This window comes from Pan paniscus, chromosome 11, assembly GCF_029289425.2.
Source record: "Pan paniscus chromosome 11, NHGRI_mPanPan1-v2.0_pri, whole genome shotgun sequence".
In the NCBI taxonomy this organism is placed as follows: Eukaryota; Metazoa; Chordata; class Mammalia; order Primates; family Hominidae; genus Pan; species Pan paniscus.
Window position 1 is genome coordinate 92,993,330 of NC_073260.2, and position 72,089 is coordinate 93,065,418.

The 72,089-nt window shown below is 34.7% G+C and overlaps 1 long non-coding RNA gene across 1 annotated transcript; it reads right to left on the reverse strand.

Annotated features, from left to right (window-relative positions):
- Positions 1–25,746: 25,746 nt before the first annotated feature.
- LOC134728595 (uncharacterized) lies at positions 25,747–55,144 on the reverse strand. The gene is made up of 4 exons (XR_010109185.1): positions 55,059–55,144; positions 53,637–53,718; positions 43,260–43,325; positions 25,747–29,409 (listed from the first exon to the last, which is right to left on the reverse strand). It is a non-coding gene; the product is annotated as an uncharacterized LOC134728595 (long non-coding RNA).
- Positions 55,145–72,089: the final 16,945 nt, after the last annotated feature.

Below are 72,089 nucleotides of genomic sequence, written 5' to 3' on the forward strand. Positions count from 1 at the left end.
TTAAACTTTTTTGATTGGTTATGATATCTTCGGCACTATAATTATCAAGTTACATTCACTAGGTTATTTAATTATCATAATTACTCTATCAGGTAAGCATTTTTAACCTTCATTTAGAAAAACAAAGAAACCGCAAGCCAGATAATTTTTAGGCAGTATTTTGTATTTAATAAGAAGTTTTATTTAATAAGAGTAACAGTGCAAACACAGGCTGATTGGCTACTATATCCACCTGTGAGGTCAGCGGGGCAAAAAACATCATGCTTTACTGTCAGAAATATGATTATAATGGACCCTGAAATGTTCTGAGCATGCATGTGCATGTTCATATTCAACTATAAAACTATTAGGATAATAATCTCCATCTGGAATCACCAAAACAACATCATGTAGGGTCACTCAGCCTTTTGTGGCCACAGGCATTTCTACTGCTATCCTGTGTTCTTCACTGTCATTTGCCCAAGAGCTAAGTGGTCAGTTGGGCAACTATTATCTTGTCCAAACTGAGCTATAATTTGTACAAATGCTTTGTCTTATACAGAAAATCATTAATATTTCTTTATAATATACACAAATTATGTGATATTTACTAATAAGTAACACACATTTCTGGAAACAAAATGTTGACAAGTGCTGGTGATGTAAAAAATTATGTAAATTTTAGAATATAAAGAAGGAAATCATAAAGCCCTTTTTTTCGGTCTATTACGTCTTCAAGACCTCAGCGGCAACAGAAATAAAAAAGTCCAGGTTGGTGGAGTGATGCATTGAAAGAGAAAATTTTCACATGGAATTAGGCAAGTGGTATGGGTGGAAAGAGAGACTAAACTGAGAGTATTGTGTAATACAGGAAAATTGAGTTTGTAAAATATAAGCACCAGGGTAGGAAACTCTTAAAAAATATATAAACACCATGCACAGAAAATAATCAATAGTAAAATGTTTGATTTAATTATTGATTATCTGAAAACAAAACCATAGCTTATATAGTAAAATTCATGTCTAATCCTGGGAGAGCCTTGTTAGCAGAGTGAGTAAGTTACTGAATATTTCTAAATACAGTATAGTACTTTTATCTATAAAATTAAAAAATGTGTAAAATGCAAAAAATTACAATTTCTACCTTATAGATTTCCTGTAGACGTGACATGCAAGAAAGCCCGTGAAGGTCGTGGTGCATCACCTAACACAGCAGTTCACAAGGTATGGCCCACAAATCTTTGTGCATCCCTAAGACTCTTGCAAGGAGTCCTTTCAGTGGAAACTATTTTCCTAATAGTACTAAGACATTATTTAGCCTTTTCACTCTGTTGACATTTGTACTGATGGTGCACAGTCCATGGTGTGACAAAATGAGGAATATGCATAAAGCAAGAACTTTTACTTTCTCAAATATTATAGTTGTCGTAAGGAAAAGAATTTGCACACTGATAATTTAAATTAAGATGAGAACTCACCCCTTTTTTCCTGGAACATTATTTTTACATAAAAGAATGACTGACTAACAGAAAAATATGGTTATTCAAACTTGGGTATTTGATTGACTTTTTTTTTTTAAATGAACAAAAGGAGCTTGTCATTTCCAGAAAAACAAGTATTTGTGGCAAAGATAAAATTCAAAATTTCAAGAAAAAATTAGGATTTTGAAAAATTTGAATCTGTCAAAATGAATTCTGTCTTTGGGATATTCTAATTAGTCAAAAGATCTTTTTAAAATTAAGGCAACATTTTAAAATTCAACATAAAAATACTTAGAATATTTTCTTATGAGATCAAATGGTGATATTAACAAATGTGGTTATTTTAATATTGTACAATGAAATGCATCAACATTTGGATTGTCTGTGTAATTAAGTATACCAACGTTTTTCAAATGATCAAAACCATTCTCAGGTAAAATATTTATTCAGACTACAAAAGAACCAATAGATTTTTATATAGAAAAGTATAAGTTCATTAACATGATTTCAGATTCAAGATTGTGACTTTTAAGGACTACCACTTGCCAAGTTTGGGTATAGCATCAAAAATGATATTCACAATTATCTGAGACATTTAAAAATACTTCTCTATTTTCAACTATTTATCTCAGTGAGGCTGGATTTTCTTTATATACTAAAACAACATGTTGCAATGTATTAAATACAAAAGCCGATATGATTATCCGGCTGTCTTCTCATAAGTCAGATATTAACAACATTTGAAAAGACACATTTAAAAAGTCACTCTTCTAACTAAACTTTTACTTTTCAAAATAGTTACTTTTTATTAAAATGTATTTATTTTTCATACATTATATTTCAACAAATATAATTTTATAATTTATGTTTTAGTGTCTTAATACAGATATTTCAAGATAAATGCATTCATAAGTATAATAAAAATTTCAGTTTTAATTTCAAATGAGGTAATATCAGTAGATACAACTTACATAAACAGAAGCTTTTGGCAGATCCTCAATACTTTCTCAAGTAAATGATTCCCAAGAAAATATGTGTGAAATAAAGTTCTATTGCAAAGACATTTCCTAACATATTTTAACAGTTCCTCTTTTTTGTATATCAGGACACATGTGGCTTATACTAGTTCAGATAGTGTTGGACAGCCATATGAGGTTCAGTTGTACAAGTGCTAAAAAAAATGATTAACTTTAGAGATGAAAATGTGTCATCTTCCATAAATTCAGAGTTTAATTAGCACTGGCCCTATTGTTTATACCAGTATGCTTTTGCTTATGTCTTAGCTTATGTTATGCTAATATGGAATATAATTAGGGTTACTTACAAAGCTATCCTTCTTTGTTCATACTACAAATGGGTACTTCTAGAAAACATTCAAACAGCAATTATAGTGATACCAGCATAATCTTAGAAAATTATATGTTTTGTTAATGAATACATATTAACTGAGGGTTAGCTAGCACACCCGTAAGTACTTAGAAGTTAATAAAAATATACACAATCCTGGATCTTAAAGGGATTAGCACTTAGTGAGCTAATAGAGACATTTACACTCAATGCTGTAAACAAATTTTTATTTTCTTCCACATCCCTTAAATTCACTTTTTAAAAAAGCAAATACAAAATTGATTTCTAAATCCTTTCAGTGAAGCATAATTGATATGAAAGGCATTATTTTGGGGCTGAAATGGAAGTTCTACACATCACCTATACCAACTACTAGTTTTGATCTTGGGCAATAGTTACTATAGAATTAATATAAATCATTAATTAAACCATGTACATAAAATTGTTGGCACATAGTAGATACTCCATAAATATAAGTTCATTTTCCTCTAATGATAATTAGAGGAATACTAAATAAGATCCAACACCCTATGCAAGTTATTTCCCATAATAAACTTCCATTCTCGAGGTGGAAGAGAAGAAATTAATTTCCAAAATTCTCTCTATAGAACATGTAGATAGTAAGTCAATTCAACACTCCCTTTATAATATTTCTTCACACATAAATTTTTTTCCCTTAGACTGAAGGTAAATGTCATGTACTAATCTCTTTGAATTGAAGTTAACTCTTTAAAATAAATTATATTCTGACTGGCTCTGGATGAATGCCTTTGGCTTTTGATGTACCCTTAAAGACTACATGAAAACCTAGCCTTCATTGAGAATAAGATAATAAGTAAAATTCAATAAAATGGACAAAGTTTACTGATGTGACATTTTGTTTTTATAATTTGTAATATAGATAAAAGAATGTAGGCATCTTAGAGGAAGGACTCCACCAAAAATTGAAATAAAACAAAATTAAATAAAAGGCCTTGACTTATTTCCTTCCTGTTTTCATGACCTACTTTAATATCTCCTCTTATGGAGCTAATTGTGCTTTTAAAATATACTAGACTGTGAAGATTTCTGCTACTAGCTATGATGTTACTTTTACCAGAGTAGCTCTTCTGCTTAAATGATTATAAAACTAAAGTACCCGTAAGAGACAATTGTTTTCAAACCTTGTCCAGTATACAGCACATATTTGTAATTCTGGAGAGAGAGAAATTGTATGAGCTGAGGCCAATGATAGTCCCCATTTTTCCACTGGGGCCACTTTATAGATCACAGCATAAGGTGGTGAAGCTCGAGAAGAAAACAGCAGTCTCAGTGAGCTGGGGAAGCCGACTTTGATGTTCGGGTCTACTGGTGTGACTGAAGTTTGTAGCAGGGAATATTGTGCAGAGAAGGAGCACTAGAAATCAGCATAGAGGTCCCCTGAAACACAGTGCTTTCTTGGTTTTCCTTCTACTACTGGCTTATTATTCCTTGGTCTTCTCTGCAGTTTCCTCCACTATTCCCTCAACTCTTAATGTTAAGATGACAGGCACTGTTACTCAGCTTTTATACACTTTGTACGTCTTCTCTTTATACATTCACCACATGGATGATCTTATCCAGTTCCATGGCTTTAAATAAGTGCATATAGCTACATGTTGATAACGTTCTAGTTTATATCTCTAGCTCAGATGTTTCTTCCAAACTCCAGATTTATATAAATGCATTTCTTCTCAACACTTCCACTTAAATGTCTAATAATATCTTAATTTGTACATGTCCATAGAACATAGAAATATAGTGTCATACAGTTCCTGAGTTATAGTAATTAGGCCCATGGTGAGGTAGTAGGAAACACTTGATCCTGTCAATTCTAACAAAGCCAGATAAACACCCATTTAGATCAGTAACACCAGATTGTTACAAAAGGAAGAACCAATTACCTGTTTCCTAATTTTTTATTCCTAGTCCCAAAATACAATTGTAGAATGAATTTGGTGCTTGATCAATGCTATGTACAAACTCCTTTGAAATAAGAATTTAATTGCACCAAAATTGTTTATTCCTCCAGAGTCATGAGGATGGTTATGTCTCAATGCCTCCCAGCAAGCAGAATGTGCAACTCAGCAGTTTCACATAGTAGCCAGGATTTACTCACCTTATCTTGTGTGGTACACATGCTTTGTACCCCATTCCAACCAATCCCTTCATCATACTACTCATTTCTGAAAGCTTATGCCATCAAAGCTAGGTCCTGATTTTCACAGAACTATCTCCCTCAGCGCCATTTTATACAATTGACTTATTTATTACTTGCAAGTTAAATGCATTAATAGTGCTGGACCAATTATCACTGCCTAAAAAGCTTTATCTTGATTATGGTTCAAAACTTAATTATATCAGTTATTGAAATAAAATACATTTTGTGGTTGGATTTGCTGACCTATATAATATCTAATTTCTAAGAATGGAGAGAGAGAAAGAGATTTAATTCTCTTCTAATAAATGTAATTTCCTGGGTTACCAGTTTACCAGCATGTAAAGATAATCTTGAGAGAAAAGCCACTGGGGCCTGATATTTTACTGAACTTTCTAAGAGCCAGTGCGTAGCTGATGAGAATGTAATTTATCTAAACAAAGCGGTGGCAAAGAAAGAAAAAATTCCTTTAGCACCTGCTGTTGATGCTTAAATGCATACATTCTTTAAGGTCTCTATATTTGGATTTAGTTTTTTTAATGTCATGCTTTGGCTTGGTTTTTGCATTTTTTTGTACATTTGTTTTCAATCTATCAATTAGTAGTGGTAGGACTATATTTGAAATAAAGAAAACGTAGCTATAAACATAAATATACATTTAGATAGATATTCAGTAAAATCCTAATACAGTTTATCTGCAGATACAGAAATGATGAATTATTTTTCTTTGTGCTCTTCAGTAACATCCAGATTTCTACAGAGTGTTTGATTTGTGCAATTACAAAAAAACTGGTAACTAAGGTTAAAAAACAACAGATAACTAGGAGGCTCAATTCTCCTCTTAGATAAATGCTCCTGATACAGTAGGATTCCGTACCTTTGACTACAATAACAAGGGCAATCACTAGTTTAATTTCATCCTCTTAGATTGATGGGGTTATTGGTCTGATTAAGCTAGGGAATGCAGTATATATAGAATAGCTGTATTTCTGGGGATGACTTCTCACTCTATCCTTGAAGACATCATTGAGAAATGTTGGCAGAATTTCAGTGTGGTTGGATGGTGTCATAGTTCAACTTACCATCACAAGGTGGGTAGATTAATATTTTTATATCAATCCATGTGAAGATCTTGTGGTAGATTTCTTTTTTTTTTTTTTTTTTTGAGACAGAGTCTTGCTCTATCACCCAGGCTGGCATGCAGTGGCGCGATCTCGGCTCACTGCAAGCTCTGCCTTCCGGGTTCACGCCATTCTCCTGCCTCAGCCTCCCAAGTAGCTGGCGCCCGCCACCATGCCCAGCTAATTGTTTTGTATTTTTTTTTAGTAGAGACGGGGTTTCACCATGTTAGCCAGGATGGTCTCGATCTCCTGACCTCGTGATCCGCCCGCCTCGGCCTCCCGAAGTGCTGGGATTACAGGCGTGAGCCACCACACCAGGCCTCTCGTGGCAGATTTCTGAATATGATATTTTATCTAACAATTTCATCAATAAAAACAGATGTCATGCTTATTATATTTGTAAGTAATAAGGTACCCAACCTAACTGACGTCTAAGCAGCTTGTTCAGAGAATGCATAATTGGAAAAAGCCACTATGTGAAGTTTGGATAGAGCAAGAAGTCTAAAAATTTTTGCACTTCTCTGAATTTATGGAGGGGGGTGTTAAAAGTTGTTAACCAGGAAAGGGGCCTCAAGTATAGGATTGCTAATTGATAATAAAAATATTGGAGAAGTGACATCAGAAAGTTTGGCTTATAATAAAGCCAAAAAATTATATGCACAAATGATAATAAAACATATAACCTCATAGGCACGTTTTGAATATGAGTTTTTCTAAGAACAATTAGAATCCATTTTAATTCTATAAGCTTTTTGTGTGTTTCTGTGTTTGTGAGTGCATACGCATGCACAGTTTACATCTCTAAGTCTCAATGTGACTTAATAGTAAAATGTGTGGATTATTTTTGTAAGCGTCCTTCTTGCCAACTGCTCATAAATTGCAAGTGGGTTCACTGAGAAGCTTCTGTATAAATTTATGGTACTATCAATTTTCTGGTTAATTGATCTCGTATTTGATGATTGCAAACATGTTCAGCTCTATTAAATGCAATGTCATTCTTTTCCCAGGGACCAGTTGATTTCAGTGTCTGTAAAAAGCCTATTATATATATTTAAAAAGAGGTTTTCTATCATCCTTTGCTCTACTATGATGTACAAATTACAAAAAAAAATCATAAAATCTTGGGAGTAGGAAAGTCTTTCAAAACATGACAGAAAACCTATGATTCATAAAGGGAAAACAGAGAAACATATTGCACCTCCCTACACATGCACAGAAAATAAAGGAATAAAGGAAAATATATTTGCAAAGCACTAATGATACCTCTATAAACAATAATGTTTTATCTAAAAAGAAAAGCTAGGAAGGTATAAACAAATGATTATCAAGGATAATTCTGAAAAGAGGAACTTAGAAAAACTTCACATTTACTCCATAGACTTTCATATTTTTAGCAAATCATTTGCATTGTTTTGTAATAAAAGTGCATTTTAAAACTGTTGTCCTGTTGCCCATTCTATTTTTTGTTTGATTTTTTCTTTTAATATGTAAGTAAGAAAACAAATCTATTTGGAAAAATGCTTCTATTTAATTTTTTGTGTGTGATTCTTTAAGGAATATGCTTACCTCCGAGCACTTCGTTGGGTTATCTGCCAATACAGATAGTTTTAATTCATCCTAATGCCTTTTATTTCATTTTCCTGCCTAATTGCCCTTACTAGAACTTCCAGTAAAATGTTGAATAGGAATGGCAAGAGTGAACATCCCTGCTTCTTCCTGCTCTTAAGGAAGTACATTCAATCTTACAACATGAAGTATGTTAGATGCAAATTCTTCATTGATGCGCTTTATCAGGCTCAAGAAGACCCCTTCTAATCTAGTTTTCTGGGTGTTTTAATAACAAAAGGATATTAGATTTTGCCAAATAATTTTTCTGTAACTGTGGAAATGATCATATGAGTTTTGCCATTTATTTTATTTATTGGCTATTTTACATTGATTGATTTTCAGATGTTAAACCAACTTTGCAATCTTGGGTTATGTCCCAGTGCATCAAGATATATAATTATTTACATACATTGCTGGGCTCAGTTAGTTGGCATTATGTTAAGAAATATCTCCTTCTTCTTTGAAGGTTAGTTTTGCTGGATATAAAATTTGGGGTTGATATTTACTTTCAGCACTTTTGATATGTTATCCCATTGCCTTTTGAACTCCGTGGTTACTGACTGAAAATCAGCTGTTAATGTTATTGAGATTATCTTGCACATGATGAGCTCGTTTTCTCTTAAATCTTTTTATGATCTAGAAATAGATTTTTTTATCTAGAAATAGATTTCTTTGAACATTTAAAACTGATATATACTCGAGCATATAAAATTGTAGAAGTTGAAGAATTGCAAAAGCAAAACTGTTTAAAAAATGTGTTTAGCCAGTGAAACTCCCTGAAACTCTATTCAAGCTGTGCCAAACCTGGGCCTTATTTCCTCTTACTTGATTCTGTCATCTCTTTTATTTCTCCCTTCGAAGCCACATTCTTCACCAACTATTTAATTTAAACTTCATACTCTTATTTTTCTAAGAAATAATAAGGACATTAATTTAACTATTTAACATTGTTAATCCACTTCACTCTTTTCTGAAAACAACCAGGAGTATACCTAAATATTCTGAGAAGAACTATCCGTCAAGTTACAGATTATTTCCTTTGACAAAAATTTTAAATAGCATTAGCAAGGGCTCTTGTACCATTCTCATTCATTAAGACAAAGATTCATAATCTGATCTGAGCATTATAGTCCTCAGTGCAGATGATGGGACTAAATGAAAATGCTTACTTCTTCACACTGTTCCCAATCACTATGCAAAGTGCAGTTATACAACAAAAGTGTGAAATTCCTTTCTATTTCTTTGAAAATAAGTCATTTAAGAAACTTATTTTGCTGTAATTTGGTTGATAACATATAGTGATTTTTTAAAAAGTTTAAGGTAGCGGTATCTTCACCAGAAAACTGTTTTTGCATTATATTTAATTGTTGGTCTTTCATGATAAGACTAACAGAGATAGAAATGTAAAGAGTTTATACAAAATTTAAAATACTTATTTTTTGATAAGTCGAGATTACTGAGTTAAGAGATGTGAACTGGACATATCAATGTAAACACTTTTTATATTCAAAAAGCTATAAAAGATAAAAAGAAAATTATCCATAAAGTGTTTAATGTTAAATAGCAAGAAGTTTAAAACAACACATTCGGTATGATTCCAGCTTTGGAAAAAGAAAAAAAAGCTAATTTTATGAACACATATAGAGTGTGTATGTGTGTATATATAGGTGTATGTGTATTTATATGTCTGTGTGTGTGTATTTAACCACATACATACTTGTGTAATACACACACTATACACAAATGTAATAGCAAACTGATTTCTTCTAGAAAGTAAGATAGTAGGATTGGGGATTAGAGCTTCAGGGATAATTTTATAGTTTATTTTACATATAAATGCATGGCTTTATTTATAAATTATAAATAATTATAAATGTATAAATAAATGTATTTAAAAATAGTATTTTAAAATAAAGCAATAAACTTGTGCTTTTCATTAAGACATAATACCAAAGTCCACTTGTGTTATTTAGTTGAAAATCTGGTTAGTCAGTGAGTTTCCAGGGGGAATCATCATTATTAAAATGGAATATTAAATTTTATGTGTATTCTCATATACTATAGAGGGCAATGTAAATATGTATGGATTTCTGGGAAAGCAAACTGATATTATGTAATCGGCACTTAAAATTGTTTAGTTTTTCACTTATTTTTGATGAGAATAAATAGTAACCCAGAAGATATTACTAGTTGGCAGGGATGCTAGGTTTCAAATTAAGGGTGAACTAGATATAAAATTAAATATTCAATGCAGTGTTATTTATTATAGTCAAACACTATGAACAATCCAAATTTGCTGCAGAAGGGAGATGTTCAAATAAACTAGTTGAGTTCCCACAATATCTTTTAAGCCAGTATTTACTGACATGAGAATATAATCATAATATAACAATTTTGTATTTTAACAGACTTGCAAATGATATTCACAAAATGTTATCTTCTTTATAAATAGATACTCACATGTAGAAAAATATGGGAAGAAACAAAATACATTGTTATTAGCTTTTATCCCTGCCTGGTAATGAGATTATATGTTTTTAAATTTCTTTTGAAATAGATATATGGTCTCTAATTACAGAAAATGAGATGTGCTTCCTTCATAATTGGAAATAAAAATAATGCTTTTTAAGAGGCAAAATTATAATATATTTCCTATAGGATTTATTTTTGATTCATAAAGATTAATGGGTATTTATTAGATATTTATTGGCTTTGAATTTTCTGCTTTTTATGAAGTTCTTCAAGAGAAAATAATATCAAGAAGATAAAGCTGTGACTGATAGTATTTATGTAGAAAAATAATTTTTCTTTACTATTTAGCAGAGAAGAGCTTTTCTCATCATCCACAGGAGAGAAGGATAGTAAATCTCAAGTATTTTATGACTATCAGGTCAATGCAGCACATTTTTCTATCAAAGAATGCAGCAAACTGTGAGAATGTATAATCCCTGCAAATGCTTCTCTAGAAAAATGCCAATGGCTTCTACCCATAAAATGAGAAAGAAAAATGCATTGTCATGAATGATGAGAAGAGGGAAGCACTATGTCAATAGAATGACATTTTTAGAATTTCAACTGCATAGAAAGAGATGTCAGAATAGATTTGAGGGGGTGGAATTCATAGGAATTTATATTCTTGGATGCCGTTTGTATGTTATTTTTATTATAATATCTTAATTTGTTTACACTTATTCATATAATCAGAAAAGCTTTAATAATACTAATTAACAATTGTCTTGTGTCAGGCACTGTTCTAAACCTTGGGGATACAAGGCACATTTTGGCTCCAGATAAATTTACAGTTAAGAAGAAGTTTTTTCAACAGTGTCCAAAAAGGATTTGAAACAATTATAGAAAAAACACAAGCAATTCTAATGTCTGTTATTGCCTTTGTTACCAGGAAACAATCAGATTTGAAACATCATAAATTAACCTGTTATTCTGAATCAGACTCTGTTCTTTTTCCTTGGATCTCTAACATCTTGACATAAGAGGATTAGTTGGCACAAAACAATAAGCAAGATAAACTTAATTTGGTGGCTGGTGTGTGAAGCAGGTCATTCCCACTTCTTCATGCATCTGATTATTAGAACATCCACCACCTCAATCACAAAAGCTAGAAAGAAGAGTAGGTGGGCTTAATGGGAGCCTTGTAGAATCAACAGTATGCCCTTTTGAGACTTGCCTCAAGGAATTATAGTGGAATCTCTTATTTAATATTAGTTATTGTTATTGCACCATTTATTGTCAATTTTTACCAATTTATAGAGAAATGACTATGAATTATCAATAAATGTATGAAAAGTCCCTCTAGCTCATAAATATAAAAAATATAGCAAAATAAGGTTATCATATTAGTAATCATTTAAAACATTGCAATATCCAGTGTAGGTGAAGTGGGAGCATTTTACTCTCATATGCTGTTTGTGGGTTTGCAGATTGGTACAACTATTTTGTGGAGCAATGTGACATTGACATCAACATGTTAAAGTGGAAATTCTCATTCCGCCGTTATCATAGCTCCATGAAAGGCTTTACTTCCATGTGCTCTTGTCTCTGATGGTTTTATCATTGCCATCTGCCTTACTCTCTTCTTCCAGTGGCCAAAGTATTGACAGATTCCATACCCATCATTATGGGAGAAAGCAAATCCAGTTCTTTTTCCTGTGGTGGTTTCTTTTCTCATACTTGGATATTCTAGGTTCTGAGTCTTTTAGCAGTACCTAGGGGGTTCCTTATTATTACTTCTCTTATACGCCAAAATGATTCACTTTGTTTCTCTTTCCTATTTACATAATATAATGCGTTATTTTCTGCTACTCTTTACAGTGGTTTCGTAAGTTTGCTGGGTGAGAGTCTTTTTCTCCTCTGCAGCCCCTGACCATTTCAGTGCTACAGAAATGAAAGGGAGCTGTCATATCCATAGATACTCACATATTTATTTTTATTTTTTGTAATTCCAACTTTTATTTTAGATTAAGAGTACATGTGCAGGTTTGTTACATGGTTATATTGCATGATGCTGAAGTTCATGGTACAAATAGTCTCCTCACCCAGGTAGTGAGCATGGTACCCAAAAGGTCTCCCCTCTCTCTCCCTCTCTAGTGGTCCCCAGTGTTTATTGTTCCCATCTCTATGGCTATGTGTGTCCAATGTTTAGCTCCTGCTAATGATGGCAGAAGTGAAATTAGTACATTTTTCTGAATATGTTTCAATAACTAATCTTGTGAGCTATGAGAATGCTAGGCCTCAGAGCACATGACAAAAATTACTCTAACTAGTGGAAGAGCAGGTATTACTTTGACAATGGTTTAGTTGTTTCAAAGATGAAAGTATTACTCATAATTATGGCAATGTTTGTTTTCAATTTTGACATCCTAATAAAAGAGACCCATAAAAAATACCATGGGCCATATTTTAGCTTATCTTACTTCAATGACAGAATTTATTTCTAGTTAAAATAAAGACTATTATTTGCTACCAAGGAAGCAAGCAGTCCCACTATGCTCTGGTAGCTCACACAAAAGACAGGACCTGAGTAAAGAAAAATATTTCTTAAAAGGGAAAAATGGGAGCTGAAGCCTTTATCATATGGCATATGGTTATGGGACTAGGGATGTTTAGGCTCCTGTATCCACACAAATATTCATATAATAACTTAAGGCAGATATCTGAAGTACTGTTATGGGGAAGAGAAAACGCACACACACACACACACACACACACATATATATGTATATATAGAGTAAGTATATGTATAAGTATACTTATATATATACTTGTGTTTTCTATATATATTGTATAATACATATACAAATATTTATATAATAACTTAAGGCAGATATCTGAAGTACTGTTATGTGGAAGAGAAAACACAGGCATATATGTGTATGTGTGTGTGTGTGTATATATGTATATATGGAATATATACATGTATGTATATATGGAATATATACATGTATGTATATATATGGAATATAGACATATATGTGTATATATGGAATATAGACATATATGTGTATATATGGAATATAGACATGTATGTGTATATATGGAATATAGACATGTATGTGTATATATGGAATATAGACATGTATGTGTATATATGGAATATAGACATGTATGTGTATATACATATGTATATATGGAATATATACCATATATGCATATGTATATATGGAAGAACATTAAGGAAAAGAGCTAATGCATGCTGGGCTGAATACCTAGGTGATGGGTTGATAGGTGCAGCAAACCACCGTGGTACAACTTTACCTATGTAACAAACCTGCACGTGTACCCCGGAACTTGAAAAAAAAAAAAGCAATACAATTTAAAAAAAGAAAAAAAAATACTCTCTGGGAAAAAAAAACGGCATAGCCATACATAAACCTAGAAAATATAATGTATAATCATAAATGCAATAAGAAAGCACATCCAGGAGTCATCTTCACCATTTGATACTAATTTGCTCACTGGCTGCAAGGGAGGCTGGAAAAGGAGATTTAGATGAAGGGAATTGGCATTGTCATGATGGTTTGGATCAATCACAATTCATCCAAAGTTGGGAATTTCCTGCTTTAAAGAAAAAAAATAAAGGCTGTGCTCTGAGATGAAAAAAGGAAGGCAACAGCTTAGGGGTCACCACAATAAAGGCTGCTCCACATTTTTTTGGTCTGATTTTCTGCCTGTCTCCCAATGTCTTGCGAGATCCCCAACAGAAAATTTTTGTCTTGTTAAAATTTTGGTCACCTGAGCCTAATGTCAAATTCATAATTGATTGTTAAATGAATAAAATGTATTGATGTCAGGATCCTTTCCAAAAACTCTGAATCATTTCCAGGAAAAGTTTGCAAGCTGCCTGTCTAGAAGGCTTTCCCACATACTATACCTAAGTCTTTCTCCATTTTATTCCCTCTACCTGTAACATGCTTCCTCATCAGGGTCTCATCACCCACCAATCTATTTTGTCAGGTACTATTTACACCCTCCACACCCTGGCCAGGTACCACTTCCTTGTTAAGCTGCTCTGGCCAGCCTAGGCAGAAGCTGCACCCATTCCTTCTTTTGTGTGCTTTGCTATGTTACAGGCTTATCCTCTGAGGGACACTAAGCAGTTTGAAGGAAGGGTTAGATTCATGCCTAATATTTAGCATAGTTCTTGCCACAAAGTACTTGTTCAATAATGGTATTTTAAAACCATTCGCTAAGCTTTTTGTGTGGTTCCAGCTTGAAAGCTCTGAAGAATACATATATGCACTAGGAAAGAAAAGTTCAAGAGGGTTGTGCTTCTCTCAAGAAGACATAAGAATAACAGGAATCATTGCCTTTTAAAAATTCATGTTTTTGTGATGATTAGTATAGATATTTTCCCCAAGGTTAGCCCTGGTCTTCATCAACCATTTTTTTTTTCTAGAAACAATGTTCAAATTTGTGTTGCTAAACTTATCACTTTTAGTTCGAGTCAAGTTTCATGAAAAGCTTAATTGTCTTTATTTCAACTTTTTCATACTTATTTAAACTTATGAAGAGAACTTATATTTTCTCACATTACCAAAGTCTAAACAATTTTTCTAAAGTGGAATGCCTAGGGGCTAGTTGTTACAGCAATTATCAATTATATTTGGCTTAATTGTTTGCAAAATTAGCTTTTTAAAGTACCATTTAATTCTCTTTCCAGTCTCACTTCTCAAGAAGGTAATTAATGAACTAACCATAATCAAATATGAATGATAAAGCACAAGAAACTTTTATATGAAATTATTATTGAACTTTTGCTATACTGTCTACCAGCTGGTGCACAGGTACTCCAGGGCACCGAATGCATTAGAGACTTCAGTGCCTCCCTTTTTACACCTCCCCCACACCATTATATCATTGTTTTGCAGCCACATATCTGACTTACTACTGTAATCAAAGTCCTATCTGAATTAATCTATCACTTATTATTATAATAATTATTGCTTTGATAGTTTATGAGCTATCAAAAACATAAATTATTTTAGGAGCTGCAGAAAATACATATTAACGTTGATCTGTCCAATTTCTGTGAAGTGAATCTCCTATGACCCTAAAACTTCACCCCAATGAAAAGAACATGTCCTGAGATTTTCAGTATCCATTTCATACTCTAGGTAGCAACTGAACCTGCAACTCCTACCTCCTATGTCATAAAGAAATATAATTACTTTAAGAAAAACAAAAAGAAGCTTCTCTCCAAAATAATATCGGGAAACCCATTTAAAAGTATCTCTGGATCTGTCTTCTTTAGGATTACAGAAATATAAAACAGTATTTCCAGTGGAGGTAGCATTCAAAAATGCAATTTATTATTGTTCTCTTTTTATTGCAAATAATAACTACTATTTTAGAAGAACTGATGAATAAAAAAGAACACACACAAAAAATAGTCCAAATCAATAATTTCTAATTCTATTAGAGCTAACCTTTATTAGTCTTAAAATGTAAAATATTTATATGTGTATATTTAATATTTGCATATTTAGTAAGTACATATATAAATATGTAACTATAAATATCACATTATTCATTTTCTACATTTCTCATGGTGTTGTTTCCACATACCTTTTAATGGCCATGGAATATTTCATCATCTGGAGAGGCCATAAGCAATGCAATTAACCTCTTATTGGACATGAATGTTTTCAACTTCTTACTATTTTGAAAACATTTCATGAAATACATACTTTTGTCTATATCTCTGATTACTTCCTAAATGTCAAATTTTAGAACTAATATTATTGGATGTATTAGTTTTCTGTCATTTTGTAAAACATACTCACCAATTTAGCAGCTTAAAATAAGATCCCTTTATTAAAAGCTCCCAATTTTGAATGGCTGAAGTCTGAGCATTGGCATGAATTCTCTGTTTGGGTTCTCACAAGGCTGAAATCAAGGTGTCAGCTGGCTGTGTCCTCATCTGAAACCTGAAGTTGTCTTCCAAGCTCACATAGTTGAATCTTAATTCAGTTTCTTTCAGCTGTAGGATTGAGGTCCCTGTTTCCTTGATGGCTCTCAGCTGGTGGCCACTTTCCACATTCTTTGTCGCATGACCCTCTCAATCTCCAAAACTGAGCAATGGAGAATCTTCCTGTATTAGTTTTCCCAGGCTGCTGTAACATACCATGGACTAGGTGGCTTAATTGACTACAAATTATTTTCTCACTATTCTGGAGACTAGAAGTCCATGGTCAAGGTGCTGTCAGGGTAGGTTTCTGGTGAGGCCTCTCTTCCTGACTTGTAGACAGCCACCTTCTTGTTGTGTACTCACATGATCTTTCCTCTGTGTGCTTACAAAGAGAGGAGTACCTCTTCTGCTTCTTATAAAGACACCAGACCCCACCTTTATGACCCCATTTAGTCTTTATTATTTCATTATAGAACCTGTCTCTAAATACAGTCACATTGGGGGTTAGAGTTTCAACATATAAACTTCAGGGGTACACAATTTAGTCCATACCACTTTCTCATATCAAATTTTCCTTATGCTTCAAATTTTTCTTGCCAGGAAAAGTCCAGTCTTCTTAAGGGCTCAACTAATTTGGGCAAGCCCACTGAGGATAATCTCCCTATCTTAATGTTAACTGATTGGAACCTTCACAGCAGTATTATCTAGACTAGTGTTTGACTGAATAACTGGAAGATGATTTGTTTCATGATGGGGTGAGAATCTTGGGGGCCATCTTGGAAGTTGGCATACCACACTGAGTCAAAGGATAAGGTACATATGGCACTGGTGTGACATTTTAAAGCCAAAAGTAACACTGGACATTCAATGTCACCTCTGCCACTAACTGTGCAAATCATGTCACTTCTCAGGACTTTAATTTTCCTATCTGGAAAATGAGTCTAACAACTCTGTTTCTGACCTGATATATTATCTTTTTAGGAAGAATCACCTTTAGTGCTGCTTGACAGTTTTTCTTTGTTTAACCCTTCGTCTATACTGTCCTTTATTGTTATGCACTGACAGCAGTAGCAATTTCCTCAAAATTTAAAAAAGAATAACTGCATGAAAGTGAAAACAAATGGAGCTTAATTCTCCCCTTCTAAGAATTCTGCTCAAGGTTGTGAGAATTCCCAGGGTACTTTTAGATGGACTCCTGACTTGTAATGTGCCCCTGTAGCTTCTTTAGATGGTAGAAGCTTACATCCATGAGGCTATATTTCAACACTAGATGACAGGCATTTTGGTGAGATTTTAGTATTTTCCAGTGTTACCCTTGTCATTTAATAGGCTCCTTCGAAAGTGCAGAGCACAGCGTGGTAGTACAGATCCCCGTGCTGTGAATGTCTGATCTCTTGCCTTCCCATTGAATGACTACTGCATACCTCTTGGGAGATCCTGATGCTTAGTTTCTCATTCTAATTTCTCAGCACCACCTCTGCTTTTCTCTTAATGGCTGCCATCCCCTGCAGCGCTCACCACTACATTGCCAACAGCCTCTCTTGAATTTACACAACACTGACAGTTATTCTGACTGGTCAAAGCAAGAGAAAAGATAATCTGCTTCTATCTTCATTTCTTATCAGCTTATAGTGATTCCCCATAAAATAAAACTCTTCAGCTTTTCAAACAAATTAGGCTTGCATTATGCATGATGAATTACATTATCTAGTTATATATTACCATAAGTTCTGTTAGAAGTATAGGACTTTTACAAAGTATTTCAATGGGCCATGGAATATAGAAATGGGCACTTATGGAAGACAATTATGTTTGGTATCAATGCAGAGAAAAAATATTCATGATGCTTAACTGGCTCTATTCCTTGAGATGAGTAATTGACACATCATAATTATAGTTTACAATAATAATTTCCATCTTATTATTTGCATTATAGTCATAGTTTCATTCATGCAGTGCAGCAGGTGACAATAAAAATGATTTATGCTAACTTCTAATGTGTAGTTACTAGGTATTAGGTGATGGACTAAGCATTCACATGTGTTATCTCATTCACTCCTCATAAAAGTAAAATTAAGTAGGTATTAGTTACCCTATTTTACAGATGAGGAGACTGAGCACAGAGAACCTGAGTAAGCATGTCCAGCTCACAGAAACAATGAGTGACAAAGATAGTATATGAACCCATTCTTTCTGAAACCAGAGACAGTGCTCTGTTGGAATATGTGAAATATTCTAATTTTAATAGATTTTATTATGTTTTCTTTTAAACATAATGTGGTAGGCTAGACAGAGCAAAGGTTTTGAATCTATACAGAAGGAAATTCAAATTTCATTTCAGTCACTTACTAGTTCTGTCTTCTTTCCAAAGTATTTACTCTTTACCTCTCAGATTCCTTATCTCTCAATGAGAAAATAAAGCATTCCACAGCAGGTGTTTTCTTTTCACTCCACATGGCATATGTAATCATTAAGAGTATCTATCTGGATCTCTGTGTTGAGATGGATATTCTTGCCATTTCAGTGGGAAACTCTTGTGACAGATTAGTAATGTTCACAATGGATACTTAATTGGAGGCTACATATTTGCTAACCCTAGGCTAGTGTATAGTAGAACCTGAGATGTAAAAAATATAGGCTTTTTCTCCTATCATCAGGTTTTTAAATTCCATGAGTATATTTAGAATGCAATTAGAGATTTAAGCTTGTTCATTTGTCAAGCATTGAATTAACTGCTATGTGAACTTTAAGATAAAATATAACCACTGGGTTCTAAGAGTTTATGTTTAAGTCTGATTTCAGGATAGAAGAAGAGAGAAGAAAGGAAGGTAACAGCTAACTTTGGGGAATCATATCACAAAAAATGCAAAAATTCCTAATCTGTTATTTTGTTTCAAAGTAAACATTTGGACCCCAAGTCTAGAACATTCATGGAAATTAATAGACAATTTGAGGTAATCAGCAGCAAATCTGACAGGTGTGATCTAATTTGCTTTAGCCCCAAATTCTTACCACATGGAAACTTTACTATTCCTCCTTCCATTTGATTTCCTCAGCTGTCTGTCCTGTCCCAAACTTTTGGCCCAGTATGCTTGTCCTGGAAAGAACATCAGACAAAACAAAAACAAAACCGAAATACAGATTTGTAGGGGATTTAATTTGTCTCCAGGTTCAGACTGGTTCTAAAATATGCCTCATGTCTGCAGCTCTTTATGACTGGGCATCTTCTGTGCTCTGGTCAGCCTGTGTGCAGCCACAAATGTCCTGAGAAAACAGCTGAAAATAATGAACATGCGAGGCCCTCTCCAGAGGCATCTTCACATCTTTGGGATCTCTACCCAGTGTACCCAAGAACAACCCTGCTGTGTTTGCACTCTCCCCACCCTGGTGTGGTGAATCAGTTCAGCTGCCTTTCCTCAGATGTCACTTTTTCAGATGATATTATACTTTATGTTCGTAGGGTAAATTGAGCAGGTCACGTTATAGACCTCAAACATATTAGAAGAGCAGAGTAGTATCTTTTCTTCTGATTAGTGTTTTCTCTTCAACAGCTGTTTGGATCACTTGATAGCCTTGAACATGAATAGTGGGCAGAACCTGGCCAGACGTACATAGGAAGATGAGTTATTATTCACCAGCTCTGGGAGGGTCAGAAAATTATCCCCTATTAGAACTACCAGTTTTAGCTCCTCACCTAGGAGCTTGATGAAATAAGTTGGCTCTGAAGACAGGGAATGTATGCACCTAGGTGTACATGTTTGAGTGTTTCATACATTCTGTACCTAGCACATCCCACTTTGTGTTTGGGTATCTTTCTTCTCTAAAGCTTAACATATTTTATTATAGTTAAATGTTCAGTTAGAGAATAATGATTATGACCCTGACTTTAAGCTTCACTAATTATGAAAACAGAGATGCTGAATCATTTATAGCATTTCAAACATTGGAAATGATTACATTCATATTTCAAAAGAATATGTTCTATTAATGCATTCATTTTTTTCAGAAGAATGCTGAATATCTTTTAAAGATTCTGTGTTTTTGTTATCATGCCTAAATAATGCCACATGCTCCTTCAAAGTCTTGAAGAATAAGGTTGTTGACAGAATTCAGTTGCAGGTGATTATAAGATGGATGTCTCAGTTTCTTTGCTGATTATTCTCAGCTTCTTGGGCCTGCTCACATTTCCTGGCTCATGGCCCCCTTCAAAGTCCACAAGTGCAGGTAGAGTCCTTGTCTCACTTTGAATCTCTCTGACTTTCCCTTCTACCACGTATCTTCTAAGCCTTCCCCTTCTGCATTTCACTGTCTCTTCAGCCTTCCTTTTGCTTTTAAGAGCATCATCAGAAAATTCATGTTAACTTTTCCTATTTAAAGGTCAGTTGATTCATAATCTTAACCTCATCTGCAAAGTTTCTTCAGAGCAGTACCTAGCATAGTCTTTGATTAAATAACTAGGGGATGAGAATCTTGTAGGAACATCAAAATTATGCCTCTCATACTGCCTATATTCTCCAGGAAAATTTTGAAGTTTTGTTTTGAGACAATTGTTTGGCCCATATCATACCAAAATAGATGTAATAGTAAGTGATTTGTAATATTTTTCATTGTCGCTTTTCAATAATCAGCAAGCATTTTAGAGGCACTCTTTTGTTTACATAAAACAAGTATGCTAATAAATGGAATAGACAAAATAACCTCATTCTAGTTTATCTAGTTCTCAATAATAGTAATGAATGGCAGTGAGTCAGTTTTCAAAGAATTAAAATATAATGAATGAGTAATAAGAATAATTTCCTGTGAAGTGATGTCAGACTCAGCCTGGGTCTTATTATTTTGTTCCCAAAGGTTATAAAGAGGAATTTTCTCTGAATTGGAAGGAAGAATGTTTAGAGAATGAAGGAAATGTATTTTCATATACTCACTATTTAAGATATTTGGCAAATTCTCACAGATAGTCCTGATTTTACATATTTTATGTGATAACTACTTCCTGAAGGGGCCAGAAGTTAGAAGAGTCATTTTTCAAATCCTGCTGAAAATGTTCTGAAAGTGTTCAAAATATAGTATATTTTGTCTTATGAGTGGTCAAGATTATATGCTTGGTGACTCACATCCTGATTTGTCTTTTCTCTTAACTTATTTTTGAGAGTAGGTAGAGATACTGGCAGTGGTGATGGTGATAATTAAGGCAATGACACTGAAGGAAGAACAAGGAGGATACCCAAGATATGTGTGTGTGTGTGTGCACGCGAACGTGTGCATGCACCCATGTGTGTGCGTAATGGAATATTAGAAACAGAAATTGGGAAATATTTTGGATAAACCACACAATTATAAAATAAAAGTTGTTAGTTAGTGTTATATAGTTACTTATTGATAATGTTTCAAATGAGTGCTTGAGTTTTCTACATTTATATGTTAATTTACATATAAAATAATCTTATGTATTTTGTGAGTTATAAAACAACAATACCAGCTCTTGTGGCAAGAAAACAAAAGACATGGTTAGTTACCATTCAAGTATATTGTTAGCTCTGTAAATATTTTTTCCTTTAAAATTTGATAATAAAATGTATAACGAGAATAGGTTTAATGTGTCTATAAAACGTATTACTCTTATTTAAGATTTATAATATATGCATAGGTATTGAGAAAAGATCATTCACATCTACCAGTCTATAGAAATAATTTAAATAATTGAAACTTAGATTGTAACTTTCCTTAGTTACACAGAAAATAACCTTTGTGTGTGTATGCATATGCGTTTGTGTGTGTGTGTCAGTGAATCTGATATTTGAAATCAATATTTATATTCAATATTTAAAATAAGTTATTGAATGTCTAAAATGTACTTAGCGCATAGGTAGAGGATATAATTTTGGAACAGGAAGACATAATCCCTGACCCTTGAGAATTAAATTTTAATTGGGTAAAAACATTGTTTAAAATCAAAGAACCGAGATAAGGACCTGCATGTAAAAACTTATTAAATGGGTATCAGACTTACTAGTCTAAATTTTAGAAACAAAGTCAAAAATGATGTAATATAACTTTAAAATATTTCCCCCTTCATTCTTACTATGTTGCTTTTAGTTTTTCCTTAAACATAAGAAAATATTTGAAAATTATTTGCAGGTACTTGTTTGTAGAGAGAAAATACACACACAGTAAATCAGTTTGACTTTACAGATGACTTTCCATTATTTTAACCAAGGCACTTATTTCAATTGACTTTTGAGCAAACGTGAAATGATCATGAAACCCAACAATGGCCATTAGGCATTACTGAAAGTTTCATTTGGCATTTGTATATAATAAAGGGAATACAGAAGCTACTGACTCATTACATTTAATTTAAATGTCTTTCCAATTCTGTGTTTTATATGCTTATCCAGTTTCTGTTATGAATGGAACTTCTAATGGAAATAATGTGAATTAGTACAGAGGCTGAGATTGAATTAGCATCACAGAATCTTCCACAGATGAGATTTTTAAGGAAGTAAGAATATGTGATGCAAGGAGCTTAAATAATATCACTGGCAGCTTCCACAGTGAAATTTCCAAAATGGGTTCAATTTATTTTTACAAACCTTAACATCATCAAAATAAAACAGCCAATGCTTAGAGATGGTTGAGGGGCAGTCGAAAAGATCAGAGTAAATATATAAGGATAGCTGTGTGGTCTGTATTATTTCCCATAGAATTGCAAATTACAGAATTATTAATTCAAGAGTAGCAAAAACCAATAGTTCTACTGAAAATTTTTATCCCCTCCCTTGGATTAACAGTAAGTCTACATTTCCCAGTCTACCTTGCTGTTAGATGAGGCCATATATGTGAGTTCTTACTAATGAGTCTTTATGCTAGTAATATGAATCTTTACCTGTTTGGACCATAAAGTACTGTGACACAATCTCCCTCATACTTTTTCTGTGCCACATAGTTACAGATGGAGATGAGGCCACGGAGATAGCACAACCAGATATGGAAGGAACCTAGATCCCAGGATTACTTCAGGGAGGAAGTCCATTCTACTGAATAAGACACATACAAGATTGTGACATGAGCAAATGTTCAATAACTTTTATTTTGCTAAACCACTCAACTTTTAGAAGCTATTTATCATCAACACAATGTTATCAAATAGGTTGATCTACTCTCAATCCAGAAAAAAATCAATTTCTGAAGGTTAATATTTACTATTATTTTCATTACTTTCTGAGACTAGGAACGCAATAACACAAGATCAATAATTTAAAAAAATCTATAAGTAGAGAGAAACTATTTTTATATCTTTAAACTTAGTTTTGTCTCCTGTAATGTTCACACTGTTACAAAGTAAAGAATGAATGCAAGTTGCTCTGCTGAATTCAAAGTGATGCTTTTTTTCTTATGTTTTCTGCCCCTTTTTCCAAGAAGAATGATATTTAACATTCTTCTCACCAATTAATATGTTTTGAGCAGATCCTCTGTTAAATTCGAGAAGCATAGAGTAATCAAGACAGGCATGGCCATACCCTCATGAGATTTTCAGCCCTAGAGAAGATAGATATTAAAACAAGTAGGTACCAGTTGCTCTATATGGCTACTATGAAAAGAATGGATAGATTTCTAAAATGCATCTGCTTTCATCACCACAGTAAAATCATAGATTACACAGACTAGAAAGTAATGAGTATTACCTAATCAACTACTCCGATTCATATGTGAAAGAACTGAGGTGTAATGAAGGTATTGGTTACCCTATATTCACTCATATCATTAGTCTTTCATTGAAAAATATATCTAAGCATTAAAATCACACTGCCAACTTACATTAATTATAAAACTTCGGTACCACTGAACTGAAGCATTGTTTTTTTACAAACTCTGTTTATAAACATCAAGAATTGCTGAGTTCCTTTGTGATACCAAAATTATATTAATGACTTGATTATCACGTTTTGAATTATCAAGTGTCTAGGATTTGACTCTGAACTGTTTAGAATTGATTGAATATTCAGGAAATTTTATAGTCCTTTGTTAATCACCAAAATTTTAGAGTCAGGCCATTATAAATCCAAGTTCTAAAGCTCTGGCATTAATTGATCTTGTTATGTTGGTCAGTATATCTATCATGTGTATGACTTATTTTGGTTTGTTATTAACTCATGCGTATATAAATTATATCTGGTAAGAAAGATATACATTAAAATAAGAGAACACCCTTTAAAATTCAGCTCAAAAAGAGCAAGCTTATTTAGCTCTCAGGACAGGATGGTGAGAGGCAACAGACTGCTGGTATCTGATCAGCCATATGCTGATGTCATGGTCAGTGTTACCATGACTACCTTCCCACCTCCATGGTTTTTACCTTATTGTCTCTAAATGGCTTTGTTATCTCTTAATATTATTTCTGCCTTCTGCCTCATTTATCTTTTCTTTTAAGAAGGGATGCTCTGTTTGTGGAATTTCACATACCATAGTTTGGCCAGAAGTTTTTCACCTCCTTCTCTACAGCTTTAAGAACAATGTGAGGTTTAAACACGGTCATCTCAAATGAAATCTCAGTTCTGTTAGTCATAAAAAAAAGCAAACAAACAGAGAAATGAATATTAGAAGGACAAATAATGTCTGGCAGATCAAGTCACTTGCCTTATGGGCCAATATGAGAATTAAATTAAATCAAATCATGGAAGCAAAGCCCTTACCAAAGTGCCCTGAACAGAGTAAGCCCTCAGTACAGTGAGCTATTATTATCCATTCACTACCGTTGAGTGTGCCAAAATGAAATATTAATATAAACATTGATACAGATAAATGTTTCTGGATATATCCTGGAGCACATGGTAGGAATATAATTCTCCTTCCTCCTGAAATATGATCAATGAAATATGAGCAGAAGTGACATGTGTTACTTCTATGTGGAAGCTTTAAAAGTCAACATAAAACACACCATGTTCTCATTTCCTTCTTGGCAGAGTGGCAACATTGTAGATGTGGATGGTATGTGAGGCTGTGTCATGAAGAGAAGGTAATATGAAGCTGAAACCTCAGCTGCCCAGCCAAGACAGATCTGGAGCATGAGAGGGAAATAAAACTTAACAGCTTTAATCCATAGCCCAGCCTATTCTGATTCACACATATATTTCATTAAATTCTTTTACTAAAGAGGACTAGCTCTTACTGTGGCCCTTCATAAGTGAGTTTATAGTCAGAGGTGAATGATCTGCCTAAAGTCACACAACTAGCAAGCAGTAGAATCCAGGTTCGCACCCTGTTCTAATGTTTTTACAAGTAATTCTAGGGAATACTCCTGTTTGGCTTCAGGACACTAAGTGAAATGGAAAAGACAGTGTGTGAATTTTTATTCTGTTTCTTTTTTTCAAGACTCTCATCAGTACTGAACTCAATGTTTCATTTCCTTGCAGGTAATTTTATGATAAGAAGGATCTTTAATATCAGGCAGATAAAAATAATGGGAAGTAAGGTTGGGATTTATGATATTTTAGCTCTTTAACCTATCTCTGTGTTTTCTTACCTATGCATTAGGATCCATACTTCTTAATGTGCTTTTCACAAAGTACTTTGAGAATATCATATCAATGATTTATAGTACATAAATGATTCTTTTACATTTATACATTTTATTCTAATTTTAAGTTATGCCCAAGCATTAACCATCAAGTCAAAAGAAATTATTATAAGTACAATAAATTATATTTTAAATCATAAAGTTATTTTCCATTAGCATAAAGGAAAAGAAACAAAATAGGAAGATCAGCATTTACTTTATAATAGGCAGAATATATTTTACCTTTTTAGAAAGAGCAGCGAAATTTTCAGGGATTGAATGCCATTACTGCCTTGTGAGTTTAATTTTGTCCACTCATCTGAGGCCTGGAAGTTGTATCAATATTCCATGCTCAGGAAACTATATGAAGCTAGCTATTGCTAGATCTCAGATTTTGTGTAGAGCAGTTGTTTGTGATGAGATGTGAGAGAAAGACAACAATCTGAATGTTACATGAGAATGGGTTCAATTTTTTCTGTATTAGAGATGCCTAAATATATGATCTACATGGGATTCCCCTAAACATATTTGTGTTTCAGAAACTTTACTCATGCATCAATATACAAGTCGAATGTTGAGAGGGTAAGAATTAGAATCTGCAGGTCCATCTGAAGTCTATTCTAGAATTTTAGATGAGATATACTAAGGAGAGAAGCAGTGGATATGAAGAGAAAGCATAGATTGGAGACATATGTAGGAGATGTAACTGAAATATCTGGGTTATTTTTCATTGGGAATGGAGGGGACAGTGGTTAGGTGACAGGGTTAATGATGTGCCGTCTACCCCCACAGGAAGTATGAAAGAGCCCTGTGTTTAGGTGAAAGAAGAATGGCATTATGTTTGTCACGTATTGCACTTGACATTGCTATTGGAAATATACAACAGAAAGTTGATGGTCTGGGTAAATAAGTCTGGACCAGAAATCTACTTAGGAGATTCATTTTTCAAAGGTGGCATTTGATTCCTTGATTTTATGTGTGGTCACCAGTGGAATGTATAGAATGAGAAGGGAAAATATGGAGAAAACATGTCTCAAGTAACAGAGAGAAATAGGAGAGACAATGTGGAAGACTCAGACAAGCTTTGGAAATGCCTTCCAGTAACAGAGATCCACAGTGTAAATGCCTCCCAGGGAGACCTGTGTGGTGAATGCTGAAATGGGATCTGTATAAGTGGCAAAGGGAAATCACAAGTGTTGATGGTAAGAATAGTGTCAGTGCGATGACTGGGCCAGAAACCTGGCAGTGTTGGTTGGAGGAGAGAGAAATGAGAGAATATATAATTCTTTCAAGAGAATAGTTTTATAGGAAAAGAACAAAGCAAGTTAATGTTATGTAGTTAGAAAGCTATGCAGCTTCAAAAAGCATTATTATTATTATTATTTTAAATAAGAAAGACTTAAAATTGCATATATGTGAAGGAAAGAAACTGGGAGAGAAATGGTCTGAATCACATTAGTATCATAGACACAGCAAGGGCGTGAGGACTTAGAAGGAGATGGGAGCTAAAGCCTGGGTGAAAGGATGTAAAAAAAAAAAAAACAAAATGCAGGGAGACGGGAAGGTAGAATGAGTATTGAAATAGGTAAGTGTGTTAGCAGGACATTTCAGACAGAAACTATTATTACCTTAATTGATTCTACATATAGAGGCGAAGGAAAAAAAAAGTAGTACAAAAACGCCAATTCAAAATGGATTATAAACCTAAATTCAAATCTTAAAACTTTAAAAATTCTAGAAGAAAATGTAAGAGAAGAATTTTGACCTTCGGTTAGGCAAAGATTTTTCCAAATGCAATACCAAATGATCCATAAAATAATAAATGATAAATAGACTTAATTAAAATGAAAAATGTCTATTCTATAAAAGACTCTAGTGAGAGAATAAAAAGACGGACTGAGTATATTTTCAAGTCATTTATTTGATTAAGAACTTGGGTTCAGAATATATTTAAAAACTCCAAAACTCAGTAATAAAAAAAAAACTCAAAAAAGAATGCAAAAATATAAACACTTTACCAAAAAAGATGTACTTTGGTAAATAAGCAATGAAAAGATGATCATCAATACCACTGTCATAATACAATGCAAATTTAAAAAGCACAATAGCATACTGTTATATACCTATTAGAACAATTACATTAAAAAAGATGGACCATACTAGTTTTAGGCAAAGATACGGAGCAACTGGAGCTCTCAAAGACTGCTGGTGGGAATGTAAAATGGTACAATTTTGGAAAATAGCTTAGCAGTTTCTTAAAGAGGTTAACATACTCCTATCATATGACCCAGCCATTCCAACCTTGGATATTTACCCAAGATCAAAGAAAGCACATATCCATAAAAGACTTGTAAATAAATGTCCATAGAAGCTTGATTTGTAACAGTTCAACCAGAAAACAACCTAAATGTCCAGTAACAAATAAATGGATGAATAAACTGTGGTATATCCATTCAACAAAATATTAATAATAAAAAGGAATGAATTATTGATACAACCCAACATGGATGGATCTCAAATAACTTATACTGAATGAAACAAGCCAGACCAAAAGAGTACATTTATATAAAATTCCAGAAAATACAATCTAATCTATAGTGACAGAAGGCTAGTCAGTGGTTGCCTGGTATGATAGTTTGCTAGGGCTGCTCTAAGAAAGTACCACAGACTGATGGTTTAAACAACAGATATTTTCTCTCAGTTTCAGAAGCTAGAAGTCTGAAATCAGGTGTTGGCAGGTTGATTTCATTCTGAGATTTCTTTCGTTAGCTTGCAGATGGCTGCCTTCTCTCTTTGTACCTCACGTGGTCTCCTCTGTGTGTAAATATACCCTGGTATCTCTTTGTGTGTCTTAATTTTCTTTTCTTATAGGAACACCAGTCAGATCAGATTAGGGTTCATCCTAACAGCCTTGTTGTAGCTTAATCACCTCTTTGAAGGCCTGTTTCCAAACACAGTCATGTTTTGAGGTGCTAGGGATTAGGACTTCAACATATAAAATGGGAGGGGAGGGGATGGGCAGTGCACAATTTAGCCCATACCACCTAGTGATGGCAGGTAGGAAGAGGGATTACATAGGGACAGAAGAAAATTTAGGGGACTGATGGAGATGTTGATTTTCTTGGTTGTAGATGATAAATTCCTATGGGCATAGATATGCCAAAAATATTCAAATTGTACATATTAAATGCATGCAGTTTTTTAATGTGTAAATTGTATCTCAATAAAGCTGTCAAGACATGTTAGAAGAGCTGTGGATTGAGTTCTTATAAAATCGCTGCAATAGGACAACTATAAATCATATCAATACCATTTTAGAGTAGCAGGATATATTTCAAGCCACATTCCAGATAACAGCTGTTTTTCATAACTTTTGTGGACAAATGTTTGCTAGTAGAAAATATAAAAATCCTCTTCTGTAATTAGAGATCTCATAATCTGATTGTGAAGACATTGCATGATATATATAAAAGAGAAATGAGCTATTTTGTTATAATTGGTTCAAAATACTTATTTTTTGTCCAATCAGTAAAACCAATCCCTAGAGCAATTTTCAGAAGAGACACATTCATAGGACAGGGCTCTGGCACCCACGGCTCCGAGGTATAATGTCCAAACATGCAGGAAACTTCATTTAAATTTGAATTAAATTCCAAAAACATACAGCTTCCTAAAGCAGCTCACTCAGTCCAGTCTGGGGATATGTCAAATTTTCACTGCAATGAAAGACAAAAGGCAAGAATTAGTGAAAATAGACTTACCAAAATGTTCCAAACAAGGCTGAAGTGTTACTAAATTGTACTATAGAAAATTTTCTGAATGTCATTACTATCGATTGACATGGTCCCAACCCAACAGATCACACAATTAAAAAGTATTGCTTAGTAATCTGTTGGGCGATTGTTTGCGGGGTCAACAGCAAAACGGAAGACTATTACTGAGGAAACTGATATTTTTTTCTTGACAATTTTGGTACAAAAATAAATAAAAGTTAAGGGAGGGGCAGGGAGCATCCAATGCTAGATAACACACTTATTTATCAGATTATTCAAGAAAGGGAACAGGGTTTGTTTTCCATTCTTTTCTCCATATTAATTTAGTCTACCATTCTTCTCCATGTTAGTTAGTAGATGGTGTGTGTAGCTGACACTAGATGGTATTGTGCTCCTTCAACTTGCTTCCTGCGTGAGAAGCAATCTCTGTGTGTAATTGTGCCACAGATGTATTCAATGTGAGATCAGCACCTCCTAGAAAAAAATAGTACTTCGTTTATTAAATATGGTTTAAGAAAATGTAAGAGTAGCCTCTTTTCTAGTTTTAAACGTAAATGAATATTTTTGTGATGCTCCTGGCATGTGGCCTCAAATATTAATATTTGTATGTTCTAATGAAATGCTATTCAGAACATAAGAAAGAACAAATCTAATAGAGAAAATTAGAAAAAAATTGTGCTGTCTGTTGATGCTATATTTAAAATGCTGCAGCAGCAAGTTCATCTTTTGTTGAAAAGCTATACCATGGAAAGACCAATTGTCTGTTTATGTTTTTTTCTTTTTAAACTTCAATGGGCTTTTCAAATCACAATTTTGTTTTGCATAATGAATATCTAGCATTTAAGTATAATGCTAAAATTTGAATACAAGATTGGCCGAATAGTTTTATTACTGACAAGAATATTGTTAATGATAACATTTTGCAACCATATTATACCAGGAAATTAGTAGCACCAAAAAGATTAATCTCTAGCCTGGATATCTGGTGCACAAGTTCCCTTGATCTGAAAAGCTTGTCTCTTTCATTTCCACCTCAGAAAACGCCCATATTTCAAGGTACTGCTTATTGTGACTTTCTCAATAAACCCATCCACATCTTCTGGTTTGAGTGAATCTCATGTGCTCCCATTGTGCAAAATACATTTCTCACAGCACTTAGGGTAGCTTGCTATGTGATAATTATATTCATAAACATGTATCTCCTCTATAAACATACAAATATTTTAGAACTAAGGGCAATATCTTGCTCATTTTGATTCAGTCTTCCTAATGGGGGGTAAAGAGTAATTCACTAATAAATATTTGTAAATTGCCTTTTTAAATTAAAAAGATATACAGAAATCTTGAATCAACCTCATATTTACTACTTATGATTAAATAACTTGATAGTATAAAAATTATTCTTCATTCTATATTCACAGATAAGCATTTCTTTATGATGAAAGATCTGAGGTTTATTTCCATACTCTTCAATATATTCAAATTGTAACCTCTCAGAGGTCAGGATTATCTTGACTCTGTTTGAAAATCCTATAGATTTTCACATTAAAATGTTTTATTTCATTCTGAACCGGCCTCTTTCAAAAGCAATTTTAAATGCCCATTTCGAAGTGTTGCTAAGACAACTTATAGGAGATACAGTTAGGGAGCTAATTAAACTCTCGGTATAAATTAGTTCAGGCAGCTAAAGTCTGAAAGGAAAAGGGAGAGCAGGTCTACCATTTCTAAAGGTACATAGTGGAGACAATTGCCCTTTTTGATAAAATGTTTTAGGGGAATCAGTTTCAGGAGGATGAGGCTAATTCCATAGCCAGCTGCTATGATAACCAAAAGTATTGAAATGTTAGGACAACTAGATGTTTTGAGTTAAGATTCCAGGAATACTTAATATAATATTAATGTAAATTAAACACAAGTCACCAAAGTTTGCTGTAAAGGACCAGAGAGTAAATATTTTCGGATTTGTAGGCCATATGGTTTTGGTTACACTACTCAAATATGTCACTATTGCAAAATAGCCATAGATGCTAATAATTTAATAAGGTGTCCAGAACTGGCCCTTGGGCTATAGCTTGGTGACCTTGTTTAATAAAGTACAAATGAAGGAAAAATTGGAAATACTAGAAATACCAAAAGTCATTACAATGACTATAGAGAACCACGTTATGAGAGTAAGAGCAGAGGTAGCCAAAAACTTGACTTAGAAGCACTAAACTGTCACAAATTGTGGTTACACAGCAAAGAAAAGTAATGAAGGAGTACAGAGTCCAATTATTGAGTAATTAATTGAACATAATCTAAGTATAGTTGTAGAATAATATCGAAGAAAAATTTGTATCTTAGATTACAAAGAGTTGGACACTTGTGATCTCTTGTAGATGTGACAGCTGTAAAAAGGACTCAGTGTATTGACCTGTGGACTGGGGAGGAACTGAGAACAGTTGCTTAAAAGTTAAAATAACTGTAGTGGCTTTTTGTTCCTTTTTATGACTTTCCTTAATGACATAGAAAGCTGAAAAGAATACATTAAAAAATAAAATAATCTTAGTTCCTCTGAGATGGTAATTTTGTTTTCTTAATCATATAAGTGGTTATTTTATTCTGGGAAGATAAAGGTTTGAGTATAGAGCTGATAAGATAAAGTAAATATTAATTTTACATAAGTTCAGCATAATCTGTATTTTTAATTAAATGTTTATTTTTGAGAAAATTCAGCATTTTAGTCTTGAAAGTTTAATTTGAAATGTGTAATTGATATTAAACTTATGGGCCAGGCATGGTAGTTCACACCTGTAATCTCAGCACTTTGGGAGGCCGAGGTTGGTGGATCACTGGAGATCAGGAGTTTGAGACCAGCCTGGCCAACATGGTGAAACCCCGTCTCTACTAAAAATTCAAAAATTAGCCGGGGATGGTGGTGCATGCCTATAATCCCAGCTTCTTGGGAGGCTGAGGCAGGAGAATTGCTTGAACCCAGGAGGCACAGGTTGCAGTAAGCCGAGATTGTGCCACTGCACTCCAACCTGGGTGACAGAGCGAGACTCTGTCTCAAAAAAACTTATGATTTTAAGTTAGACAATATAAGGAAAACCTGACTAAATGTATTCATTGTTTACATTTTCCAAATAAGTTGATTTACCATAAGTTTAATTTATTAGATTTATATAATTTGATTAAGGGTTAATATTTTGCTTCTTTGGGTTATGTTCTGTCAAGCTTTCAAACTGCTTAAAAATGGAAACAAATATTTTAAATATAAAATTGAAGTTTAAAATATTTAAGAAACAACCCAATTTTATGAATGGAGTTAGACATTTAAGGAAATTTAGTCTTTTTAGTTTGAGACGATCCAAATTTTTTCTACAGAATAAGAAAAATCTTATTTTTGTATAGAAATAGGTAAATTTTAAATAATATAATAAGATTTATAGATAGAAATCTTAAGAAAAATAAGGTTTAGACAGTTCATGACAAAAAAAATTACTATTAATGTTAAACCAGAGGAAGTCTTCAGAGCTGTCATCTTTCCTAAAAACTTACAGTGGCATCTAAGCACAGTAGAACATTTGAATCAATTTATGGAATACATGTGGTGATGATGATGATACTGATGAGCACTAACACTTGTTGAATCCTTACTTAGTGCTAAGCACATAAGAAATAGGACCTGATTTAATTTTCCCAAAAATATTATGAGGTAGGTATTGCCATTATCTTTACTGTGTAGACAAGAAACAGGCTCGGGGTGTCTAAATATTTTGGCAAAAGTCACACAACTAGAAGGTGGAAAAATTAGAGGGAATAAAGTGAACCCTTACACAAAGAGCAAATGCCTAAAACCTTTCACATTCTTTCTGTAAAACTATCTAGAAAATATTTAAGAAGTGGAATGTGGACTGTGCTTTCAAAAATGAGAGTAAAAGAAACTTTCTTTCCAAACATTCTAAAAGAGAACAGGATTTATTAACCTGAGTTTCAAAAGCAATTAAAAAATTCTTTTGGTAATTGTTGGTTGTTAGAAGGAAGGAAAGTGTCAGTTTAGATGCAGGAAAACACCTCTAATTTCCTGTAGAATATTTACATTTTTCTGATAATACTTTATAAATAGATTTGAAGTGAATTTTCATACATACACAGAGAATTCCATATACACTTAGAAGGCATATATGTATGTATATGTGTATGTATACGGTGTTATGCATGGTGTGTATTATATGGTGTATATGGGTGTACAAACATAATACTGGGACAACAGTGCAAAATATCTCATAATGGCTTTGCAGAACTGGTTAAAGGTCTACATTTAGTAGCTATGCAGTAACACTATTTATGTTGGCTTAAGGTCAGTGATGCTGTCTTGTTATTCCTTTTGGCATTAATAAAACTCATGTTGGGATATACAGATTAACTGTAGGCAGTTTACCCCACATACTTTCTGATAAGAAACTAATAATCCAGAATGAATGAACAATTTGTACTGCATATAAGTAAGTATCCTACTTCCTCAGAAACTCAATACTTGTGAGAATTATATATGCAAAATTATTTTTAAAGGGAGATTCTAATATGGCATCATAGTGACAAATCATGGCAATCCCTTTCTCTCTTCATCTCACCTTCAATACTACATACACACAAACATGCAACTCACAGTCCATATGCATATAAATATAAAAATTATAGCTAAATATATATGTGAGTATGTCCTAGTATATTTGTCTTCAACACAGATTTGTAAACCAAACACAAAGGAAATGACACTGTATAGTTTCAGGAATAAAGATGATATATACCAATTGTTTAGCTCCTGTGAGCTAGGGTAAGAATTTTCAAATCCTCAGTCAGCAAGTGTTTATTGAGTGTTCAGAATTCCCTTACAAATGTGTGAAATAGAACAGTTCAGTAATATCACCTACCCCAATCCTATCACAATATCAAGAGAAAAAGTTATAAAAAATACATGCCTATGTTACATGGATTTTTACTGGGAGTTACTTTTTGTTTCTAAAGACGAGTTATAATTAAAACCTCTTGCAAGTGAGCACACATTATTCATAGTAAGAATAATTCCTGTTAAATAATCTAAAATGTTTGACTGTTTTTCTTCAAATAAAGCGAGAATATGTGGAATTAATAGCAAATATTAAAAAATAATCTAGAAAGCATAAATAAACTCTCCATGTGTGCAAATCTATCAAGAGTATTATAAGGTGTGAATAGTTTAGCAATAAGGTTTTTATGCTGGCTTTTCATCATAGAGCATTGCTACATATTATTGTAAGTAAACATGACCATAATGAAATAGATAGCATTTCCACAAAGCTAGTTTTTAAATGAAGGTTTTGTGTCTCACAGTATATTTTGTAAATGAAGATAAAAAATTATAAATATCTCCATAGCATAGCATAGAGCATTTATAACAATAAAAAATTAAAATGGTAATTTTATATATACTGTATGTGTGCTCAAATTTGTTGATGAGGAAACTGGCTAATAAAAGGTTAAATATATACCAGTAAATAAATACAGAATATAGCAGAGAGCTGTAAGCTGAATGTAGGTCTTCAAATTTGAACCCATTGCCCTTTCCACTACCTACCAAAAGATATGTTTATTATAAATAACGACTTAATAGACTGAAATTAATGTACATTTACAGCTCATTACATATATTAATTTAAGCAGGAACAAATCACACTAATGAATTGAGCAGGTCTTAGGTCGGTGACTTTCAGGTGTCAATCTTGCCCAATATCTTCATTTTAAAGATGTAAAAACCCATAATAGGCAAGATATTTATTTTCAGTCATAGCCATGATCAATTATCTATTGATAAAAAATCTGTAATGAACATTGATTTATAGGTTCATTAAAACAACATAATTACCATATAAGCATTTTCTTGTTGTGGGGGGAGCTGGGAATGTGGCACAGGTAACTAATATGACCCTATGGCATTTATAATTTCTGCTATACCTCTTTAAACAACCTCTAGCCATAAATACTTCTATGTCAAATCCCTCAAAGCCTACCAATTGCATTATGACTCATTGTAATTAAGCTCCAAATTCTTTCACAGGCAGTCGGTGCTTCAATGATTGACTCGTCCCTCCCCACTGTAACCACATCTTGTACAATTTGCCAAGGTATTGACTTGCTCCCACCATGGAAGGCTGCTTGCAGTACTGCCATGGCACTGTGATCATTACCACTTCAGAACTTTAACATTCTTTTTCACCTTAATCTGGAATTTCCTTATTCCACAGATACACTGAGGGAAAAATATTATATTGAAGTATCGAAATTTCAGTTCCCGAAACACAATCTAAATAAAATCTGAACAAAAAGAGTGACCATAATTTTAAGCAATTTGAGGATTACTGCAACAGACTTTACTGAGATTTTTTCAAGTCTAGAAGCAGGTGCAGGGGCCAGATTAAGACATTTTAAATAATGATTGCACGTTACAAAGCCGAGATATGAAGTACTGACTCTTTTTTAAAGAAAAACTAGGCTATTCAAGGATAGAGAAGGGCTGGGGCCTGGCAGTGGTTGGTGCCTGTGATCCCAGCAGTTTGGGTGGCCAAGATGGGATGATTGCTTGAATGCAGCAGTTCAGGACCAGCTTGGGCAACATAGCGAGGCACCTTTGTGTTTTTTTTTTTTTTTTCCTTTCTCTGTCTCTCTCTCTTTTTTGAAACAGAGTCTCACTCTGTCACCCAGGCTGGAGTGCAGTGGTCCAATCTCAGCTCACTGCAACTTCCGTCCCCTGGGTTCAAGCGATTGTCCTGCCTTAGCCTCCCGAGTAGCTGGGATTACAGGCGCCCACCACCACGCCCAGCTAATTTTTGTATTTTTAGTAGAGATGGGGCTTCACCATGTTGGCCAGGCAGCAGCTCTGTTTTACAAATTAAAAAAAAAAAAATTAGCCTGGTTGGTGCCACATACCTGTAGTCCCAGCTACCAGCTACTTGGGAGACTGAGGTGGGAGGAATGCTTGGGCCTGGGTGGTCAAGGCTGCAGTGAGCCATGATTGCACCACTGCATTACTGCCTGGGTAACAAAGCAAGAGACTCCAGAAAAAGTAAAGATTTTTTTTTTTTTTTAAGTTATGGAGAGAGGTGCTGGTTAGAACCTTTAAAGAGAATGAAGACTTCCCTTTTAGGTTAGAAGAGACTCGGACATGATTTAGGTTCTTATTGTTACTACAGAAAACTGACTAAAATTATAAATAATTGTATTTATAAATACTTATTATTTTGAAGAAACAATCCTTTATTTAACCATGTATGAGGAAATAAAACCTTGGCTTTCTCAGTGCTCATGCAAAACCCTAGCCTCATGAGACTCTTCACATAATGTGAGTATCAGATGTACAGACTTTGGTAATTGCTCTGATCTGAAAGAATAGTAAAACTCCTCTTAACTCCTAGAAAGGGCCAAATGGTTACAATCTAGACAAGGTCCCTTGGTAAAGCTCTGTCAGAAAGGATGTAGCCTAGAATTTGGAGGCATCTCTAGGTCATATAAGCTGGAGACACATAAGGCTATCTGGATCACAGTAAGATATTTTATTGATATACTGAAAAGCTAGTATAAGGAGTCCCTTTTAGGGGAGCAGAACTCCTTCCCCTTTGTAAGGAGAGAAAGACAATTTTTCCTATTGACTTACCCATGTATGGGGTGTCAATACCAATGGTACTCACATAGGATACTTGCTCTGGCTCTCATAGCATCATCCTAGGGGTAAGAACTAGAGCAATGGGCAAGGGGGGGTTACACAGTTATTATTTACTGTGAGTCATTTAATAAGAAATCTGTCTCTAACCCAGAACACTTCATATGCAAATACAGGACAAAATTAATGAAGATAAATATTAAAGAACCCAGCAATAGGACCCACTACACAAAATCATTCTTTCCCATCAGGTTAAATTATCTAATAAATTTAGAGCTGAATATTCATTCAGATTTACTCCGTATTATGGTTTGTTCATAAAAATCCATATAGGTAGGAGGAAAAAATAACTGTGATTTTATTTTTAGTTTTATCTTTTGAGATTGCACAATGTGATCCTGATATTTTGTAGGATTACTTTTACTGTTGTTACTTTTCGTGACATTATTCACTAGCTAGTTGTAAAATTGCCTTAAATATTTGGAAAATAAAATGTGTACTCTGGAATTATTTGGCAAAAGGAAAGTTGATACACATAGAGAGGCCGGTAGTAAACAGATGTGTCTATATACTACCAATTGGTGAATCCAGGTGAGAGAGATATTTGATTTTGTAGTGCATTTTTGCAACTTTTTGTGTGTTTAATTTTAGAATATTAATTAAATAGACAATCCTTGTTTGATTTTTTAAAAAAAATTATTCAATAAATCTCACTTAAATTTCTACTATATTTCAGAATTCGTGATAGGTACTGGTCATACAGCTGTGAACAAAACAAACCCTCCTCTGTAGAACAGGAAAATAATACAGTAACAAATATGTATGCTACATAACAGTACCTTAGAAAGCTTTGGAATAAGAAAATAAGATAAAGTGGTCAGGAGAAGCATCTCTTATTTACATTTGCAGAAGCTCCTGAAGGAAGTGAGAGAACGTGTAATATGACTGCCTGGGAAACCAAGTTCTAGGCAGTGGGAACAGCTTCTAGAAAAGCCTGAGGCCTTTAGCTATTAGATAAGAAAAAGGCATTGTTTGGATTTGTTTCTCATTTTCCTCTTGTCCACAAGATCATTCGTCTATCTTGACTTCTCTTTCTTGAGGCTCTTGCAATAGATTCAGGGCTGCAACTGTCCATGAACTAATCAATGTAGGCAGGAGAATGCAAGGCAGAGACTAATGTAGGACTGGGTTATATGCTCCATCCCTCAAGATAGGGGTGAAGGAAACTAAACAAAATCCAGGAACTGAGAGCCCTTCCAAGAGTGGGTGATGTCTCAGCAGGAAGTTGGGGTAGAGCTTCCAAAAATGGGTAACAGATTCTTGAAAGTCAAAACTAACAATTGTCCACTACAACTCGCCTTTAGAACTGCTAGTTTCCCTCAAAATATAGGACTGTAGAGGAAACTGAGAACTGAGGTACATTCTACTCAGAAAAAAAAATTTCAAAATATCTTTCACATAAGAAACTTGTTGGTATCAGTACAAGTTTTTCAGATTCTACTTAGGGTTTAATAAATGATGACCCAAGAAGACTACAAATCATGGCAGGAAAACCATGAATCTGCTAGTATAAATGTGATATTACACACAATTTGTACTCATGATTGCTATGGAACCAACTATCCAGAAAAGTCATGTAAGCAAGCAGCTTGGTTACTTATAGAGGCATATATATATATGGATTTGTTTCTCATTTTCCTCTTATCAACAAGATCATTCCTCTATCTTGACTTCTCTTTGTATATATATATACATATATACTTCTCTGTGTGTATATATATATACACACACACACACACGCATACATGCATATATATAGTACATGCTTTATAGTTGAGAAACTTTCCTACCATACATTTTACTCTACGAAACTTCTGTTTCTCCTTATCTCTCCTTTTCTCATTCATCAAGGGGAGGAGCTCTGCTCAGCCATTTTCCTATAGTTCTGACCTCAAATAATCATAGAAAATTTGTTCAGAATGAATAAGATTGGTAAGTTATTCTGAAATCAATTTTTTGGTTGTTGTTCTAGAGACAGAGTCTCATTCTGTCACCTCAGGCTGGAAGGCAGTGGTGCAATCAGCCCGCTTCAGCCTCAAACCTCTGGGCTTCAGAGGTCCAGATTCTCTGGCCTCAGCCTCCTAAGTAGCTGGGGCTACAGGTGCACACCACCATACCCAGGTCATGTTTTATTTTTTGCAGAGAAGATGCCTAGCTATGTTGCTCAAGCTGGTCTTGAACTCCTAGTCTCAAGGCAATCCTCTCACCTCAGCTCCCCCAAACATTACAGATGTGAGCCACTGTGCCAAGACTACTGTTGTTTTTTAAATATAATGCTTTGTAGGAAGCGACTCTCTTTCCCTCTTTTCCTGACTCTGTCCATTAAATAGGAGTTTTAGTCAGTCATCTAAGAAATGTGAGGGAGAGGCTGGGCGCGGTGGCTCACGCCTGTAATCCCAGCACTTTGAGAGGCCGAGGTGGGCGGATCACGAGGTCAGGAAATCGAAACCATCCTGGCTAACACGGTGAAAACTCATCTCTACTAAAAATACAAAAAATTAGCTGGGTGTGGTGGCGGGTGCCTGTAGTCCCAGCTACTCGGGAGGCTGAGGCAGGAAAATGGCGTGAACCCGGGAGGCGGAGAGAAAAAAAAAAAAAAAGAAATGTGAGGGAGAGAGCTTCTGAATTTTTCAATCCATACTTTCTTTTCTTTACAGAAGATGTGATCTGTGGTAAATAACTGGGTAAGAATGGGAAAAACAGTTCTGAATGGGGAGAAGTCAACCTGTCCCCATACCCCTCATCTTCTTTCTTATTCCTTTGTATGGCTTGCCACAGTTCATAAACAATCTTTCTCTCTGTTCCTGCTGCTTCTGTGGTATTAGGAGATAAGTTAGTCCAGCTCTGCCATTGCCTAGTGTGTGACCAGGGATTAGTGCATGAGACAGTTGAGGGAAAAGAAAATAAATAGACAATTTATGTAACAAGCCTAAGGTGTGTATTCCAGCTGTGATTTGCCAACAATTGAACTTATATGTTTGTTGTCATGAAGTTTCTATGTTCATTTTTGGTGAGTTCAGAACTTAGAAAACATTGTAATGAATCATTTCCACAAACCAGACAATTTTGTGTGCATTTTATAATTCTGTTTTTAGTGATGCCTATTGCTTAAGAGAGTATAGTACATAGTATTGTTGCAAGTAGTAGTAGTAGCAGCAGTAATAGATGTCATTGATAAAGTCATTGTGACTAGTACTTGTCAAGCTAAAAGAAGAAATTGAGGCAAAATTCATAAAAATAGAAAGTTTATTTGGGCCAAATTTGAGGACTGAGTAACACTGGGAGCATGGATGCAAGTTGAGTATTTAAAGGAGAAAGAAAGAGGCAGTTCCTAAGTTGTGTACCAGTAATTTATACTAATATTAAAACAACATAACCTATTGATTGGTTATACATTGTTCCCTGTATCACACATTCCAGGAACTTGAAGATAATGGGTGTGGCAGCTAGTCAAGAAACTACAGAGAAGAAAAGAACAAAATGCTTTTAAACTATTGCCCTGGGGCATGGGTGCCAGGGTGGGAGAACAGAAGGGTGGAAGTTTACATGACCGAAGTTTTCTCATACTCTAATCTCTCTGGACCTGATAAATTTTGCTTACCTCACATAGCTCAGACTGCTCTACTTTTCTTGTCTCATACTTTATAAGCTTTTTGTTTTCCTTAAATACAAGAAAAAATTCACATGCTGAAGCCCTAACCCTCCAATGTGATGGGCCCTTTTGGAGGTAATTAGCTTTAGATAAGGTTATGAGAGTGGGCCCACGTGATGGCAAGTACCCTTATAGAAAGAGATACCATAGAGATTGCTGTCTCTCTTTCTCTCTCTCTCAGCCATATGAGAATACAGGGAGAAGGTGGCCATATGCAAGCCACAAGGAGAGCCCTCACTAGGATACCACTGTGCTGGCACCCTAAACTCAGACTTCCAACTCCAGAACTGTGAGAAAATAAACTTCAACAGTGGATGGTATTTTGCTGTGGCAGTTCAAGCAGATTAATTCAGGATGTTTGAGTAATGGCCTTTCCAGTGCCTGTCACTTTAATGTATTAAGTAGTTTAGCATAATGTTCAAATTCTGGTCTTAAATAAGGTATTGAAATGCAAAGATTCATTTTTATATAATTTAACAATTAGTGCTTTTCATTAATAATTTTTAAATAATATGTGTAGATACCATTATTAAATATACCTTGGATTAATTTATCTATAGTAATTTGAAGTGTTAAAAGTCAATGTTTAAGATAGTAAAATAATTTTGATTGTTTCACCTTTTTGCTCTCATGTACTTTGAGATTATATTTAATGTGATCCATTCTACAAGTTAAAAGTTTTTCTTCCAAATCCTACTTTAATATTCAGCAAATACTTTTTGTAAACTCTTAAGATTATTCCTAGTATATGTACTCATGTACAAATATTTATTTTATGACTAAAACTTTGAAATAATCTTAATGCTGATATTCCCAATCAAATGAAACATTTATTTGAAAACAAAAATTTGCTTTATTGCAGCTCTGGTTATTAGTACTTCTGTAGTTTGTTGCCACTTTCACATAAATAGAACCCCATTTATCAAATATTATTTTAAGTGAAGTAATTTAAAAATGACATCAAATTGTTACACTAGATTGGACAATCTTGGCTTACTTTGTAGTATAAAAGAATCACTTTACTTTGTTGAACTTTTTAAAAAATGAATGAATTATTGCAATATTGCCTTATAATATTTTAAAAATATATTTTATAGTCATTTTAAAAACACTTCTACAGAATTATATATTCATTTAAATTTGACATGCCATTCTTTCTCTTAGCATTTATAATAATGCTATTATTAATAGTTTTGTTAAAAGTTGCTTATTCAAGTTGAATCATTTTCTCTTTTTATTCTTATTTTTTTAATCACTCTCTTTTAGATGTGTCTCATCCATTTCATGAATAGAGTTTTGCTTTGTTAACCCATTTGAAGTTATTTTAATAACTGCATTTATACCATTTAAATTTATTGATATGAAAATAAGTTTGGTCTTATGTTATTTTTTTCCATTTAAAATTTTTGCTTTGGATTTCTCTCTGTGCTCACTGCAGCTTCAAGCTCCTGAGGTTTTACTTTTCATATTTAAAGTAAGTTATTCTAATATTTAAGAAGTTTATGAACAATGATATACTTTAGTGCTTACCTTTATAATTATATATTCATAAAATATCTGTAATTCCTCTATTTCATGCAGGCTATATATTTTACTATGCTTCCTTCTATCTTCCCACTGCCCTACCACTTTTTAATTGTATGAGATTTATCTTTGACTATCAAATATCTTTCTAATATACAGTTATTGTTGAGGCAGATTGATTTCCAATTGCCCCAATTCTTTACTTCTCCCTGTATCTGTGCCCCTTGACTATATACCTTTGCAGTTCCCTTTGAGGCATAGTCCATTTTCCTGCCTCTTTATTCTGAATTTGTCCAGTGACATATTTGTGAGCACAACTGCAATGCTGTGTAGGAATTTCATCAAATAATAAGAATGATTTATAGAGTTTGGAAAAAATAAATCATTAAATATCAGGCCCGATTTCAAATCACATAATGTCATTTTCCATTAATATATAAACAGTTTTATTCTCTATTTTCAGTCCACTAGAAGTTATGTCTTAAATGCTTAGTGATAAAAAGAAGTATAACATGTGCTCATTTCCTTCAAATAATTTATAATCTCATATGTAAGAGCCAGAAACATAAATACAATATAGAGTACAGAAAGAGAAATTTTCACCTTTTCGTTTCAGCTGCGTGGTCATTACTGGTGCTGAGAATTGTATATAACTAGTGTTTTTAAAAATTATCTTTATAGATAAAGAAACTGAGACTAAGGGACATTAGATAATCTTCCACACTGTGCAATACTTACACAGTGGAGGAGGAATTTAAACCTATAATATCTAAATGAAAAAATAGAAGTGTATTACTATTCTCCAGAGAAACAAAAGCATTTTATGTATGTGTATATATATACACGCTCAAACCCAAAGGTCATCTGCTGCAATATTACCTCTTGCTTGGGAGGAGGCCAGTCTTTTGTTTTATTCAGGCCTTCAATTGATTGCATGAGGTCTACCTACATTGTGGAAAGCAATCCACTATACTCAAATCCCACTGATTTCAATGTTAATCTCATTCAAAAACACCCTCACAGAACTGTCTAGAATGTTTGACCACATCACTGGGCACCATGCCCAGCCAAGTTGACACATAAAATTAGCCATTACAATATGCCTGCTTTCCACTACACATACTGACGCCTTAGGACACATATGATTATGTAATATGATTATTTCATGTTACCAGGGACTTACAGTTATGGGTTACATTATGGGTTGATGCATTTAGTGAAGGAATTATTGATTTGTGCAATGCTCAAGTTTTTAACTAAGTGGAAAAATAAAAATTCATATCTTACCTGTCTCTGAGAGTAAATCTCATTCACTTAGCCAAAAGGATACATTTTTCTCTCAACGTGACACTTCCCGAAGTTCACTTCTGTACTTAGTAAAGTGAAATTTGCCCCATCCTTGTAAATAGCAAAGAAAGATTCAGTCTACTAGAATGCAAACTATTTTGTCTAACCCTTTGTTGCAGTGGCAGAGTTTTGAGGACATGTGGAAATGGGAAGTTGAGACACTTGGAAACTTGCAATTCTTGGTGAGCCCTCTGTCATCAGGCCTGGATACAGAGTCAAAAGATATAGGAAATGTTGTATAGTATAAAAATATCCCACATTTCTGTCCTCCAAATAGCACAGGCTTCTAATAATTAATAATTAAAGTAATAATTCCTCTCCCATCCGACACTAAGAATAATCGAATGGCAAACAGCATTATAAAATTTTATTGCCAGAGTATTATTGAAAATCTAGTGAATATATTCTCAGGATTTGCAGTTTTAACACAGTGCTTTCAAAAGACACCCTAGACCTAAGATTTTTGGTTGATAAAGTAACCAAATTATTTCTATTTGTATAATTTTCAAAAAACACATCTGCAGAAAGTATATTCCAATGGATATTAAAAGTCCCTTGTTAGGAGAGAAGCTAAGGAAACCTTGTATTTTAAACAATTTTGCATACGTGTAACTACTGAAGTTGCTGTATAATATAGGAAACAATTTTAAAATGAAAGTAAGATATTAACACATTAAAACTTAGTATAGAGAAATATAGTAATTACTGATAAAAGGAATGATAAATCATAGATATTAGACCAGAATTGGTTTTACTCACCATCTATTTGTACGTACATTTCAAAGCAATATATATTAAATGTAGCAGATGCTTTTATGAATATTATTATTTTCTGTACAGAAGTGTAACTGGAATAAAATAATTTTTTAAATGCCACAACTGATTATTTTTAGTTATGAGATAATGCTCTATAATTTAAATAGCCAAGAGCATGATTTCTTATTACCTAGCACATTAATTCAAAGTTGTGGGGTGAAATTCCATTAAGGTGAGAGAAAGTCATGTTCATCTATTCAAGTTGCAGGATGACTAATTCACTTTGTTCTGTTGTCTAAAATAAAAATACACTAATTGTGCAAAAATTAGGGTGTGTTGAGTTACAGCTGTGTGTTGTTTGACCTAAATGAAGCTGTGTGTGATCGAGAATCTTTATGCAGTACCTGCCTACTCATTTGTAAACCTCAAGAAATCTAAACATCTTTAACACTACATTTAACATTTATGAAGAAAATCTATCATTATGCTCACTGGATATATTTACACATTTATGACTTTTTATCACAACCTGGCCTTTGATGTGTGGCAATCTCTGTATCTGTCCTTTAATTAACTCCCTTACCTTTTTCTCACATTAGATATTCCCAACTTTGATGCCTAAGTACAATTCACTCACCCATCATTCATTCTTAGAAATGTAAATGCTTCATAAAAGCAATGCCATTTCTCGCCTTACACATTTTAGAAAAAATAATTGAGGCCATAGGCTTCAAACAGTTTTCCCTGTCCTTTCTGATGACAAGCCAATAGACTATTTCTCCATGCTGAGAGTATGAATGGACCATAGTAATAGTATCCCATTCCATTGACACTAATCTCTGACTCTTCAGGCCACCCTCTAGCCCTCTGCAAAATCCTTATCCAAAGAGTCACTCACATGTGTTCTCAGAACTGCTCAGTCAGGTACCATATGGCATCTGTCAGATATCGCCTTTGTTACCTATGCTAGGAAATGTCTGCCCACCAGGCAGCTCTGCTCTTCTGGGCACCAGTGCCACAGCCACTTGTGTACTGCTGCGTTGGCCAAGTGTCAACATGATGGCTGAGTGCTTCTGTTCCTTTCATTGAGTGCCACCATGCTGCCAAGGCCTACTGACATCACGTGCCAGGCACAACAGCAGACCATCTGGCACTATGACTTCTGCCATCTCTTTCTAGGAGCTGCTGGAAAAGAGGGCACAGAATTTAAACCTATCAAGTGGCCCGTGATAACATGGGGTAGAATAAACCCTACTTCTTCTCTTAATATTATACTCTAACAGAGGGGACCTTAAGTGTCCTCCTGTGTTTTCTGAGATTTTCCTGAAATTTGTTCATTTCTTACTCAAAGTCCTGTTTTTACATAGGACCTAGATATGAATTCATGAGAACTTAGAGATGATCATATTTGACTGACAAAACTGACAAAAATGATTTGATCCACGAAGTGTCATGTTAAAAGAATGAATACATTCATTAATTGCTTGTTTTGCCTCAGACTTCCTCAGGCAGACCCTAAGACAAGGATTTGCAAGCAAATACTTTATTAAGTGTTCCCAGGAGAAAACAGTAAGGGAGTGCAAAAAGCAGAACCAGGAAAAGGAAGAGGTCAAACAAGGATGCAATTTTAGGTAAAATCCTGGCTCCAGTCTGATGCCATGGGGAGCTCTGTTGTGCAAACTATACCTCAGAGTTTCTTCTGTGAGGAGGTGGGATTTCTATTTTTTAATGTTTATTTTTTAAAATGACAAAAATTATATATTTATCGTATACAACATAATGTTTTGCTATATGGAGACATTGTGGAGTGGCTAAATCAAGCTAATTCACACATGCATTACCTCACACTTTCCATCAGTCATTGGCTGTGACTGCCCTGAGGTGGGGAAAATCAAACATCAAGCACTTTCTACTGTCTGAGCAGGCAACGGTGGCTCAAGTAGCCTGAGGCATTTGAAGGCAATCACAGATGCTAGTTATTAGAAGCAAAAGCACATACATGGCAAGGGAGGGATGCATAGAAAAAGTGGAAGGGGTCCCAGGAGATCTTGGCAGGGTACTGATAGGGTCCACTGCACTCATTTACTAGTGGTGGCTTGCTTCATTTCTCAATATGAGAATAAAACAATCCTGAAGCCAGCAGAGCCAAAATAAGCCACAATGCTTTTAGAATTATATGTTCATTTTAGTTCAAGGCGACTTTTTTTTTAAACTACAGCAAAAGGATTTTCTCATATTTATTTCATAGAATCATATATTTTTGAAACAGAAGGGAACTTAGTGACTATGCACAGCCTCCCAACAACTTGAATTCTACCCTGTCCCCCAGCCTCACAACTGTCTAGAAGAGTGTCACCTTTCAGATGTTGAACAACTTGTTAATAGAGCAGCTATAATAGCTGTCTTTCTGTTGCCACTTTTATATTATTTTCACAATAGTTATTTAACTTGCAAAATATTTCAAAATACAGAAAGAATAAAAAAAAACAGGTACCCATGTTCTCATCAATCATTTAAATAGATATTATTTGACCAAAAATTGGCTGAGGGATCTTTTTTCTGATACAAAAGAGAACATGTTATAAATTCACATAAAGTGTCGTCCTTCACCTTCACCAATACTTTCAGTAATAACTTCTCCTACAAAATGAATCACTCTCTGAAAAGGGCATGTTATTATTCTTTAGCTTTTTTTTTTTTGTAATGTTGCTACATTTCTTTGTAGAAAAATACGTGAATATTATCACACTTTAACTTTTTTAAAAGATTTATTATTTTGATACTCATACATCTAATTTATTCATCTGAGCAGCCTTAGAATGTTTTATTACATTTCCTGAGTGAAGGACACAGTAAGGCTGTGTTCCTGTTTTAGTATTAATAAAAACAGTGCCAATTAGATTTTATGCCTATTTTATATTCGAGTAGTTTTTTTCTATACGAAATGTGGTATTGCTAGGTTGTAGTATACATGCATCTTCAACTTTTTTTTTTTTTTTTTTTGAGACAGAGTTTTGCCCTTGTTGCCCAGGCTGGAGTACAGTGGCACAATCTTGGCTGACTGCAACCTCTGCCTCCCAGGCTCAAGTGATTCTCCTTTCTCAACCTCCCGAGTAGCTGGGATTACAGGCATGCACCACCACGCCTGGCTATTTTTTGTATTTTTAGTAGAGACAGGGTTTCACCATGCTGACCAGGCTGATCTCAAACTCCTGACCTTAGATGATCCACCCACCTCAGCCTCCCAAAGTTCTGGGATTACAGGCATGAGCCACTGCACCCGGCCACATCTTTGACTTTTTTAGTTTTACTCTTTAGAAATATACTTTAAAGGAATTTCTTGTTTACAAAAATAATTTATAAATTATCTAAAAAAGTCATAATATTTATTTTAAAATAATTTATTACTTAATGTTCCTGAAACATCATCTTTAAGATAATGGGAAATTATGATTTGGGTTAAGTGTGCTTATTTATCTGATTGCTTTTTATTTACTTGATTGCTTTTTATTTAACTGAATCAAAATTTCATTTGCTGTGAATTATTATGATAGCATTAAGGATATGGAGGCCTAATATTAAAATTTTGTTAGCTGTGGACTTGGAAAGTGCAAAAACCTTTCAAATTTGCTCCAGTTTTTCACTCATAGGGTATCTCCTAAATCAGATCGGTTTTTTTATGACTAGCCATATGTAGGTTCTATTTTCTTTTCCTTTCCCACTAAATAAATTTTGGACATGTGTTAAGTCTATCTCTAGAAATGTGTTCATATACATCCCTCCAACTCTCACATCTATGCCTAAAAGTGCTGTGCTGGGAAACTGATAGAAAGGTATGCTTTTAGCTCTATCTCAAATTTATTTCTCATGCATATCTGTCTTTTAAAGCACAAACTCTTTATGCATATAAGTAAATGCTGACAATGCCAAAAGCTATCCAATACAACATAAAAGAGTTAAGGTTTCCAGTTCTCTTGATATTTTCTCCAAGGCTGTCCTCTTTGAGATGGGTATGGTGTTGTGTTGAAAGGGGTATGATATTAGTGAAAAGGGACTTGCTTTGCTATCTAAATGTAAAACTAGTTCTATTTTATAAACCATCCTCTTCTGAATCAGGTTTGCACTGGAATGCTGTCTGAATTCCAGGGCAAGGAGGTCTTCATGTAGCCAGTAAAAATCTCAAAATATTCTATCACTTTGTGGTCTTTGTCTTAACCTTAATTATCTTAGAATTTTAGAGTCCATGATGACATGAGGGAGTGAGTATTGAGATGAAACATGAAAGGATTATAGGTAAAAAAAAAATTCATTGAAGGATTAAAAATAAAAGCCAATTCATGTAATATTCAAGGTACTTTCATATAAAAATTTATTAAATGATAAACCCCAATTCTAAATGGTTAGTAGATAATTATTATTCCCATTTTACAGATGAGAAGGCTGAGGCTCATAGAAAATAGATCATTTGTCTAAGACTACAGAGTTTGGTTGGAGGTTTTCTGATTCATGCTAGTACTTATTGCTCAGTATAGTCTGATGGCATTTAAGTTTTGAGAATTATATTACAACAAACCTTGGGGACATCAGTTCAAAATATTAATAAGAGCTTTAGTTTTCTCTCCAACCACTCAGAGTACATCAGCAACCTTGACCCAGGTAGGCGATTCCAATGGAGCTCTTCAATTTCAGCACATTTCTTGTTTTCTGACCTACATAAGCAAATTGTGTTGCTGGCACAGGAATTAAAAGCAGCCACGTTGTGGCCTCTCTAGAAACAATGTAGTATAGGATTTAAGAGCATAAACTAGGCTCAGGATTCAGTTGCCTGGGTTCAAATCTGAACTCTGTGGTTTATTGTTATTATTTATCATATGACTATGGAACAAGTATTTAACTTCAATTTCCTCTTCTGTAAAGTGGAGATAATAGCCCCCACCTCACAGAGTTGTTGTGATGAAGAAATGAATCATAGAGTGCCAGAGAAGCATGCCTGCCATACCGTATGTGTTATATACTTGTGTGATGTTATTATTATTATTATAGTAAGGGAATACTGTAATTAGATAGTACATATTCTGGCATAGGTTCTCTAAGAGCTTGTCTGGACCGTCCAGTCTGTGCACCAGGATCCTGTCTGTAAAATGGCTGCCAAGCCTTCCCCAAAAGCTTCTTCATTGACTCAACAACAAGAATCCAGAATGACAGTTACGACACAAATATGTGAACTAAACAGAGCTTTCCAAACAGTTACCCCAAGCTAAAGAACGTATCAGGTCAACACAAATAGCACTCAGGAATAAAAGCAATGTGATTCTGATATTAGGGACAAGGTGAGACAACAAGATGGGGCAATTATAATGTCTACCTGTTACTTGCCATTTCACTGGGAAGCATGAATGAAAATAAATAATAACAGTCCAAGGGAATGCATGGATTTTTTTTCATGTATCATTTAATAATGAAGACAATAATAGTAACAAACTTCTGGTCATGTATTCCAGCAAAATTTCCCTTCTTTACATTCAAGCCTCTGTACCCACTTCCTCATTTCCTGTTCACTATCCAATCCCCTGCTGTTTGATTTATTTCTTCATGGTTCCTTTCCTGTCATAAGCAGCCTAAGTGTCCATCAACTGATGAATGGATAAAGAAAATGTGATACCTATACACAATGGAGTACTATTCAGCCATAAAAAGAATGAGATGCAGTCATTTGTAACAACATGGATGGAACTGGTGGAGATCATTATGTGAAATGAAGTAAGCCAGGCACAGAAAGGCCAACATCACATGTTCTCACTTATTTGTGGGTTCTAAAAGTCAAAACAATTGATCTTATGGACATAGAGAATAGAAGGATGGTTATCAGAGTCTGGGAAGGGTAGTGGAGGGCTGGGGGAGGTGGGGATGCTTAACAGGTCCAAAAAAATAAAAAACAAGAATGAATGAATAAGACCTATTACTTGATAGCACAATAGGGTAACTATAGTCAATACTAACTTAATTGTACATTTTAAAATAACTTGAGGAGTGTAATTGGATTGCTTGTAACTCAAAAGATAAATGCTTGAAGATATGGATACCCCATTTGCCATGATGAGCTTATTTCACATTGCGTGCCTGTATCAAAACATCTCAGGTACCCCATAAATACATACACATACTGTGCACCTACAACAATTTTTGAAAATTAAAAATATGAAAACAAAAAATCTCTAGGAGTATCAACAATAACATTGCAAAAACTGATCATATGGGTGACTGATTTTAGTTGTAACAATGAAAGAAGTCATCACAATTTTAAAACATTGAGCCATTTTTGTGGGTTTTTAGTGGCATTAAACTTATTGCTGGTCATTCTCCTTGGTAGGGCTTCCTGGACACCCCTTTTGACTTAGTTTAGATTTAGTCTTAATCTGTCTAACAAAGTAAAGTGTTGTTCAGTGACCCAATCTTATTTTTATTATTCTTTCACTTATCATTGTATCTTCAGTGACTTCTGCCTCCCTGGTTTAGCTATTGTTTATATGCTGATAACTTTGAAACAGATGTCTTCAGTTTTGATTCCCCTGATGGGAGGGGGATCAATGTGAGCTTTTCCATCAAAGACAAGCTGAGTGTTACAAATGTTGGGATGCCCTTAAAAATATAACTTAAGAAATAATTATACTAATTTGCCTTTGTATTTTTCACAGTGGAATGCATGGTACTTCTAATGTTAAGAACTTACAAGGCACTAAATACATACTAAATAAATGAAATTAATTGTGTAAATTCTTAAAGAATGAAGAAGCAGCTGCTCACTGTGCGTGTCTAAATTATTAAATATAAATTTCTTAATATAAAGTTTAAACTTTGAGAAAAATATCTCCTCATAAATTGAAAAACTTTCATCATTGTTTATAAAATGCAGCCACAGAGTTCTGTGCTTCCCTGAAGAACACACCATGTGTTCCCAACAACTTCTCAGAAGTAAAATTCATTAACCAGCTGTTCTGTGGTTTATGTAAATTACTTTTCCTGGAAGAACTCAAAACTGTAACCAATCAATCACTCAAAAGATTAGTTAGTGCAGTTAAGTCGATAATGCTCCCAGTAAAGTCAACATTCCATATATCTGTTTTTGTTACTGATCTGTGATCCTGGAAACAATTTCGTGTTTGTTGTGCCTCATTCTTTCTAATTTTAAAATAAGGCCATAATGGATATTTCCAAAATTATATAAGATAAAATATTCTAAGAAAAAGATAAATTACATTGATAATTAAATAAATTATATAATTTAGGGTGTTTTGGCCATAAATTACAACCTCATGGGATTCCAAGTAATCAAAACATTATTCGAGAGACAATAATATCTTAGGTGAGTTTTTGAACTCCACCCCCCCGAATTTCGTAACAATAAGTCCATGAAATAGGTATTATTATCTCTGTTTTAGAAATGAAGAAACTGAAGAAGGGGGTTGAGAAGAATGATTAGAGCAGAAAGAGAGTGTGTGGGTAGTGGTGCTAGTAGAAAAAGAGGGGAGAAATACAATATAATGGATTCAGAGAAATTGGAGGAGTAAAGAGCTTCTTGAAAGAAGGAGTGTTTAATAAAGTCAAATATTAAAGAAAATTATGTAAGATAAGATAGAGAATTAACTCTTACTTTTGAGTATTAGAGGATTCTGGTAAATTTGGTAACACTCACTTTAGTGGGAAGGTGGAGGAGGAAACCAGAGTTCTAGAAGCAGAGGAATAGTGGGAGGTGAGGAAGCTGATCAGCAAATATGCTCCATCTGGGGAAACCATGCAAAGGTAAGACACGAGGCTGAAAAATTGTGTGAGTGACGCAACTTCTCAAGAAAGTTTTTATTATGGTTCTTATTATTTTTCTTTTTTGTTAGTTTTACTAGTGACATTGCTCTGGGACATTTATGTGATTACAAGCAGGAACCAGAGATGGGGAGAGCCAAAAAAAAAAAAAAAAAAAATGTAGTAAATAGGTTTGATGATGGAGAAGGTCCCTAAGTTGGTAGGAAATTATTGAATCCCAAGCCCAGGTGAGAGACTTCAATTTCAATCAGGAATAACAAGCAAAGCATAAAGTGTCAGGGGCAGATAGAGATGAACATAAACAAAATAGATTTGGGGTAGACTGGGAAGATGACTTAGGGAGAAAACAGAAGGCCCAGTCCCCTGGGACCCTATTTCCTTGGGGCTCAGAGTCTGATGTGTCTGATCATACTTTCATTAAACTTGAACAAATGAGGATATTAGGGACTCTACGACAGGATATTTTAGATAATCAGAAAGAATTCTGAGCCAGTTAGGTGGAGACATGCCACACAAGCCATGGAGGAAAGGGTTAACTTAGCAGGCCTAGGTTGCTGAAACACTGTGCATTCCAAAAAAAAAAAAAAAGCCCTGTCTTTAGGACTGGCTTCTGGGAGATAACCTCTGAGCCCTTAGAAAATAAATACTCCCTGCTAAGGATGTTTTTGTATGCCTGAAAAGTGTGACTAGATATGTTTATCCTAATAATATGATTTATGGTGAACACATATTTTTGTTCTGGGTGCTGGGATCTGAGTAGCTGAGGTCAGTTCACATGAGTCTTACGTGCATGTAGACCTCAAGGCTTAGGTGAGCTTCCCTCAACTGGCATCATTTTGGCCATGGTTGTCACGCATCCCTTCTGGGAGAATTGTATGTCCCTATGTGTCTCCACTGGAAGAACACCTGAAGTTTGCTCCTCCTCTCTCCTGGACTTCACCCCATGTACATTTTCCCTTTGACGATTTTAATTTTTGTTCTGCCATTGTAATAAAAAACAGTTACTATGAGTATAATAGCTATCCCGAGTCCTGTGAGTTCTAGCAAATCCTAGAGCATGAAGGTGGCCTCAGGGACACGCAACTCACATAATAAATGTTAATTATAAATAAATCAACATAATTTACTGTTTTTTAAAAGATGTTTGTTTTTCATGGCTTAGTGAATTGTTTATTTATTATTCATTTATTGATGAAGTGCCCACTGAGGTCCAGGCACTATACTAGGTAGAGAACTATACTAGGTGGAGCTTGGGAGAAGCACAGAGGTAACAAGTTAAGAAAAAAATAAACAACCTCAAATATGGTAAGTGCTAAATAGTAAATACAAACTCACCAACAGACAGACTGAGATGGGGTCACTTTAGGTGGTATGGTCTTCATGGAGAGAGAACTTGCTGGACAGAACATGCAAAGATCTGGATGGAAGATCAGCAAATTTAAATGCTCTTAGAGTGAGAATCAGGTTAACATATTTTTTTGAAAAGAGAAAAGACAAATTGACTAGAGAAATTAACGAGAGGGTGATTTGTAAGAATGGAAATCATAACTTGGAAAATATTACATATATGTATATAGTTGGATTACATATATATTTTTTCCATATATAAAAAGATACTAAAAAATATATATGTAGTCGTTTATATATACAAAAATACATGCAGTCATCTATATATAAACATATGTAGTCCAACTTTATGTATAAACATATATATAGTCATTTATATATATAATTGGACTACATATGTTTATATATATAATTGGACTAATATATGTTTTTTTCAGTACCCCTTATTGACATGAACAATCTCTTTCACTTTAGTATATGGAAATCTTTTACTTTATCTTTATACTCATTGGTATTTTACTGTGGTGTTTTGGTTCAATATAGTAACTATTAATCATTGCTACCATGTTGACCAGAATGCTTTTCTTTGTATTTGAACTAAATAACACAGAGAGTACAATGCATTTGAACATAGTTTTTAGTCTTTATATTTTCTACTGTAAAGATGATTTGAATTTGTAGCATAGTTCTCCATAGAATTATAATAATAATTTTTCAAAATCTCTTTGGTAAACCCTTCCTATTTGATTTAAGACAATTAATGGATATATAAATAGGATATAAGAAATCATCTAAAAGCTTTTCACATTGAATTACTGTCTTGTATAAATACTTCTTGATATAGACACCCATTAATGACATTCCTCTTTCCTCGAGCACCTGTTCCTGGTAAAAACAAGGGCTATATTGATTTGCTGCAATTTATCTTCTCCCAGGATTTTTGTCTTGACAGTGTGAGAAGATTAATTGGAATTAATGGCATTTGCACAGCTAATTAAAGTCACTCTTCCTAAAGTCAAATCAATTCCTTTAATCAGAAGAGTGACAAAGCTTTGCTTACTTGTTATAGTCTGCATGTAAATGTTCCCTGGATAAATCAGAATCTCTGCAAACATTAGGCACTGAATTCAGTAACTACTTGGGTTGGCCGGGAATTTCTCTCACACTTAGTAATTTACAAAATATCATTTATACCACTTATGAATATACTATGCATGTTTTAAATTAAGTGCAATAAAACAATTTATGTGTATTATATATGTAAATATATAGTATATCTTTAAAAACACCTACATGTATAAATCCTTAGGATAATTCTTAGCTAAATGTATTAGCCCATTTTCACGCTGCTGATAAAAACATACCCGAAACTGGGTAATTTATAAAGAATAAGAGGTTTAATGGACTTACAGTTCCACATGGCTGGGGAGGCCTCACAATCATGGTGGAAGGCGGAGGAGCAGCAAAGTCACCTCTTACGTGGCAGCAGGCAAGAGAGCTTACATAGGGGAACTCCCTGTTATAAAACCATCAGATCTCGTGAGACTTTTTCACTATCACGAGAACAGCACGGGAAAGACCCGCCCCCCATGATTCAATTGCCTCCCACTGAGTCTCTCCCACAACACGTAGGAATTATGGGAGCTACAATTCAAGATGAGATTTGGGTGGGGACACCCCCAAACCATATCATTAAAGATCACATAATCCAAGAGGAAGTACGGAATTAGTAATTATTGGTCCATTCAGGCATCAAATCTGTATTTAGTTGATATTGTCTGATTTTATCACATTCTGCCAATTCCTTTCTCCACATTGGCTATATATGCCTGGAGTAGTTGTTCATTAAAGACTGAATGATTTAGCCAAAACGAATACATATTTCTGAGGGAAAATTTAGGCAGATACATCAAAATTTTGTCTCTGTTGCTGTTCACTGTCAATGCAACAATGGTGTAGCATTAAATACAGGAGTGGGGCAATGAGAAAGAGGACCTGTGCATTTCTTTCTTCATTATGTTAGAAATAATATATTCCAGACAAGAAGGGAGAATAGAGAACACATAAAAAATGAAGCAGGATAGTATTTGGGATGAGCTAAAGACAGTTTGTAATATAAGTGACAGTAATATTTGCTCTGTGATTGTGTAAACATCAAACACTTATCAAATGTCCCTGGCTATGTTTTTGTTTTGGATACCTCTTGGACACAGCTTAACAGTCTCTTGGTCTGTCCACTAAGCCCAGTCATAGCTGTAATGTTCTCAGTGGGCTTCAGCCTTTTTTAGTACTAAGCAGCTGGCCTCAAATATTTATGGAGCCTCTTTTTCTTTCAGAGCTGTCTCATTCTGACAACACATGCATTCATGTATGTGCAAACTCAAAATGCAGGGAACTAATGCGTCCTCAACAACCCAAACAACAGGGGGCAGTAAATGATAGATTAATCTTTAACATATTCTATAGGCTCCCAAGAAGGGGGACTAATTAGATCAAACACTTTAGTCACAGATACAGCCAGTTCAAGAAAACCTCTGTGAATTGGCTTACCTGCCTTTCTTGCCTTCATCTTTCCAGCTTTTAGTTCTTCACTCTTGCTCTCTGGGACCACTTTTCAATTAACCCAATTAACCTGTATCTCTATAAACAGCTTTTTTTTTTTTTGAGACGAATTCTTGCTCTGTTGCTCAGGCTGGAGTGCAATGGTGTAACCCCGGCTCACTGCAACCTCTGCCTCCTCAGTTCAAGTGTGCTGTGCCTCAGCCTCTTGAGTAGGTGGGATTACAGATACTAACCACCACGCCCAGCTATTTTTTTTTTTTTTTTTTTTTTTTTGTATTTTTAGTAGCGATGGAGTTTTTCCATGTTGGCCAGGCTGGTCTCGAACTCAAGCGATCCACCTGCCTCGGACTCTCAGAGTTCTGGGATTACAGGTGTGGGACACCACACCCAGCCCACAGACCTTATTTTATACTCTATGCTCAGGGAATACGGGCTGTGATAGTTGTGATGTATGCATGTGATGATGTAATGCTGCAATAAACATAAAGTCTCTGTAAAAAATAGCATGAAGTAAAAGTGTAAGAACTGATCAAGAAAATAATCCAAGATTTTAAAACCACACAGAGAACCACTACTATAGTTTGAAATTTGTCCCCCAAATTTTGTGTGTTGAAAATTTATTCCCCAAATTCATATATTGATGGTATGTAGAGGTGGGACCTTTGAGAGGTAATTAAGATTAGATAAAGTCATCAGGGTGGGGCCCCATGATGGTACTGGTGGCTTGTAGGAAGAGGAAGAAAGACCTGAGCACATACACTCTTGTTCTGTCTTGCCAGATAATGTCTTCTGTCATGTTATAATGCAGCAAGAAGGCTCTTATCACATGCCAATGTCTTACTTTTGGACTTCTCAGCCACCAAAACCATGAACTAAATAAAGTTTCATTGTTTGTAGATGTCTCCAGTATTTTATCATAGCAACATAAAATGAACTAAGACAACTGCTTTTTTTTTTTTTTTTTTTTTGAGGTGAGGAGAGGAGGGGTCATCCCAACATATGGCATATAAAAATAAATAGATTGGCCTTTGAGAATTTATTATTTTTCATGCATTAATTTGGAACAATTCAGTCAATTGATGGTGACAGTACCCTTGGTACATACTTTTGATTGATTAACGATGATGAGAGATGCATTAATTGACTTGGAATCAGGTGATCTCCAGTTATTGAAGCATCACTAATATGTAGATATCATTTTAAAATATGTCTTATGGCATTTCTGAGATTTAAGTTAATTTAATTTCATTACAAAGTGACCTACACATGAAGTAAATATATACAAACTTACAGTTAAGTGTCTAGTATGTAGAAGACATACCTAATAAATGTTTAAGTAAATATTTAAGCCTATGTATTATCAAGTATTCATAACAACTGTATCCTACTGTGTTGTTATCCCAACTGCCTAAGCCCAGTAATTTGTACTCCAACAATCCAGTTAAGTTCACAAAGTTTTGTAGCCCCTTGCTCTGATTTTACTTCTTCTAACTATTTGAAATGAGCAACCAGAGATTTAGAGACTTATTTTCCTCTCATATAAATAATGAGAAGTCTATTGGTTATTAAAGCCCTTACTTTCTAAACCAGGATTAAGAGAAAAAGTTGCTATTCTTTCTCCCCAAAGAAGCAAATCTAAAAAATAAAATCTAAAATAAAAGCCAATATCAGAAATTTTTAGAAATTAGCACGGAAATATCAATCCTCCTCTGAGTTTATACTTTGAGTTTCAGTATTGCAGATAATTTTTGTAGGTTTGAGCTGTGAGAAGAATATGTCAATGCCAGTTGAGAAAAAAAAGTTAAAAACAACAATAAAACTACATGAAAAAATCATCTTGATATACTATATTAATTAAAACAATCAATGAAAGAGAGTAACGACTAGAAATTTTTTGAGAGATTAGTACAGGTGGAGTGCCTAGTAAGGTAGAACTTTAAGTTGTGTCTAACTACTTCCATATATATGAGCTCCTAAATAATTTGTCAAGGCTTCCCAGGGCTGACTTCTGTAGATAATAGAAATTTTCAGATAATGGGAGGGAACATAAGAGTGGCTTGTCTTAGTGATGTAAATAAGTCTCCTCTAAAACTCAAGTTGAAAAGTAATTGCCATTGTAACAGTATTAAGAGATGAGCCCCTTGAGAGGTGATTAGGACATGAGAGCACTGCCCAAAACTTTCTTTTGCCCCGTTTGTCCTTCTACTGTCTGACCTGTGATGATGCTGCAAGAGGACCCTTGCAAGATACTGGCACCTTGATCTTGGACCTTCCAGCCTCCTGAACTGTGAAAAGATAAAATTCTACTCTATAAATTATCCAGTCTTAAAGATTCTGTTAGAGTAGCACAAATGGACTAAGAGAAAGGACCTCCTATTTTTTTCAACTGGAAGTCAATAAAGGCTTTCTTCTTAATAACTTACATTTAATACTTAGCTTTGAACATGGCATATATCATTTTGCTTAAGGATACCAGGGTATTTCTGTTAGAAAATTGGTTGAGAAAACATATCCCTTCTGTATCCAGCTTCAAAGATAGCAAATCTTATTGGGATAAGCATGTGTGATATGCATCAAGACCCATGATTGGAAAGTAAAAATAAAGCCTTTCCAAAACAATTTTCCCTGACTCACTGTGATTTGGGTTCTAGGACCACATTAATAATGAAGGAAAAGGAGAAAAATTTCCAGGTGTCATTAAGAGGTAGATGGTAAACCTGTTGCAGTATAATTGAATCCTAGAACGTGACTGTGTGAGTGAGTTTAAAGTTATTACCTTATAAGGGAGGACTATGAAGTTAGGAATATATCCATTTTAACTAAATAAAGCTGAGAATGTGTTTCTTCCTTAAAAATAATTATGATCAGGGGAGGAATCTGTACTCACGCAAGTGGCAGCATTAGGGGAAGAGAGTTTGTCTAGTCACGTTTTCATCCACAGCCCCCTCCTAACTAGAAGGAATGTTTTCCCAAGGGAGATAGCAAGTTTCCACAGAAATTCCTTCTTCACTGCAGAGTCTGAGAGTGTAGAGTGGTGGAGGTAATAGAGTTGGGTGTGGGTCATGTAACACAATCTTGCAAAGGGTCTTGGACTCCTTTGGTTAAGGACCTTCAATTGAGCATTATACTGAAAGTGATATAAATTTTTTTTGAACAACCTTCTGAAGCCTAAGCAAGAGGGTTTGAATATAATTATGCCCTCCCTCAACACTGCATTGCTAGCTACTAGACACAGTTGCCACTGGATAAGCAATTAGTTGCTGGGAAAAACTGGTTTCTCAGCCTGGAATGACTGGCATGAAAATTCTCGACTGGCTTTAGCATAGCATGATAGGAAAGAGTGAGACAGATATTTCTTCCCCATCCTTTAGTATGAGTCAGCTTGAGCCAGCTTGTATATTTGTGACGAGGGTGAGGATTGTAGTAAGAGTGAGGATTGTAGCGAGAGTGAGGATTAGACCAAAATTGTGGCTAATCTAGACATGCTAATATAGGCTCTGAATTTTGTGGTATCACCAAACACTTTATTTGCCTTCTGATTATATTGTTACCTGCTCCAGGTGCGTATATAAGGCACCTAGAAGAGGCCTGGAACATAGTCATTGCTTACCAATTGTTAGTTGCTGTTGAGGGGTGATCACCATTATTTGATGAATAAAAGTTCTCCTCTGGTTGCGTAGAAATGAACTGAGAGTCGCCATTCCCTCTTCCTCCCACATTTGGGAGAGAAAGCACATGAGCTGAGCTCCTGCAAGATCACCAGGAGTTGGGCAACGGGTGTTTTTCAGCATTCTTCTGGGCATCTGACATTTCTAAACCCAGTGTATTTGATGCTCAAACACAGAATGTTGATATTGGCTTACAAGGCTACCCCTACATGTATTTTATACAGAGAACTCAGGAGGATATTTTGTCCTAGAACTTGTTGTATAGTCAGCTGTATGTTGCCCAATCATGTCACTTCTCAGAAGAGGTTTGAGGACTCATGCAACATGAATACCTTATATCTATTGATTCCAACTTGTAGCTGGGAAGGTTTGCTAATATTTTCAGCAAGCCCTTTGGTGAATAGTTATCACTTTCATTATTGTAGTACATATCATATGTCTAAAGGGTAATTATTTCAGGAGTAATAATGATTATCAATATTCATATATTTTATTAGCATACATTGATATTTGGTTTCATACTTGAGAAGGAGGTGCCCAGGATGGCAGTTTTAGCTAAATATTGCTAAAGTCTAAGTGGCACAGAGGCTGGACACTTAAATTCTAGCAAGTTTGCATATAAAGCAAGATATTATTTCAAAAAGCACTGGAACAGAAAAAAAAAACATGATGCTCTCATGAATTAAAAAAATGACTGAGGGCTGACAAAGAGGAAATGGAGAAATTAACTCTGTTCCCAGATTCAAAGGTAATAACCTAAAGGGGAGCAAACTTAAAAGAATGTCTTAAGCCACAATGCAGAAAGCCATTTGGCATTATGAGTGTAATTCAACAAATGTGGAATGAATGCATGTGAATGTGGAAAATATTAAAGTATCAATCAGACGCATCACACTGCCTCACTATAAAAATATTTTAAGGTTATCATAACCAAAACAGCATGATATTGGTATAAAAACAGACACATAGACCAATGGAACAGAACAGGGAGTCCAGAAATAAATCCATGTACTTACAGCAAACTGATTTTTTAAAATGACACCAAGGATATACACTGAAGAAAGGACACCCTATTCAATAAATGGTTCTGGGAAAATTAGATCTCCATAGGCAGAAGAATGAAAATGTACTCCTGTCTCTCTCACCATTACAAGAATCAACTCAAGATGATTAAAGACTTAAACATAAGGCCCAAAACTATAATACTACTTGAAGAAAATACAGGGGAAACATCTCAGGATATTGGTCTAGGCAAGACTTTATGGCTATGACCTCAAAAACAGGCAACAAAAACAAAACAAAAATAGACAAAATAAAACTACAGTAAACTAAAAATCTTCTGCACAGCAAAGAAAACAATAAAGAGACAACTTGTTGATTGGGAGAAAATATCTACAAAGTATTCATCTGACAAGGGACTAATATCCAGAATATACAAGAAACTGCAATGACTGAACAGCTCATCATCACTGGTCATCAGAGAAATGCAAATCAAAACCACAGTGAGATACCATCTCACGCCAGTTAGAATGCAATCATCAAAAAGTCAGGAAACAACAGGTGCTGAAGAGGATGTGGAGAAATAGGAATGCTTTTACACTGTTGGTAGGAGTGTAAATTAGTTCAACCATTGTGGAAGACAGTGTGGCAATTCTTCAAGGACCTAGAACTAGAAATACCATTTGACCCAGTATACTGGGTATATACGTAAAGGTTTATATATAATTCTACTATAAAGACACATGCACACGTATGTTTATTGTGGCACTATTCACAATAGCAAAGAATTGGAACCAACCCAAATGTCCATCAATGATAGACTGGAAAAAGAAAATGTGTGACACATACACCATGGAATACTATGCAGCCATAAAAAAGGATGAGTTCATGCCCTTTGCAGGGACACGGATGAAGCTGGAAACCATCATTCTCAGCAAACTAACACAAGAACAGAAAACAAATACCACATGTTCTCACTCATACGTGGGAGTTGAACAATGAGAACACATGGACACGAAGGGAACATCACACACTGGGGCCTGTTTGGGGGTGGGGGGCTAGGGGAGGGATAGTAGGTGATGAGTTGATGGGTGCAGCAAACCACTATGGCATGTGTATAACTATGTAACAAAACTGCACATTCTGCACATTTACCACAGAACTTAAAGTATAATTTAAAAAAAGAAGAAAGAAAGAAAAAGAAAACAAATCATCCTGACCACAAAGGGGCTGGGTGAGGTGGCTCACATCTGAAATCCCAGCAATTTGGGAGGCCGAGGCAGGCAGATCACTTGAGGTCAGGAGTTCGAGATCAGCCTGGCCAACATGGTGAAACCTTGTCTCTACTAAAAATACAAAAACTAGCCAGGCAATTTGGCATGTGTCTGTAATCCCAGCTACTTGGGAGGCTGAGGCAGGAGAATTGCTTGAACTGGGAGTGGAGGTTGCAGTGAGCCGAGATCATGCCACTGCACTCCAGCCTGAGCAACAGAGCAAGACTCCATCTCAAAAAAACAAACAAAAGAGAAAGACAGAAAGAAAATGGGCAAAGGACATGAATAGACATTTCTTGGAAAAAGGCATGCAAATGGCCAACAGATATATAAAAATATCATCAGCATCACTAATCATCAGGCAAATGTGAATCAAAACCACAATAAGATATCATCACACCCAGTTAGCATGGCTATTGTTAAAAGGATAAAAAATAACATATGCTGATGAGGATGTGGAGCTTCTACACCATTGGTGGCAATGTAAATTGTATAGACATCATGAAAAACAAGATGATGATTTCTCCCAAAACTAAAAATAGAACTAACATACATTCCAGTAATCCCACTGCTAGATATTTATCCAAAGGAAAAGAATTCAGTATATCAAAAGGATACCTGCACCCTCATGTTTACTGTAGCACTATTCACAACAGCAAATATATGGAATCAACTTGTGTCCATCAACAGATGAATGAATACAGAAAATGTTATATGTATACACAATGGAATACAACTTGATCATAAAAAAGAATGAAATCATGTCATTTACAGCAACATGAATGGAACTGGAGGTCATTAAGTGAAATAAGCCAGGCACAGAAAGACAAACATCACATGTACTTAGATGTATGAGCTAAAAAAGTTGATCTCATGTAGAACGATGGATACCAGAGGCTCAAAATGCTGTGTAGGTCGGGGTGGGAGGATGAAGAGAGGTTAATTAATAGGTACAAACATACAGATAGATAGAAGAAATAAGTTCTTATTTTTGATAATAGAGTAGGGTGAGTATAGTTAACAACAATGTATTATGTATTTCAAAATAGCTGGAAAAGAGGACTTGAAGTGTTCCCAAAACATAGAAATGATAAATACTCCAGGTAATGGATACCCTAAATAACATGACTGATCATTACCCATTCTATGCATGTGAGAAAATATCACATGTACTCCAGAAATATGTACAAATATTATGTATCAATAAAATAAATTAACTTCCAACCAGCAGCTGGATTATTAAAATGAATTATTAATGACTTTTACCCTTCAAATAATTCACATTTTGAAAAAGAAAAAAGACATGGTATAATTCATTTTATTTATTTTTGATATTCATGTTTCTAAAATGGAGATATGACTTCCAGCATTAGAAACAGTCTTCAAAACTTTCAACTACCATATCTTTTATGACGGTTATTATGATGATGATTATTTTTCATACAAGATCTCACAATATCACCCCGGCTGAAATGCAGTGGCATGATCATGGTTCCTTGCAGCATTAACCTCCTGGGTTGATCCTCCTTCCTCAGTCTCCCAAGTAGCTGGGACTACACGTATGTGCCACCCATGCTAAACTAATTATTTTAATTTTTGTAGAGATGGAATCTGTCATGGGTTGCCCAGGCTGGTCTCAAACTTCAGGTGATCCTCCTGTGTTGGCGTCCCAAAGTGCTGGGATTGTAGGCGTGAGCCACTATGCCTGGAGCAGTTAATTTTTAAAAATAAACATGTGGATAAAAAATGAATTTAACACACTCTTTTTCTATCTAAGTCCAGTAGTCAAATAAAACACATTTGATCCCAATGAGAATTATTGTATTTTTCCTTTTAGTAATGGACACCCAAAATTACAGAATTCATAAGGACACAGTTTGAAGAATTATCACAAAGCAAATATACATATATAATGACTTTCAGATTTTAACTGCAGCCCAAAAGCTGTCTCTGTGTCTCTGCCAAATCTCTACCACCTACATATTATTTAAAAGAAACCACTATCTTAACTACTTAGAATAGAGATTAATTTAGCTTGATTTTTTTTGAAATTATATATATAGAATCATGTGACATATATTCTATTATAACTGGGTTTGTTACTAAAATTATGTTTGTGATTCATCCATATTTTTGCATGTGTATATTGTTTAATTTTATTGCTTATGGCATATTAGTGTATGAAAATATCAGAATTAATTTATATATTCTATTGTTGATAGACAATGTTTCTAGTTGGTTTTGATGGTGATAAAATATCATAAGTATTTTTTATGTATGTTACACATCTTTTTGAAGGCAGCTACGCTCACCACTATACCACCAACACTGTACTGTTACATATCGTTTGTTATGCATATGCATGAGAATTGGTTTTGTCTGAAATTTAATCTGCAAGACACTGGGTTCGATAGTAGATAATGCCAAAGATCTTTCCAAATATTTGTACCAATTTACATGTCCTCTAGCAATGTAAGAGAATTCCCATTGCCTATTTCTTTGTCAGTCATTGTCTCAGACTGCTCTGGCTGCTATGACAAAGTACCATAAACTGGGTGGCTTACATGCAACAAGAGTTTATTCCTCCACTTCTGGAGGCTGGGAAATCCAGAAGAAGGTATCAGAAATTCGCTGTCTGGTGAAGGCCTGCGTACTGGTTTATGAATATCTGTCATCAGCATCCTAACATGGCAGAAAAGGAGCAAACGCATTTTCTAAGGGCTCTTTTAGAAGGACGCTAATCTCATTCATGACCACTCTGCCCTCATGACCTGCAAACCTCCCAAAGGCCCCACTTCCTTATATCATGACCTTTGGGGTTTGAATTTGAACATATAAATTTGGGGGGCACACAAACATTCAGAACATAGTAGTCATTATAATTTATCCTATTCTCTTTTAGCTATAACATCATTTCATTATATTTTTTCCTTTGCATTTTCTTGATTACTAATGAATGTGGGCAAATCATTATATATTTATTGAAGCTATAGACGGTTTCTTTGGTAATATGCTTAGCATGTTCCTGAAACTTTGCCATATTTTTTTGGCCTGTCTTCTACTTGTCGATTTATAGTTCTTTATATGTTTTGGATATGAGATCATTTTCATTTATCTGTGTGGAAAATAGTCTTTTTTCCATTCTAGATAGTTTGTGTTATCCTCCCTTAGTTATGCCATTTGAGCAGTAGAAGGTTGTATTGTTATTGTGTTCAATTTCATATTTTTAATTAATTAATTTTTAATGCTGTTTAGGAAATATTCCCTTACCCCAAAGACTGGCAAAAGGCCATTAGGATCTGTGTATGCTACCCAAATGTTACAAGATGGGACATGTCAAAGAAGGTTTGAGAGAGAGTTCAAGAAGGGAGACTGGCAAGAAAAAGACAGCTATCAAATACAAATTGGGGACTTGAATCTTCACACATTTGATTAAAAGAGCATTTCAGGAAATGGAGATTTGTCAAAATCCTAATTAAAGAAAGAGAGCACAAGTTCACAGACTCAGAAAATCGGACAACAACTTGTTAATATCATGGAGCTACATCATTGAGGACCTGATTTCTAAGGGGAAAAATGAAGGAATTTGTTGGTTGTATTAGGCCACTGTGTTATGTGTAAATGGGCAGAGCCAGGGGCTTGGAGGTCTATACTTATCAGTTACCAAACTTCAACTAATAAGAATGCTGAAAATCCAGTGAATTGGATATTTGAACTGATAATGCCTGAATATTTTTTTACATTGAATAATAATCTTTCAGTGAAATGAAACTGGATGGAGTATTCACGTGAAATGAGGGAGAAGAGAAATTGAGAAATGAGAATCAGGAGACAACTTGCAGAAAAAAATAGGAAAGACAAAGCTAGAAAGGCCTACTTAGACACCCCAGCTATTCCTTTATACTTCTGAGAGAGATAGCATCCTAACACTAGTTTTGGGAGGATCATTTACCATTGATAAAATAACATTACAATGCTACTGATACACTCAAAACATCAAAGTCAAAATAAATGACTAAAACATACAGCTAATTATATTATATACATATATATGTATATAAACCATTATCTACCTGTAAAACTCTTCCTGCCTAAAATGACATTATTCACCTGCTGCCTCATTTATTCTCATAAGCATGGTAAATTTGTCACTATGTATTTCAGTTAATTTCTATCTGATTTTGGTAAGAATCCCTCACATCATAAACCAGAAACTACCTGTATTTGTGTACAACTGATAACCAAATACTTTTGCATTTCTAGTATAATTCTACATGACAGGGGAGGAGTTTCTCCAGTTTCTCTCTTAGTAATCTGAGGAGGTAGACAGGAATTTGTTATATCCACAATGGTAGAACATCTGTAATTATTCCTTTGCTGGGAACAATGCTTGAGAAACAAACAACTAAAGCCTTCTAAAGTCCCCTACTCACAAATATCCCCTTGTTCTTGTTCATATAAATTCCTTCATTCTAGTGACAGGGTTTTTGTACCACCTGTTTGCATTTTGCTTTTCCCTTTGCTGCATTATGGGAAATTATAATCCCTACAATCGATGCAGAGGTGGATTCAGAAAGGGCAACCCTATTAGCAACCAACAGAGAACCTAAATACTCTATCACTTTCTATTATGCAGGAAGATAGTTTCTCACCTCCTTTTAATACAATGAGACTAAAAGTACCTGGCTCAATGCTTGACACAATCTCGGCATTAATATGACCTTTTTTTTTTCTTTCTTGAGGAATTTGTAAGTAACTGGGAGCCATTAAAAGATGTGAAAGTTGCTCATACAGATTAAGTCATTTTCACCATACTCAATCAGAATCAAGAGGTCGGGTGAAGAAGTACTTGGGGCACATAAAACAGCTCCAAGAATATAATTTTCCGCAAGCTGGGTTGCTGAGACTGAGTGCTGTAACCCTAAGACTGCTTTTACCTAATAGCTGCTGAAATGACCTGCTGGGAGACTCTAATACTAAGACTAGCTTTTGCCTACTGCCATCACACACAAATCAGTTTGCCAAACCCTCAAAACTTTACTAATGCCAATGAACTTTTTTTCAAAACAATACACAATATTTCTGTCTTTTTGTGAAACCCAACTTTCTGTTTGTTCTTTGAACATACTGAGGACCACTTGGTCTGTGTGTATGCCCCATATTGCAATTCTGTGATTTACAAATAAAATGTTACATTTTAGAGATTTGTCTCTACATTTTATTTTGGCTCTCTCACAGATTAGTGACAAGGAAGTAATTAAAGTTACTATGTTAGGCCACGTTTAGTAAGTTGTGTTGGAGTCAGGGAACATTAAAGCAAACAACGAAGCAGGTAATAGGGCAAACTACTTGGGTTAAGTGGTAGCTATGGCCACACCAAAAATAAATGGAAAAGAGACATGAAATACCAAAATTAAAATACTTAATTGAGACCACTGAGGAAAGCAAAGCCAATTCTTCTTACTTGCCAGTATCTTAACCCAGAAATCCAATATCGGCATCTTTATAATGATCAAAACTGCCATTATGAAATAGCTTATAATTACATCTATGATGTTTTTCTTATTTTCATCATTTTTATCATGCTATAAAGTATTTTATTACCAGAAAAGAGGCACTGTATTTCCTTGGTAGTCTTGTTGTCAAGAAGGCTTCCTTTAATAACTCATCCTAAACTTGCTTTCCCTTAATCACCTTGTTTGATTCTCCACTGTATGCTTTTCTCCTTCAACAAGAGTGGTTCTTGACATTCTCCCAATGAAAATATTAGTCAACTGGGACTCTGCCTTCAACCAGTTTCCCTCACCATCCCCCCTAAAAGAATCGAACATAGGAGATTTCTCTCTATATGTGTATTTCTCTCAGCAGAGTTGCCCATTCATAGTCGCGTAATCATGGATTCCCTCAGTTGTTTCAACTGAAACAAGTACTTCACTGTTATTAAGCATTTAACATTTCATATCACTCTTTGTAGCTCTTATGTTTCAATATAAATTCATATTTAATTTGTTTGCCAGTAATACTCCCAGGAATTATTCGGTAATAATGTTTCCTGTCTTCTCTGCTCATTGAATATCTATTAGTATTTATGCATCCCTAGAGACATTAGTTTGCATCCTTCTCAGCAGAATTATGTTTTGTTACGTTGGGCTCAGAGTTCTGAGACTTTTGCATCTATTTCAGTTGAGTTTCTCTCAGTTGAAGTTTTTCTTAAACCATTTTAGATTTAATATTGTTTGAAAATATCATATGTGTTTTGTATATTCTTTCCTACAGCCCATGCTAGTGCTGTGACATAAAGCCAAAGGGAACGCAACCTGGCTTTCTCCAGAGATCTCTCAGATATATGGCTTTTTACTTCTCATCACCTTTTGCTTTAAATAAAGTAGGTTTCTGCTTTAATACTGTGTGAACAAATATATAGCAAAAAGAAGCAGATGGAAAGATAAAAGTAATTAATGCTTTGGGGTGACAATACTAGCTCATATAATCGTATTCATAGCATAGATTCACTGAGGTCATAACATATGCCCTGCTATGTTACAAGTGCTTTATACGTATTGTTTCAGTTAAGGCACACAATACTTCCATAAGTTAGTAATTCTTCTTATCTCTGTTTTTGCAGACAGTAAATTGAATTCCTGAGGGATTCAGTGAAATCTGAAAGGTTATACAACCAATAAGTAGAAGATCACAAATCTGTTTTTTAAATTAATATATCTTTGTTCCTTCATTATGCTGTATGTTATTATTGTATGTTTTGTAAAAATTAAAATATACCCCAAACTGAAAATTACTCCTCATCCTCCCATATTGGAAAAAAGAAGAATAATCACTCGGTTCTGTGGTGAGAATAAAGGCAGCTCCTCAAGTAGGTCTTTCACCTACTGAGTGGTTGCCAACGTATTGGGATTCAGATGTTATAGCAAATATGAAAGCCGTGTTTTTTCTCTTGTAGTTTGCGATATGTATCCTAGTTTGTGCTCAGTATTAGAGAATATAGTTTACAATAATGTATCTTATGGGTCTTTCTCTATATTTGGAAAAATAAAACCCAACATTTTGGCATTTATTAGGACAACAGCTTGCAAGAAATCAGCACCCATTCTCCAAGAAGAGAAATTGCACAGATTATGGTCATGAACTAGAATTAGATTATGTTAACATCTGGGCAAATGCCAGCCTCTGATTATCAACATCAAATTCCTTTCAGTTTCCTTGTGATCACTCTCATTTTTAACCAATTTAGAACTCAATTTTGTGATTTACCAAAGTAGACAAGCATGAAATGGATTTTTCATAGTAAAGAGAAATTCTCAGTGAATAACAATGCTAAGAGTTGGTATCGCTTCTCCAGATTTGTTTTAACTTCTTCACTATGCAGCCCCTGTCTTGTGACAGAGATGGATATATCTGCTTTTCTGGGCTCACAGTTACGTGCTTCCTCAGCCCCTGGAAGTTAGGCCAGTGAAAAAATGGGTATATGTTCAACTCCGAATAAAAATAATCTTCACACAAGTCTACTTTATCTCTTCTAGAGACCCTGGAAGACGTAATAGATGGCAGGTCATTAGTTGGAAATGGACCATGTCCCTCTTCTGTCTCTTCCCAAAACACACACACACACACACACACACACACACACACACACACACACACACACACGAGTGCACACACACATGCACACACAAACACTAGATTGTAATATGAGGGAGCAATAATGTTTCTAACTTAAGCTATTGGATTTCAGGTGTTAGAGCAGTAAGTTTGCCTGGATAATAGAGTTATTCCAGGTGCATAATGGCTAACAGCGCAGAATTTGTGTAAGATATATTTGAATCTGTACAGTGGCCTTCCTTTTTCTGATTGTATGGCAGTTTTTTAACCTTGCTGTGTTTCAAATCGTTCATCTGTAAAATGAAGATAATAATAACTACCTCATAGATTTGTTGTACGTATTGAATAATTACACATATGTAGCACTTAGGAAGTAGTAATTTTTGTAAGTGTTAGCTGTTAAACCATTTATTTAGATATTTCAGTTCATTTATCATGCTTCATTCTAAAAAATACAAAATTGAACTCAACTCTGTGATATATCTTTTCCTCAAAACACCTGCTCTTATCATAATGTTTTACAAAAAGATCTAAGTAGTGAAAATCATCCTTTGAAAAGGGTAGAACTGAAGTCTCCATTTGGTAACTGAGAGCTTGACTGTGCCTCAGACTCTTAAAGTTTACAGATAATATTTTTCTGATATTTTCTGATTACTACAGAAGAGCTTTAGATATTTTCCCTGCCCCCACCCAGTTCTAGATAGCTGTTACTTTGTCTCTCTGGGGCTACATCTCAGATCTCCTCAGAAATAAGAGAATTTTTAGGCTTTTAACTAATGGGAAGACCATATTTCACTGTTCGGTGCCTGGTGTCTTTACTCTCAGTCTAGCTTGTGGAACTCTGTTAAAAGTTGTTCAAAGAGTCTGCGGTATCATTACAACAAAGCCTGTAACATGGGATATCTATTATCAATCAACTATCCACTATACATTACTCCTATGTCTTTTTATTTGAACTTTTATTTTAGGTTCCAGGGTGCAGGTTTGTTGTGTAGTAAACTCATGTCCTGGGGGTTTGTTGTACAGATTATTTTGTCACCCAGGTGTTAAACCTAGTACCTATTAGTTATTTCTCCTGATACTCTTCTTTCTCCCATCCTATGCCCTTGTCTAGGCCCCAGTGTCTATTCTTCCCCTCTATGTGTCCATGTATTCTCATAATTTAGCTCCCACTTATAAGTGAGAACTTGCGGTATTTGGTTTTCTATTCCTGTGCTGGTTTGCTAAGGATAGTGACCTCCAGCTCCATGCATATTACTGCAGAGGATATGATCTTATTCTTTTTGTGGCTGCATGGTATTCCATGGTGTATATGTACCACATTTTCTTTTTCTAGTCTACCATTGATGGTCATTTAGGTTGATTGAATGTCTTTGCTATTGTGAATAGTCCTGCAATGAACATATGCATGCACGTGGCTTTATGATAGAATGATTTCTATTCCTTTGGGTATAAACCCAGTAATGGAATTGCTGGGTTGAATGGCAGTCCTGGTTTTAGGTCTTTGAGGAATTACCACACTGTCTTCCACAATGGTTGAACTAATTTACACTCCCACCAACAGTCTGTAAGTGTTCCTTTTTTCTGTAGCCTCACCAGCTTCAGTTATTTTTTGACTTTTTAACAATAGCCATTCTGAATAGTGTGAGGTGGTAGCTCATTGTAGTTTTGATTTACATTTCTCTAATGATCAGTGATGTTGAGCAGTTTTTCATATGTTTGTTGGCCACATGTATGTCTTCTTTTGAAAAGTGTCTGCTCATGTCCTTTGCCCACTTTTTTAATGTTTTGTATTTTTCTTGTAAAGAGGTTTAAGTTTCTTATAGATGCTAAATATTAGGTCTTCGTCAGATGCACGGTTTGCAAAAGTTTTCTTCCATTCTGTAGGTTGTCTGTTTATTCTGCTGATAGTTTCTCCTGCTGTACAGAAGCTCTTTAGTTTAATTAGATCTCATTTGTCAATTTTTGCTTTTGTTGCAATTGCTTTTGCTGTTTTCATCATGAAATCTTTGCCTCTGTCTATGTTGTGAATCGTTTTGCCTAGGTTGTCTTCCAGGGTTTTTACAGTTTTGGGGTTTACATTTAAGTCTTTAATCCCTCTTGTGATGATTTTTGTATATGGTTTAAGGAAGGGGTCCAGTTTCAACCTTCTGCATATGGCTGGCCAGTTGATAACTGGCACAATTTATTGAATAGGGAGTCCTTTACCTTACTTGCTTTTGTCAGCTTTGTTGAAGATCAGATGGTTGTAGGAGCACAGCCTTATCTTTGGGCCTCTATTCTGTTCCACTGGTCTATGTGTCTGTTTTTGTATGAATGTC